The 60,948-nt window shown below is 43.9% G+C and overlaps 1 protein-coding gene across 1 annotated transcript; it reads right to left on the minus strand.

Annotated features, from left to right (window-relative positions):
- Positions 1-29,027: 29,027 nt before the first annotated feature.
- On the minus strand, positions 29,028-60,734 carry sspn (sarcospan (Kras oncogene-associated gene)). The gene is made up of 3 exons (XM_084334908.1): positions 60,345-60,734; positions 41,213-41,299; positions 29,028-30,875 (listed from the first exon to the last, which is right to left on the minus strand). Exons 1-3 carry the CDS (start codon positions 60,579-60,581, stop codon positions 30,516-30,518), a joined length of 684 nt encoding a protein of 227 aa, XP_084191034.1. The 5' UTR covers positions 60,582-60,734; the 3' UTR covers positions 29,028-30,515.
- Between the last annotated feature and the right edge of the window lie 214 nt (positions 60,735-60,948).

A 60,948-nucleotide genomic window follows, 5' to 3' on the forward strand; every position in this document is an offset into this window, starting at 1 on the left:
GTGACTATCTTGTGTAAATAAGCTTCAGTAAAAGCTTTTAAAGAAGTTGTTATGCAAACAATATAACTCATTAGTACCCATTTCATGATCACAACTAAATATAAATATAAATTATATAAATAAATATATATAATATATATATAAAATAAATATATATAAATATATAAATAACTAAAGTTATTTGACTTAATGTCAGTGATAATCTTTGGTTTTGTACTAAATACACCATTTTCTATCTCAAATAAGTAATTTATATTGAATAAAACAATCTTTAGTGTTCTTTGTGTCACTGGTGTTTTATTGTGTCACTGGTGTTAATGTGTTTTTTTGGGTCATATGAAATCAAACGTGTCACATTTGACTTGTAAATGATTTTATATCAATTGACCTTTGCTTCATTCAAGAGTTAGGATGTTAAGGATACTATCATTAAATTTGTATGACTGTCCTTCAAATATTGTTATTATAATAGCAAAGATATGATGGTGTTAATAAGCAAACGTCACACAATCACACTTTTCACAAACCTGATTAAAATAAATAAATACATTATCTCCAAATTGTTTGCATTATCATTATCCTACTGTGCCTCTGACTATATGTGCAGAATAGATTGTGAAAAAAACATTTCTTAAAAGACTTTAATATTGTTAAAGGTATGAGTAACACCAGTGACAAAAAGATGGCACAAGCATTCTTTAAGTCAAAGTAAAAAAAAGTTTAATCATTAAGCTCTCATTTATGTGGATTCATAAAGTCAAAGGGTTAACCAATATTGTAACTTAAGTTTAAATGTAGGAAAATTAACTACATTTTAAGACATGTTGCTATTCCAAAAGTGTGCGTTTCTGTAGAATGACTACTATCAAATAGCATTGTGAGGCTGAACAACAGGACCAATTGACTATACATGTGCTTACAAAAATGTAAATAAACATTTACAGACTTTTTTTCTTTTTTAATGGCTAAACATGATTTTGTAATTTTGCAACCATGGGTCTCACAGGGTACTTTTAACCCTGTGAGGCCCAAATAAAAAAGACATTAGCAACTTCAGAGGCCAGAGGGTGAGACCTATAAACACATGAAGGGTGCCGTGACTGAAAAAAAAGGTAGAGAAACGCTGGTATATGGTGTGGCTCTTTGTGGTACCACAGTAATTTTTGTGGCTCTTAATCTCTGACTGGTTGGCCACCCCTGTACTATAGTCTACCCATATAACTCTGTATGATAGCATTTACAATAGTGCTGTATACATATACATTTATTTTTACCGCATATATATATATATTAGGGCTGTCAGTTTATCGCGTTAATTAGATTAATTAATTACACAGCAAATTATCGCGTTATGAAAATTCACTCAAAATTAATTACAATTTTTTTTTTTTTTTTTTTTTTAAATAAATGTTTTGTATCTCATTCATTCCATAAGAACGTAGAATACACATTTACAGACGCGGTCCAGCCTTACTTCTCCGGCAAGCCAACTGCCGGCCCAGAAAACGCATGGAATATATATTTACAGTACCCAACGCTGAATCAATAAACGCGATTGATATTTGGAATGGCGATCAGGAATTGGAATAATCTTTTTGGATAACATCTGATCTGAGGTAAGGAATCTATTTTACCAGTCTTAGGGTAATCAGAGCTTTTTTCACAGATATATCAACGTGTGCCCTGTGTGTGTGTGTGTGTGCTCGCTGATCAGGAAATAAGATAATCGATTTTTCAGCCCGCTTCCCTAGCGTGCATAAGTACACATATACTATCGATAATCTAGCGTTTATTTGAAAACGATTCATAAATAGGCCGAAAAATGACAACGTTTTTGTGTATGCCAGAATATTCCAGTAAAGGGCGATTATCACGGAATCTATATATTTTCCTGAAAAACGAGGGCTTTTCAAAATGCTATAAAACGGAAATGAACCGATTAAAAAACAATCCGTCTCGACAATGTTGACTGCAAACAAGTCATAGACACATAGCCATAATTTAAGACAGAGATTATGCGTTCACAACGCTATCATTGAAGTGGGTGGCGGCATTCAACCATGTTTTGACCATGTTATGGCTGGTAATCAAAGTGTTAAGGCTGTCAAAGTTAGCGCGATATTAACGCGTTAACGCACAATTAATTTAACGCCACAATTTCTTTTAACGCACAATTAACGTTACAAAAATATAATAATACATTTTCTCCAGACTTCATTCAGGTGTATTATTGATACTCTCATTGTCGATACTATGTTTGTTTCTGACTCAAAGTGTGTGTGTGTGTGTGTGTGTATGTGTGTGAGAGAGAGAGAGAGAGCTCGGAGAGTGTGTGTGTGTGAGAGAGAGAGAGAGAGAGAGAGAGAGAGGGGGGGCGGGGGTGAGTCCTCAGCCCTTGTGTGGGTGAATGTTCCTAACGTTTTCTTTCCCCTATTATTTCATGCACACTTTATTCATTGTTTTAAATTATTATTTTCTTTTAAGTTATTTTGTGCATCACTCTGTTTTGAATGTGATGCAAATCCTTTTGTGTTAAATGGCTGCATAAAGCAAGCATTTGTTGACTCATGTTGATAAGAGTATTAAAACTTGAAAAAGATCCGTTTAAGGTAGATTTAGAACAGATAAAAAATATGCAATTCATTTGCGATTAATCGCAAGTTAACTATATGGACAATCATGCGATTAATCAGATTAAATATTTGAATCGATTGACAGCCTCAATATATATACATATCTGTCTGAATATACCTGCATATAATCCTTCTATATGAAACAGGTCTCATTTGACATGCCCTGAGTTACCCACAGACCACTATACCAAGAGGTAATTCACTTCTAAGTAATGGGTCTGGATGCCTTTTAAGGGGAGTGAGTTTACTTGCAGTACCGCTACGTGCCACAGTCACTTCACAACACATGAAGTCCATCGTGACTGTGGATATACTCACGGACCTCCGTTATATATATAATACACCTGCATATAACCCATTATGACTCTGTATGATACTGTAGCATTAGCATGTACAATAATGCTGTATATATTGTATTTATATATTGTATATATTTATTCTTATCATATATATCTATCCACATCTGTCTGTACATACCTGCATATAATCCTTTTTACATATCTGTAGATACTATATCTATATCCTCATAGTGTCTTTATACCTGTATCACTGTAAAACTCTACATACATCTGATTAGCACTATTATTGAGTAGTACTCATATGTTTTATACAGTACCCACTACAGCATAATCACCTGTACATTGTATATTGCTGTTGCACTTTACTGTTACATTTGCACTCTGGTTGGATGCTAAACTTCTCTTTGTTGTACTGTACTTGTGCTGTATGATGACAATACATTTTAATCGAATCGAATCTAATGTTAACTGTAAATTGAGTTTCTATACCATATGATCCTATTAAGTTCTTAGAAATGTTGCAGAGTCGGGCGGCTAAGTGGCGCAGTGGGCAAGGCGCTCGCCACTAGTGCAGGAGATGCTGGGTTTGAGCCCAGCTCTCGGCATTGCTACCAGCTTGGCTGGTCGTTCATACTAACACAATTTGGCAGTGTTAGGGGTGGGAAAGCTGGTGGGTGGGTCCTGGTCGTTGTAAACAGTGACTCCTACAGTTCGGTCAGAGCGCCTGCTCAGCGATGAAAGGATCTAAGGGGGGTAGTATGATCCTTCCACACGTTACACCCTCTCAGTGAGAGTCCGCGCTGCCAGGTGAAAAGCGGTTGATTGGCTACACATGTGTCGGAGGAAGCATGTGATAGCCTTCACTCTCCCAGACCGACCGTAGGGGGTAGGTGCGCAGCGACCAGGAAGGGTATTGGGAATTGGCATAACGACTAACATTGGGATGGGAGAAAAACGGAGGAAAAAGGAGGAGGAAAAAGATAAAAAAAAAATTATTTGCAGAGTAAGCTTTTAACACTTTGACGACCGATGGGCTTAGTCTAATTAGTGGCTAGAGGACCGGGGAATGTAAACAAACATGTGGGTTTTCTAACAGCTATATCTATACTTTATAGTGTTGCTATCTGTCCATTCTCATTGTCAATTGAGTGCATAAACCGTCCCTTCAAAATGGCTTAAAGAAAAAGAAAAATCCATCGGTAGGTTGTCATTTTATAGCGCCGTGAATATAAGCTTTATCGCAGATTTCGTATCATCTATTTTCTGGAAAGCTAGTTATAGAGCTAAAGGCTACTAACGTTATATTCAACGGCATTTCTGTTGTATATATGCAATGCTAATGAAATAACACAAACTGCTTATGATCCGGACTATCCCAGAGCATCTATGGATGAAAGGGGGGTGGCGGGGGACACCGATTAGTATTATTGAGATTACCAATACAGTAATACAGTAAGTAGCCACATTCACAGATCGATTGCTTGCGTTGCACAGCAAGCTCCGATCCGGCTATAAATTAGGTGATAAATGTCTTACCGTCAGCCCGTGTGATACCCGGCAGCATTTCCCCGTTATCGATCGGCATCTGGTAGATCGATATGTCCATTGGTTGATGATAAATCCCCTTATTCCATGGTGAAATCTCCGCTTCGAAACGTGATACACGGTGCATGCTGTTGGTTTGTGATCAGAGTAATATGATACTCCGTTGGAGGGTAAAAAAAAATAATTCCATTCGCCCACAATGATACTGCAGTGGAACGATGGCGCCCCTAAGAGGATCTGGCCGGTATTGCATGTTGCCGATTCCACAGAGGAGGGTAGATCTGCAGAGTCGATCTGGGATCTTGATCCGGTTATTAATATGAAATAAAACAATAACAACTTGCCACGGCTATATACGCGCCTCTGGTCCACAACGCATGGCACCGAAACACGTATTTATACGTGGCTGGTCCTTAAAGTGTTAATGTAAAACCATGGCCGATATAAATAGATAATAAATCATGACGGGAAAACACGTTCTGCACATGTATAGCGAATCGGAGTCTGTGACAAGAGTAAATTTAAAGACCTGAAGGGGCGCGTAATAGCATGCAGCTGTCAGGCAAGGCAGCAAGGGGTTAAGTCCAGCATTACTGGAATGGTCAGAGAGGGTGTGGGGGGGGGGGTACGGGCACTGGAGGGAGGAGCGAGGGGTGGATCTGTAGGATGGAAGGTGACACTGAGACCATCACTCCTGTCTGGCGCTGTCTCTCTCTACAGTATATCACGGCACGCTGTCTCTCTCTACAGTATATCACGGCACGCTGTCTCTCTCTACAGTATATCACGGCACGCTGTCTCTCTCTACAGTATATCACGGCACGCTGTCTCTCTCTACAGTATATCACGGCACGCTGTCTCTCTCTACAGTATATCACGGCACGCTGTCTCTCTCTACAGTATATCACGGCACGCTGTCTCTCTCTACAGTATATCACGGCACGCTGTCTCTCTCTACAGTATATCACGGCACGCTGTCTCTCTCTACAGTATATCACGGCACGCTGTCTCTCTCTACAGTATATCACGGCACGCTGTCTCTCTCTACAGTATATCACGGCACACTGTCTCTCTCTACAGTATATCACGGCACACTGTCTCTCTCTACAGTATATCACGGCACACTGTCTCTCTCTACAGTATATCACGGCACGCTGTCTCTCTCTACAGTATATCACGGCACACTGTCTCTCTCTACAGTATATCACGGCACGCTGTCTCTCTCTACAGTATATCACGGCACACTGTCTCTCTCTACAGTATATCACGGCACGCTGTCTCTCTCTACAGTATATCACGGCACGCTGTCTCTCTCTACAGTATATCACGGCACGCTGTCTCTCTCTACAGTATATCACGGCACGCTGTCTCTCTCTACAGTATATCACGGCACGCTGTCTCTCTCTACAGTATATCACGGCACGCTGTCTCTCTCTACAGTATATCACGGCACACTGTCTCTCTCTACAGTATATCACGGCACGCTCGGGACGACTGACTTGTTCTGTGTTGCCGGTGGACAGGCCCTGTTTTCATTTACAATGCGTGTTGTTGTTGTTGTTGTTGTTGTTGTTGTTGTTGTTAGGGAAAGGACCGTGTTTGTTTATGTGTTAGGATTCCCATTAGCTCTGCCCTAGAGCACAGCTAGTCTTCCTGTAGTCCACACACTGTCCTTTTGTGTGAGACACAACGAGAGTCGCATTTATGCCAGTGATCATATTCATGAGGCTGTAAGGAGTCCTGTTGTGAAAAATACTTAGGAGACAATCAGCTCTTTTTCTTTTACCACTATAGGCCAGATGGGCCTCTCGCTTCTGACGTTATTATGCAGCGGATGTGTCTCATGCACGTATACAGTACTCTATGTATTGTTATATGTACGAAACCTTAGGCACCATTGGAAGAGAGCCATGTTTGAATCTCTTGGCAGTGCACAGCAGAACGTCACGTGTGCAGCCCAGTGCATGCTCCACAGCCAGTGTGAACACGGCTAGAGGACAATAAATGGCAGCTCATGTCACACACACCTCTGTGACTGAGCTCCTGTGATGACTAGCGGTTTACTCTGTGTGTGTGTGTGTGTGTGTGTGTGTGTGTGTGTGTGCGTGCGTGCGTGCGTGAACCTCGAAAGCGCCCTTTCCCTGGACACATGCAATATTGAATGTGTAATCATAGTTATCACTATCTCTGTTGTTTATATTAGCTACCACTGAGTGAAAATGGATTTGCTCTGTCTGTGTCATTACAGTTACAGAGATTCTCTCTCTCTCTCTCTCTCTCTCTCTCTCTCTCTCTCTCTCTCTCTCTCTCTCTCTCTCTCTCTCTCTCTCTCTCTCTCTCTCTCTCTCTCTCTCTCTCTCTCTCTCTCTCTCTCTCTCTCTCTCTCTCTCTCTCTCTCTCTCTCTCTCTCTCTCTCTCTCTCTCTCTCTCTCTCTCTCTCTCACTCATGTGGTCATCTCTCATCTCAGGCTACAGGTTCACTCGCATCATTCAGTGTTTGCCTCGACTGATCGACGTGGGAGCTGTGGGGGGGGGGGTCTCGATATGTGATGCCGTGCGTATAAATACACATGCCCTCGTGACGTCCTGCATGTGACTTCCTGTTTCATGCTGTGTGTGTGTCGAGCCTTTGTGGTCACATGATCTATATCATATCATAGCCCTGCAGGCACAGGGAAAACACCGCTGACCCACCCCCTCCCCCGAGCGGCACGCGCATAGCTGTAGTGTCTCACTGAAAGGCAGACATAACGTCCGGGAAGCCCCCGCCGACAAGAGACACTAAGAAATAACAATGGAGATGTGTTTTCGTTCTCTGGTTGAGCGAGTTGAGCACTCGCCACGAGGACAAACACTAGACAACTATGGACAACAGCTAAATCTGTCAGCAGTATTTTGTGGCCGGTGTTCACATTGTAATGTGTGTATAAACACTGGAGTGAAACAGATTTATATTCTGACAATGGGAGGCAAAATTTGATTAGATTAGATTGAAATTGATTGGTGTGTTTTTTACAGCACAAGTACAGTACAACGAAAATAAGTTTGGCATCCAACCGGAGTGCAAATGTAACAGTAAAGTGCAATAATAATATACAATGTACAGGTGATTAAACTGGGTATAACATATAAATTAGTACTACTGAGTAATAGTGCTAATCAGATGTGTGTGTGTGCGTGTATATATATACACACACATCTGATTAGCACTATTACTCAGTAGTACTAATTTATAAATGATATATATGTAAGGGATAATGTATAGCTACGAGGTCATTGTCGCAAAATAATTGACCGACACTGTTCTAAACGCAGGCGAATGTTAAAACGCCATGTAATAAATATATATATATATACACACAGTATATAACGGATGGTATCGTGAAGCGCAGTCAAGAAGGGCTGGGGTGAGTAGTGGTGCTATAACTTAAACTCACTCTCACATCCTCAAAAGACGCATAGACACGGTACAAAGAAGTGAATTCACCTCTTGGTATAGCGGTCTGTGTTGTTGCACGCGGCGTGGCAGACCCGTGTTCGAATCTCCCTTGGCGCATCGAAGTTTAAGGTGACGTTGTCACAACCGTTACAATGGTGCCGTGACCCGGATGCCTTGGGTGGAGTGGAGTGAGTTTAAGGAGGGTGAGTGTAACGGATGGTATCGTGAAGCGCAGTCAAGAAGGGCTGGGGTGAGTAGCGGTGCTATGGGTTAAACTCACTCTCACATCCTCAAAAGACGCATAGACACGGTACAAAGAAGTGAATTCACCTCTTGGTATAGCGGTCTGTGTTGTTGCACGCTGCGTGGCAGACCCGTGTTCGAATCTCCCTCGGGGCATCGAAGTTTGAGGTGACGTTGTCACAACCGTTACATATATATACATACACACATACACACAGTATGTAATGGATGGTACCGCTAAGCACAGTCACGATGGACTTCAGATGTTGTGAAGTGACTGGGGCGAGTAGCGGTGCTATGGGTTAAACTCACTCTCACCCTTAAAAAACATGTTGCAAAGCAGTGAGTTCACTTCTTGGTATAGCGGTCTGTGCTGTCGACCCGTGGTGTGGCAGACCACAGGTTCGAAACTTCCTCAGGGCATCGAAGTTTAAGGTGACGATATGACAACCGTTACATATACAGTATATTTATTTCAGTATCCTTGAAAACCTTTAATCAGGAAGTAGTAGTACATTTGAAAATGTAAACGACAAAGTGCCATTGAACATGTCAACCAGTTTTGAGTTAATTGTTGTGAGATCAAAGCGCGAATGACTGAAGCTGCTCCATAGACAATCGATCAGGAGAGATGTTATGAATGACACTGAGAGACACCCAGGGGAATGTTTTGATAAGGTACATTTTCTGTTTCAGAACTATAATAGAATAAATCAAAGAATAAATCAAATGTTCTGTGGGTCCAACAAAATTAGTCTCCTGTTCATTGTCAAAGGAATGGCTCCAGACTTTATACTTGTTGACAAGTCTGAGTCTTACTTCTCTGGTTTCTGGCTTGGAGAGAGAGTGTAGCTTGTTTTCAAAAATATTGATTGACCTTTCCAGGATCATAGAAATGACATGTTCCTTCTGTTTAAAGGAACACTCCAACATTTTGGGAAATTAGCTTATTTGCCGTCTACCCTGGAGTTAGAGAAGAAGATACATACCTTTTTCTTCTCTGTGCATGCAGTAGGAGTAGGAAGACGTTGGGAACTAGGCTAATGGAGGGACCTACTTCCAGTGACTGACGCTAAGCTAGGCTAATGGTGCGCGTCTTCCTACTCCTACTGCGTGCACAGAGAAGAAAAAGGTATGTATCTTCTTTTTTTTAAACAATATTTCTATTGCATTATCTTTTTTTTCCCATACATACATACATACATACATACATACATACATACATACATACATACATACATACATACATACATACATACATACATACATACATACATACATACATACATACATACATACATACATACATACATACATACATACATACATACATACATATATACAACACCTTTCAATCCCCTCCCTTCCCTAATCATAATTTGAATTGACATTCACAGACATATTACAACAATAAAAACATATACAATTAATTATAAGAGATCACAGAAATAAAAATAAATAAATATAAAAATTTAAAATAAAAACCCTCTACCCTCTACCCTCATCTTTTTTTATTTTTTTTTATCCCTTACCTCGCTTGTTTCCTATCCCTTTCCTTTAGATTCTCACATTTTTCAAGAAATGTATAAATGACGTCCATGTCCTTTCAAATTGTTCTGTCTTTCCCTTCTGTATTATGTTAGCTTTTCCATTGCTAAGTTTTCTGACACTTCCTTTAACCATTGTTTAGCTCCTGGTCTCTGTATCTCCTTCTAGTTTAGAGCTATCACTCTCTTGGCTTGTAACAGACAAAAATTTATCAATTTCCTCTTTCTAATATAAGCTGGAAATGTACCTGGATATAAGTGTAGTATACATAACTTAGGATCGGTCGGGATTTCTATCTCTGTCATCTCAGATATGAGCTCCAAAATCTCTTTCCAATATTCCTGTATCTTCTCACATTCCCACATACAATGGTACAGGGTCCCCACCTCTACCCCACACCTAGTACATCCATCCGGGATCATGGGATAAAACTTGTGTAATTTCTCTGGTGTCATATATACTCTATGGACCCACTTATATTGTAGAAGTTTACATCTGGTATTAATTGAAAGGGTCTGTGACATTTCACATGCTTGTTCCCAGTCCTCTTCTGCTATTTCCACCTGCATGTCCCTCTCCAATGCCCGCAAACTGCTCAAAGAGCTCTCTTCCGATCCTGATAACAACACATCATAAAACTTGGATAATTGTCCTCTCCCTTCCATATTGTCCCTTGTAAGTCTTTCTATTATGGATGTGGGTGGTTTCCCTGTGCCCCTGTTCTTTGAGACTATGTAGCTCCTGATTTGAAAGTATTTAAATATATGGGTTCTTGGGATATCAAATGTACTTACTATCTGTCATCAATTCCTCCTCTATGTATACGTTTTACCTAAACCTCTTTCTGCCCAAATTTTTAATCCCCCATCATTCCTTCCCGGTTTAATTTCCTCATTCCCCCAGATTGGTGTATACCCCAATAATTTATCCCTTCTACCTAAGTGTAAGTGTGCTTTGTGCCAGCTTCTTATTGTATTTGGGAGGAACAGGTTTTTTTGTATGTTTTATCAATAAGTTACTCTGTCGTGAATACATATATGCATCTAGTGTAATTTTTGTCTCTTCTTTTTCTGTCTCCATCCAAGCTGGTATATCTGCATATTGAAAGTAGAACATTGCTGTCCTGAGCTGTGCCGCCCAGTAATAGAGCCTCATATCCGGAAGTCTAAGCCCTCCTCTGTCATACGGGAGGTAAAGGAGTGTCAGTCTCAACCTGGGTTTTTTATTGTTCCTTATACAACGGCATGCAAATTTCTCGATTCTGATTGGCCATTTACACGTCTTTATTGGCAACAATCCACGGTCCTGGGCTCAGGACCCGCCCACAACCGAATCACATATCACTCCCCGGCTCACTCCGGGAGAAAACAAGATCGCGGACAACAAATGGATATGTTGATAGCACCATAACGACTAAATATGAAGCGATTCTTTCAAGGGGAATGTGTTAGTCCTTTAAACAATGTTGGATGATGTAATTGATGGGTCTTGAGTCAATCTAGAACAAAAGAAAAATCGCGGATTGATTGATTGATTAATTGATTGATTTAAATGTCTACTTCCTTCCCACTGACTGCAGCGTTCACTCTCACACTGTCCGACGCTGGCGTACCCACAAACACACACACACACATACACACACACACACACACACACACACACACACACACATACACACACACACACACACACACACACACACACACACACACACTGTGACACACACACACACACACACACACACACACACACACACACACACACACACACACACACACACACACTCCTGTCTGCAACAGCGGGGGAGTCAGACTGAGAGAGAAGCAGCGCTGTTTTGAGCATGGTCTATTGAATTGATTGATTGGTTGATTGCTAATTTTATTACTGTACCCCTGGTTTCCAACTGGTTAAGTTTAGGCTAAAAGAAATAAATAAAAAAATAGGGCGAAGAAAATGTTTTTTTCCTATAGGGCAAAGAAAACGTTTTAATTTGTTTTACCTACTTTATATAGAAGCATCTAAGAATGAAGTTCTATGGAAAGTAGGTCTGCATTCCCTTAACAATTGTGTGTATTGAGCCGTACTGTATTGTACCCATTCTGCATCTGGTAATAAAATTTTCAATCAATCATTCCAATAATACACAGTTGGATGTGTTAGTTGGTTGGATGCACTTCAAGCTGCTTCCACATGAGGCAACTTCTCTCAATCATTCCAATAATACACAGTTGGATGTGTTAGTTTGGTTGGATGCACTTCAAGCTGCTTCCACATGGAGGCAACTTGTCTTTTTTGTAGTTGTGGGAACTACTTTTTCTGGCGGATGGTTTTTTCAATAAATCTTCGATTAATGTGTGTTTATTGTATAGAAATAAGGTTGGATGAATCTGGCAGTTGTATAAAAGCTTTACACCACTTGTAGTCGTGATTTGTGACCAATAAACCATGCCTAGGGGGGTCTAACGACCACCCCTAGGCATGGTTTATTGGTCACAAACCACTCCTGCGCGTGATGTAATGCTTAATTTTATATAAAACGTGTGAACATTGTTTTTAATCTCCGAAAGAAGGTTTCCGGTAAGGGCATTGGTATTGACTGGAATAGGTATAGGAATTTAGGCAATATATTAATTTTAATGATATTCACTCTGCCTATCATTTCAAGGCTATTCTCTACATCTGTCATTATTGGATCATAGTTATTTTGTACTAAGTCTTTAATATCCGGGGTTATCTTTATCCCTAAGTAAATAAACCCTTTGGGGGAACTCGCAAACTGTGGCGCTTTTTCCCTTTCTCTTTTATTAAGTAACATAAGTGCACTTTTACTTTTAACATAAGTGCACTATCTGAAAATATCCTGAAAATATTCCAAATTTCTTTAGTATTTCGTTGGCCTTTCTAATTGAAGTGTCTAGTTTTGTTAAGTATAGTATTATATCGTCTGTGAAAAGCGATAGGCGATGTTCCCTGTGATTCCTGGGTGTAGTCTAATCGTCATCGCTAGTGGTTCGATTGCGAACAAAAATAGCAAAGGGGAAATCGGACATCCCTGTCTGGTAGATCTCTGTAGTTTAAATGGTTTTGATATTTGGTTGTTTGTAGTTATTTCGACCATTGGGTCTGTGTATAGAATTTTAATCCATTTTATATATCCTTCCCCAAATCCGAACCTTTTAAGTGTCTCAAACAGGTATCCCCATTCAATCCTGTCAAATGCCTTTTCGGTGTCTAATGACAGAACTGCGTGGTCTTTTTCGTTTTTTTTAGCATGTAGAACATTTAGTAGTCTCCTAATGTTATGAAATACCTGTCTTCCCAATACAAATCCGTTTTGGTCTTTTTTAATCAGATGTGGAATCGATTTCTTTATGCGTCTAGCTAGTGCCTTACATAAAATCTTTGTATCACAAGACATGAGGGACATGAGGACGATATGAAGTTGTGTCCGAGGGTGGCTTTTCCGGTTTCTTCAGAACCGAAATCATCGCAGATCTTAAGGATGGGGGTAAAGTCCCCTCCTCATATGCTTCCTTGAAAATTTCTAGTAGGTGGGTAGTAGTTTCCTTGAGAGAACCTCTTGTATATTTCTGTTGGTATCCCATCTGGGCCTGCCACTTTCCCGCTATTCATAACCGTAAGTGCTTCTTTTAATTCTTCTATAGTCAGATTCTGATCAAACTGTTTCTGTTCCTCTTCCGTTATTTTGGGGAATTCTAACTTGTCCAGAAATTCATTTAGTTGTTCTGTCTTTTTTGGGTATTCTGATTTATATAACTTTTCATAGTATTAAAGGCATTATTTATTTCTATTGGGTCATTCGTTTCTTCTCCATTTCCTAATTTGATCGTATTTATCATTCTTTCCGTTTGTGCCTTTCTAATTCTCCATGCTAGTATTTTGCCTGCTTTTTCCCCTTGGTCATAGTATGATTGTTTTAGCCATTGTAAGTCTGATGTTATCTTTGTAGTGGATAGTTGTTTGTATTGGGCCTTTAATACACGTAGTTCTCTCTGTTTTATTGGATCTTCTCCTTGATATAGCTGTTATATATCGTATAGCTTACGCTCTGCTCGTAGTGGAACTGTCCCTTTATCCAGTCTAATAATGAATCATTTTCTCCACATGCACACACCCATCTACCTGGCCACACCCACATCCGCTCCTCTACATAAGCGGGGTCGTGGCCACACCATCAGCTCCTTCCCTATTTTCACCACCGAAAAGTGTCTAACACACCACTTTAAGTTTAGTGCCAAAATAGTTGTTGGAAAGTAGCTACGTTGACATTGTATCTTTGTTTTTTCTCTCTCGCAAATTTTCGAGAGATAATGTCTTCACCGTCGGAGGGTCTATCTAGACCAGACCTGGGCATTGTTCGGCCCGCGGGATGATTCTGACCGGCCCGCGAAAGATTACATGATAATAAAAAACTTTTTTTTTTCATGTCAACGTTCACACGCACAATATACGCTTACCTAGGATTTGACTTGATTCAACAACAAAGCAGTCGGGGCAAGCCGAAAACGGTCGAAAGTGTGGTTATTTGAAGTTTGGATTTTTTTCCCACAACTGAGGTAGGTAGATTACATTTTTAGAGACTAAAGTACAGAAAAAAGGTACCGTTGGGTACCGGTATCGATTCACAGGTACCGGTACCGTATCGGTTCAAATGTGAACGGTACCCATCCCTACTGAACACACAACTGCAGGGCAAGGGCATTTTTGCTCATGAAATGCATATAGCCATGTGAAAGCCTTCATGACAAAGTTGCAATTAATTTCAAGGCAATTAGGCAGCAACAATCTCAAACACATGAAAACCCTGAAAGAAGTCAAACCATCAGCTGATCACCGGCACAGGTACTCATCCATGTTGGGAGCACTGCATGATGAATTTTCAAGGCGTTTTCAAGATTTCAAAAAGGTTGAGGATGAAATGCAGCTGGTTTCCACTCCCTTTACCTGCAGTATTGATAGTTGTTCAGCTTGAACTCATTGACCTGCAGTCTGATTCACTACTGAAAGAGGACTTTAAGTCAGCATCACTGCTAGAGTTCTACTCTGCTCTCAAGGAGGAGAACTTTCCAAACATGAGGAGACATGCTCAGAAGATGTTGGTTCTCTTTGGATCCACCTACATATGTGAACAGACATTCTCAGTCATGACGTTTACCAAGTCCAGGTACAGATCCTCTCTCACTGATGAACATCTGGCAGCTGTGCTTCGCATCTCCACCTCAGACATGCAACCTGACTTTGATGGACTTGTTAAAGCTCAACAGAGACTGGATTTCTCACACTGAATGAAAAAAAGAAAAGAACTGAAGAACACTAAAATGTGGAAATATAACAAGTGAAATGGGACACTTGATATTTTTTTTCTTTTTTTTGCACAGTTCTGAAAACATTCAATGTTTAATATAGGCATGTAAAGTAAAAAAGGCTACAAAACTGGGACACTTTTCTGCAGTTCAGTGACATGTCTTGTTTATTTTGGCTATAAGATGATGTGATGTCTTTAGAAAGCTAAGAAAATCCTTGTTTCAATAGTATATGAAACTCAAAATGCCCTTTGTTATTAATGTTTCACATTTTGTTTATCATTTTGGAAATAAATTCTATTTGAATAAATGATATTTTTGAAAGCTAACCTCACCTTTTAATTGCCAAATAATAACATACACTCTTACCAGGGGTCAAAACAATGCCATTTACTGCTTTTTATATAGAAATAAAATGTATATTATGCATAATTGAGTTTGGAATTTTGGCCCGGCCCTCCAACATATTTTCAGTTGCTCATTCGGCCCCCTGGGAAAAATAATTGCCCACCCCTGATCTAGACGGTCACAACGCTTCACTATCGCGGCGTCCTCCGTGTGTCGTGGGGCGTCTCTGGCTCCACGATCGTCGCAGCCAGGTGCGCCTGAGCGGTGCCCGGTGGAGAGTGTGCCTCGCCGAGGGGCCGTTGAGCCCCCATCTCCTGTGAGGTGGCCGGGTTCCGGCCCTGGTTCCCCCGCCAGGGGACAGTTGGCCGATAGGCCGACAGTACCTCTGGTGGCCGAGGATTTGCGTCGCAGACTCTTCGCCTCGGCTCGCTCTCGTCATAAGACGGCGAGCAGCGGGGGTGAACGGCCTGGTTTTAGTGTTGTGCTGGAACCGAGCGAGAGTTCTCTCGCCTCTTCTCCATTTCCGATGGAAACTGAGGATTACATGGAGGGGGCGGGAGCTCTCTTGTTCGAAGGCCCAGCGGAGACGTGTCACTCTCCCTCTCGGGGAGTGGCAGGGGGTGCTACGTCTCCTTGGGGTTCCTTGTACTCTGGGACTGGGTTAGAACCTCCAACCCCGAGACAAGATGCCCAGCTATCTGCCGCGTCGGACGTTGGCACCCGGTGCAGCCTCCCGTATGCGAGGGACGAGAGTGACGTGGAGGAAGGTATGCAAGCGGAGTTGCTTGCCTTGTTCCCCGAGCTCATGGCGGCCGTCGCAGCCACTGCCGGCACCTGTTCCTGATGACATGATAGGTCATCTCTGGCAACGTCGTCCTGTGAGAGAGACGGGCGTTGTCTGCCCATTCTTCCCAGCAATGGAGGCTTACGTGGCACAGGGACAGGTAATATCCTGCATCGTTGGCCTTACGCCCGCCTACGTGCCAGTCACAGGGTTTGGTCTAGGGGCTAAAGGACGGGGTGCCTCGGCTTGATAGCCCGATGGCAGCCATACTTTGCCCCGAAATGGTGTGGGAGCCGTTAATGAAGCCGGTTCCCCAGGGGAAGTCGGCTAGGCAGTTGGCGTCGTGGAGTAACCAGGTGTACATCGCCTCGACACAAAGCCTGGCTGCGACCTCCAACATCGCGCAGCTGGCGCTATGTCGGGGCTGATGGCGGGCGGGTCGGTACTAGATGACCATCAACGGTACCTTCACGCCCAGGCGGCTGGAGCCATCCTGCACCTAACCCAGCTGCAGGCGATAGCCGCCGGGAAGGAGCGCGCCCTGGCCACTCTCATCCAGCGCCACCTTTGGCTGGAGCAGGCGCGGGTGCCGGACCAGAGGAGGATTCCGCTGCTCACGGCCCCCTCTCCGATGCTGGACTATTCGGGTCAGATGACGGCAGCCTGCAGAGAGATGGAGGAGGAGCGCTCCGTGCTCCAGCCCCATTTCCCCCGACCCGATGCCACCGGTGATGTCCGGAGGAAGCAACGCCGGCAGAGGCCTGCGGCCGTTGCCACCATCACCGCCGCCGCTGCTGGGCCTTCCGCCATTAGGCCAGGAGTGGAGGGAGTGCCGCGACCGCTGCAGCCAGTCGTCCCACGCCCGGAGGGTACGGTAGGGATCGACGTGACCAGGAGCCTCCCCAGCACCGTCCCTCCGGGCCGGCTCCCCGTGGGGGCAAACAGCACTCTGCACGCGGCAGGCGGCGCTAGTGACTCCCCTGTTTATCCCTGCCCCCCCCCCAACATATCATCTTGTTATTAAATAAAAAGTCCCTCCTGGTGAGGGACTATTTTTAGTTACAAAATGTGTGTTTATTCACTATATATTGGGGATACGATGTATAACCCTGTGGAATAATATAATGATTCCCCAACTCTCTCATGTAAAGACATTCCCCTCCCCTTTGTCCCATATCCTGTGTCCCCCCCCAACACCCATTTGACCCTCCTCCCCCTTTTTCACTATAAAGGGCTCCTCCCGACAGCATTCGAGGTCTCTACCTGGGTCATTCAGCTGATCACCTGGGGCGAGCCCCTCAGCCATTCTCTCTAATACTATGTATATAATTCTATCTGTCTAGTTAATAAACATTGTTATTAACTGAACCTCGGTTGACTAAAAACATTCTTCAGGATATTCACAATATCCCACAACCCTCACCTAGCTGTGGGGTTGTGTGCTTGCTTAGGGAGTGGGGCCAGTTTTCTTTGAAAATAGTTTTTTGGTCGCTATATATGTGTGCTTAGCAAGGCCTGTGGCTAGCACTCTGTCAAAAGACTTCTCTCAGACTTCTCTCGTCTTCTCTTATCATAAAAGACGGCGTTCTTCTTGCAGTAGTAAGAGTGAACTTTACCTTTTTTATCTGGGGGGTTGTGTGTATTCATGTTACGTTTAGGAAACGTGGCATCGAGTCCACAACTAGGTTGAGTGTTAGCCTACAGAAGTGATCACATATGTAGCTATTGTACAAGATAAGATAAGATAAGATATTCCTTTATTGATCCCCTTGGGGAAGGTCTTTTGACCCTCTCTTTAACGTCTGTTGTTTTTTCTTTACTTGGTAAAGGTATAAAAATGCGGGTGGCAAGTTTTTTCGCACTAAGCCTACAAGCCTGTTTTTTACACAAACAAGTTTATCCTCTGTGGCTGGCGTGCAAACTGTTAAGCTTTATCCTAGAGGTATATGCGCTTTTCATGTAGCATGCTAGACAACTGGTGTCATGCGCTGCTTGTTATATTCATTGTATCCGGGGTGTGGGGTCATAGGGGGTGAACTGATAAACCCCTCCCCCCTTTTTACTGATTGGCCAGGGGGTTGGACCTCCTATTCGTCGGTCTCCCTGTTGAGCTGTGGGGTCAGCGCGTCACAGGGAGGGGGAAGGGGGGGGGGGGCAGTTCCCTGGTCCCACGCCATATTAGGATAAGTGGGTCACAGGATTTCCCCGGCCATGGAATACGTCACTGGGCGCGTTTCTATTGGCCATGAGACTTCCGTGAGTTCTTTCAGGCTCCGTACTACGGACCACTGTCATTGTCAAGGTTGGGTGATGCGATGCGTTGGAAACTGTTTGTTTTCTGCTTTGCTCTCTATTGGAATGTGTATTGGGCCTTTGGTCACTTGGCTCAGTAATTACATATATCTTTTCAATTGTTACTCACGTGGAGGTCTCTTGGGGGATTCTCTGTCTTCCCTCTTGTGTACAGAGCGGTGTTGACAGGGTTTTTTACCCTCAGACGCGTCATATGGGACCCATATCTGTGTCTTATTTGACCGGCTCCCTGCTGCTCGTCCCTCTTGGTTTTCTTATTAGAATTTACCATTGATGTGTTTTTGGGGTCTCGATGTGTACATAGCGCTGGCCCTGGGTGCTTTCGGTGTGAAACACGTTATGGGCTGGCGCGCCTTGGTTGCCCAATTCATAGAAATGGCGTTTTTTATGCGGGGGCGACTGGGAAGGAGATCTTTTATCTCTACCGAGCGCCAGTGTACTAGGTTAGACTCGACAGCTCACGTTCATCTCCGGGGGGAGATGACGGGGTAGATCAATACAGAGGGGGGGGGGGCGGAGGGGTCTCACGGCCGTGGGGTGGGCCGCCAGGTGCAGTGCATTCTCGTGCTGACCATCTTGGTGGCGCCCTCTGTGATGTTTTGGATCGACGCGCGTACCTACCCCCCTCTTAGGACTGGGGATGGCGGCGTGACTAGAACACAGGACTGGTTCTGGTCGCGCCGGACCAGGTCAGTTAACCCGTTGTCCGCTGGGGCGCAGATCTGCTGTTCTGGTACCCCGAATGACTTTGTGCTTTTCTGGGGGGGAAATGCCGGGTCGGCCCGGGCGTCGCTAGAATTGATACCATGGATGTGTGTGTCATATGTATGCCACTACAAGTTGCCCTACACAGTGATGTGCTTGGTCCATACTGTGTTGTACCTTGCGCTGTGTTAGGGGGCCTGGTCCTTCTCCATTTGTTTTCACCCCTCCCTCCCCCTGCTGGGCGGGGATGGGAGGGGGCTGTTGGGGAGCTTTTTCTGTTGAACCCCTCTGGCATCCCTGTGTAGGTCCCGGTCCGCCGGGCCCAGGTCCGAACTCGTTCTCGTCTACCTGTTGGCCTGGGTTAACCCTTTAAAAACTGAAACACTTGTACTGCCTGTATAGCCGGTGTATACGCGCAGTTATGTTTCTGAGTTTTTTCTTGGTGGGTTAAAGGAACAACCGCCTCCTGTTAAACTAAACATAGGCGGGTGGTTGGTTCCCCGGTGTGTTGGTAGGAGAGTCGACTCTCGGGTTGAGGCCCGGGCTTGACCCCGTCTGCCCATGAGTGTGCCCCCGCACCTTTCATGATGTCTGCCAATTGTGTCAGCCTTCTCTTGAAGGTGGAGGTTGCGACATGGTGCACAGCATACCGAACGCCCCTTCCGCCGGGATACTGTTCTCACAGTAGATCCCTTAGGTGCCTGTCTAGTCCACAGTGCTCCGGGCATAGGTCGAGTTATGCTCTTGGGGCCTGTTGCCTGGATTGAGGGATCAACCTCTTTGGGGGTTGTCTCCCCGGCGCGCCGACTGGCCCCACAGTGACTGGCCCCACAGGAGTGCTTCAGAGCGGCGTGCCAAGGGGGGAAGGGCCTGCTTGGTTTGGGCCCTGTCCGATACGCTGGCGATGTGGGGGGTGGTGTCACCAGTGACCGTCTGGTGGGGTCCCGATGCTACCGCATCGTTGGCCTCACCGGGCCCCCTTTTTCGGGGGGTCCTGGCCCTCAGGTTGTTCCTAGGGCTGGGTCCTCCTCTGTGCTCCGCTGCTACGGCCTTGCCACGGGGTTGGGTTCTTGACCTTCGACCCCGTGATGTTGGGGGCTGTGACGGGGGTGTTTTGCTTCCCGTCCGTTCCCTGGTGGCATGTGGGATGCGCGCCTGAGTGGTCACGGGTCCTTCTGTGTGAAGGTAAGTCCCACGGTCTGCTCACCCTGTGCGTTTTGAGGTGATAAACCCTCTTCGCGCAGTCGGATCCGATTCCCTCCCATCCTCCTCTAGGGGCGTCCAGGGGGCTCGGGTCCTCCCCGGTTCTGATGGTTGTGGGGGGCCTCAGCGGGTACATCTGTCGAGCTTCCGCTCTGCTCAGCTCCTGTGTTCCACTACGAGCAGAGCGTAAGCTATACGATACAGTATATAACATATGGTTATTCTATAACCATAGTTATATGAGTATAGCGAGCGCTCTGCTCGGACTCACTGAGGGCCCCGTGGTCTTCGCCTTCGGTGGTGAAAGACTTGGGAAGGAGCTGATGGTGTGGCCACGACCTCGCTTATGTAGAGGAGCGGATGTGGGTGTGGCCAGGCGGATGGGTGTGTGCATGTGGAGAACATTATTCATTATTAGACTGGATAAAGGGACAGGTCCACTATGAGCAGAGCGCTCGCTATACTCATAACTATGGTTATAGAATAACCGTATGTTCTTCCACATCTTTTACCTGTCTTTCTATGTCTTCCATTTGTTTATAGTGCTCCTTAGATTTATGTTTAGTATAGCTTATTATCTCCCCCCTTATATATGCCCAGTGTTGTGCTAGTTACTGAAAAATAGTAACTCAGTTACTTTACTAGTTACTTAATTTCAAAAGTAACACACACACACACACACACACACACACACACACACACACACACACACACAGCATTGCAACTTTAGATTGAATCTGGGCTTGAAGTGTAGAGAATTTTTTCTCTATCTCTCTCTCTACAATATCTTACTCTCGTTCTCTTCCACTCTCTCTCTTTCCCTCCCTCCCTCTCTCTCTCAATCTCTCCCTCTCTTTCTGAATGCACACACACAACACGTGGTTGCCTGTATGAGGTCTGCTTTGATGAAGAATATTGAGAGATGCTAAGCTAAATGGGTAGGGGGTGGGTGGGGGACACTGTACACTGTACATTGGAATATTGACAAAGCCTTACTTGGTCATTTACTGTATATTGGAGGGGGTTGGGTTAGGACATTTGCAGGGGCCAGTTTCGAATTGCAGTCTCCCGTAGGTGTTCTTTGAGAGTGTTTTTGAAAGTGGGTAGTGATTCACATTCCTTTACAGCTTTGGGTAGGCCGTTCCACATTGATGTGGCATAATTGCAAAACGTGTTTAGTCCCTTGTTTGAGCCAAATCTGGGTTTAACATGATTTGTGGAGCTCCCTCTGGTGTTGTGATCGTGGTATTCACTGACCTTTGGGAAGTATTTTGACATGTACCTTGGTCGTGTAGTGTATCTTGTAGACCAGGCCCATTGCAAGTTGATTCTTGTGAGTTGAATGGCGCAGAGTAGACTTGTCCCTGCCATCTATTCTCAACTCTCTTAACATTGTCCCTAGTGCCGTGTGTTTCCTGTAAATAAACTATTTTTGCTCCTGATCGTTTTATCTTCCCTAGAATCTGTTTTAGTTTAATAATGTGGCTCATCCCCCTCACGTTCCAGCTCATATATTTTATTTCGTTCCTACCCATCCTTATGTCCTGGCTATATTGCTCATTCTCTTCTTGCCCTCATCCCACCCCCTTACTTTATGTTTTGTGATGTGGTGTTCCAGCCGAAATTCCTAGTAAAAAAAAAAAAAAAAACACATATCCCCAAACCCCACATATAAAGCTATTTTCCCGCCCTATTGGGTGCGGACATCTGACTTTCCTTTTCTTCGACTTCCTACAGGTATCCTCCTGCTTCCTTTTAACAGGATGCATTCTTCCTGCCTATCCCCTTCTCCTGCTGCTCCTCCCTCCTAATATGCTCTAACCATTTGCTCCCCTTTTCTCATTTCTGATATCTAAAGTCTAACTTGACTAAACCATCTTCAACTTGATTCTGTATCTCTACTCACCCCACTCCTCGCTTTCTATAAGAGTTTCCTCTTTTCCTTCCGTTCAGAACTGAGCCAGCTCGAGGAACCCTCTGATCCAGTTTCTAAACTGATGAATCCCTATCATTGTAAAACAGTGAAACAAAACAAAATCCACCACAAACCGGGCATTAACAATACCAAATACCTGTTAAGAAAGGGGTTATGTCTTGTAAAAAACTCTAAGCAATACCAATTACCAGTTAAGAAGGGGGGTACGTCTTATAAAGAGCTAAACCAAAAATTGCAGTACCTTTATGAAATAAACATTTTCCCTTCATCCACAAATCCTAACTATCCACTCCTCCTTATGTCTATGTTGGGTATTTGGCCTCTCCGTAGTGTCCCTATATAACTACACAGCATATATATTGAAATGTAGAAATGACCAATTTCCATAAAATATACATTTCCCCTTCTTTAACTGTTTTCAAAATCCCCTTCTTTTCCCACGTTTAAGTTGGGTCCTTGAACCTTTCTTAGCGATTCTTCCTATATAAAGCACTTATATATTGTAACAATACTAATTATCCGTTAGGAAGGGGGGTATATCCTATATAAAACTAAGCTATATCTATTACACGTTAAGAATGGGGGTATGTCTTATAAAGAACTAAATCCAAAATTGCAACACTTTTATGAATTATGTATTTTCCCTTCTTCCACAGACCTTAACTATCCCCTTCTCCCTATGTCTATGTTGGGTCTTTGACCTCCCCGTAGTGTCTCTGTATGTGTACAGCATATTTACTGAACCGTAGAAATTGCCAGACTTTATAGATTATATATTTTCCCTTCTCTACTAGTTCCCCATATCCCCATCTCTTCCCCTGCTTAAGGCGTTACTTTGGTCCCTTCTTAGTGACTCTAGATATATACAGACTTCCCTCCTATATGTAACGGAGGTACCGCAGTCTATCCACAGTCACGAGGGACAGTAAGTGAAGTGGCTGTGGACGTTAAGCGGTACTGCAAGTAAACTCACTCCCCAGAGGCATCCAGACCCAATAGCAAGAAGTGAATTCACCTCTTGGTATAGTGGTCTGTGATGCCGCCCGCAACGCGGGAGACCGGGGTTCAACTCCCACTCAGGGCGATCCCTTAACAGGGGTCGAATCGAAAAACACAATGCAGAGTAAGATCACACCGGCTAGATATATACCGCTCTTAGCTACCCGGGTCTTCCCTGCAGTGTCAGGGCTCTTCTGGACCCTTCCCACCGCTATACCTTCCCTTCACCGTCCGGTTACGGTCCCTCCTGTCGCTCTCCTCCTGTTCCTTGTCCCGTGGGTGTCTGTCTCGGTTGCGTTGGGTCTGTCACAACCGTCATCCCACAGGCTTGTCGTGCTTGTTCTGGAGTGTTGCACAGCGTTGTCTTTCCTTTCCACGTGACCTTTAGAATGGCTCCTCGGGTAAAGCCTGTCTGTCCTTTCCCCCGAAAGCAGTAGTCTCTCACCTCTCTGTATTCCTCCCTTTTCTTGACCAGGGATGAGGCGAGGTCTTGGTACATCCTCACCTGGAGTCCTCCGTGGTTCAAAACTTGCTTCTTTTTTGCGACGTCTAGTATTGTTTCTTTGTCCCGTTGGTTGGAGAATACCACTATAAGTGGTCTCTTCCCGGTCCCGTTTTCGCCATTTTTTTTCTTGCTGGAGCCCCTCTGTACACCGCCTCCAGCTTTGGATTTTTAGTAAAGATTTCTTCTCCCGCTAACCCCCCGAATAGTTTGGAATAGTATTCTGTCAACGTCCCTCTTGGTCCCTTCGGGTCTTGTTCTTCTGGTATGCCGATTACTCTCAGATTCTTCCGTTTAGCGTAGTTGATCATATTCTCCATATTCTCTCCCATCTCCCTACTTGGAGCATCTGGCACTCCCTCTCCCAGTGGTCCTGGTCCGCGGCTCTGCTATCCAACGAAGCCTCTCTTTCCGTGTATTTTCTCTCCTGTTCCTCCATCCTCGTTTCTAGGTTAGCCACGGTAGCTTCCCATCCCTCCACCTTTCCATCCACCACTTCTCCTATCCTTCTTTCCCAGCTCGCCAATAAAGTTTCGGTTTGTCCCGCCATCTTTTCTTCCAACCGTGCAAACTCCCCAATTAACTGTTGGTTTCTTTTTTCCGTTTCTTCTTTCAAGAGTGAGCGCAGAGATAGCTCCTCCCCCTGAGACCCACATAATACAAATTTTGTCTTTTTTTAAGGGGGGAGGCAGGTCAACAGTAGATGCCACATAGAAGTGGTGACATCATCTGAAACCTTGGAACCTGGAGATTAATTTGGGATGCAGCTCAGCACTATGTGTGTCAAGTTTCTCTAGTCATAAATCTGTAATAGTGTTTTGGTTTTGGTGCCCATTCAAATTCTGAAGATCTAGAGTGTATAAGTGCTTAGAACATTATGATGGAAGTGTATGATGACCATTCTCATGCTCAAGTATGTCTCATAAGTTGTTGAAGCAATTTTGGGTTGATTAAGACACCAAGATCTGGTACGAAAACCTTTTGACCTTTGGAGATTTCTGTAAGAATTGCATTTTTCAGCAATTGTATGGCGAGCACTTCTGTTCTGGTAATTGCTCAGATTTCCAGTAAACGCTAAATGGTCTGCATTTATATAGCGCTTTACAATTTGTTCCTCACATTTCACCCATTCACTCACCGACAGCAGAAGCAACCATGCAAGGTGTCAACCTGCTCATCGGGAGCAATTAGGGGTTAAGTGTCTTGCTCAAGGACTCTTCAACACGCTGCCGGGAGGAGCGGGAATCAAACTGGGAACCTTCCGATTACCAGGCGACCTGCTCTACCTCCTGAGCCATTGTCTCCCCCCAGTCATACCCAATTTATTCAATTCCAAGACTGTTTACGGATCCCAGTTTGCAGAAATGGTCAAATACACCATTCTTAGAATCGTCGAAAATAACGAATTTGCAAAGAACTGCATGGTTCTTGACCCAAACTGCATGGGATTAGTATGAAGTAGGCATGTCTGTAAAAGGGAGACTCGTATTCAGATATATTGAGGTCAGAGGTCAAGGGGCCCCTTTAAAAATGTCCATGTTTAGTTTTTTTCTATTGCCTAACTTTCTAGCATTATTTAGCCCCCTTCCAGACAAGCTAGCATTACATGGTACCTACCTAGGTGTCATAAGATACCACTGGCTTCGCGCTAGCTTAGAAAATGACCTCACTAATGGGCGGCTAGGTGGCGCAGTGGGCAAGGCGCTCGCCACCAACGCAGGAGATGCTGGGTTCGAGCCCAGCTCTCGGCGTTGCTACCAGCTTGGCTGGTCGTTCATACTAATACAATTGGCAGTATTAGGGGGTGGGAAGCTGGTGGGTGGGGATCGGACGTTGTGGACAGCGACTCCTACAGGTCGGTTGGTGCGCCTGCGCAGTAGAATCAGGAAGCGGCGGGGGCGGCGTGTCCCTCCCACGCAGACCCTCGCCGCTGAGAGATCGCGCTGATCTGGTGAAAAGATGCGACGGCTGCCTCCTCGAGTACCGGAGGGGACACGTGATGCAAGGCTTCGTCCACATTGCAGCCGGCTTGTGGGAGGCATGGCCTAACAGCGTTCGAGACAGGGGAGGGTAGAATTGGACAATACGAAATTGGGGAAGGGAGAAAAATTGAAAATGGGGAGAAAAAGTAGATAAAAAAATAAAAAAATTTCCTCACTACAGTCTCTGAAAGACAGCCACCCATCTGCGTATACGCTCTATAATAATGTTTTTCTGTTTTTGTTTTTTTAGCAACCTATATAGAGTTGTGAAATAAAGAGAAAATGGTTGACGAAGTGAGGAGAATTACTCTCTCGCTCAATGATTCCCTTTCAACTCGGCTGTCTTTTCTAATAGCAGTCTGATAGCTTGCAGACAAAAGACAATCATTTGCATTTGGGGGTTTTGTATACCAGTATTCAATCTTTTTTTATCTATTTATACACAAGGTGTGAGAGCGGAGCAGGAAAAGGAATTGTACACGACACAAAGAATGGATTTATTAGAAACAGCGTGACAATCCTGAAAGATTTATTTAGATTTCTTTTTACATATTGGCATTGTCGATGTTCTTCTTTTTATAACCCGTTTGAAAAGCCCCCTTCTTTTTTCGAGGCCCCAGATGTAAGGCCTCTCTGTGGAGAATGACTGATATTTCTTACTATTGTATCGTCTGTAGTATCGCTTTTGCTCGTTATCCGTGAATAGACTCTTCGAATGCGCTGCACACTAATTGCATACATGTATTCCCTCCGCCGCATGTTCCGTCCAATGTCCTACAGCGACCGCCTCACATCTCCCTCTCTGCTCTGCTGTGTACAGTGTGTGTACAGTATGTGTGTACAGTATGTGTCTGTGTGTGTACAGTATGTGTACAGTATGTGTGTGTGCGTGTGTCTGTAATAGACAACCAGTGTAGCCACCTGACAGAGGACAGAGAGAGAAAGTATAAAATGCAAAAAGTGCATCAAACCCATTTAGAAGGATCGAGGCTTCTGATTCGGCGTTGTCTAGTTCCTGTTTCTGTTCTAAACTAGCCTCATAAACACAGTGCGATTATCCGGATAGAACAGTCAAACTGCCCGTCTGAGGCCCCCCTGTCGCGGCCCGTTCCCCCTCCCAAAGTAGCTGTAGCAGTCAGGTTGTTACTGGCTGCTTGAGTCACGCTTTACTGCTGGCCGCCAGCAGCTTGGTGTTTCGCCTTCAGTGTGCCACCGCCCAGTCCTGCCCCGGTCTGAATCCAGCCCCAGCACTCGTAAAGCCCACACAGGTCGAGTTACTGCTGCTGAGCCTGGCCAGGGTTTTTCCAGAGCGCAGTGTAGTGGGATCGTCCAAATGCGACAGGGTTTATTTGCTTCATGTAAAGAACGTGTGTCTTCCTGTAGTTTCCAACAAATGGCATTTATACAAAACATGTACAGATCAAACCCAAAGGGAAAAAAGTATCTGTGCCTGTATACTGTATTTACTTGTACGTTGTTGCAAATTAACAGAAGTTGACCATGAAAGTTCATAATTTCATTGCCTTCCCATTCATGGACAGTTACTTGCAGTGCACAGAAATCCAACCTAGGTGTACAGACTGATAATAGCAATGAAAACAAGGCAATCAGTGAATCTATTCCACTCTCGGGTCTTTGAAACGTAAAGCGCCATTTTACCCACAATATATGCCCCAAAATTGAAACGCGCTTGTTTGTAATGGATAGAAAATGGTCTTCTGATTCTTGAAAGTTTTGTATAGAAGGACTTATTAACTGGAAAGATATATTTCCCCCAGCAGACCAGAGAGGCTTCAGGCGCTGCTATTTTTTCCCATCCACTTCATTTCACAACACAAGGACTTTGTGTCTTTCCTAAAGAACAACTCCAGAGGACATATTCACCCTTGTTAACTCACTATCAGACCAAATTAATTTGCGGAGAGAGAGAGAGAGAGAGAGAGAGAGAGAGAGAGAGAGAGAGAGAGAGAGAGAGAGAGAGAGAGAGAGAGAGAGAGAGAGAGAGAGAGAGAGAAAGAGAGAGAGAGAGAGAGAGAGAGAGAGAGAGAGAGAGAGAGAGAGAGAGAGAGAGAGAGAGAGAGAGAGAGAGAGAGAGAGAGAGAGGTTCATTGTTTTGGGACATGATATGAGATGAGGTACATATTGAATCAGGTCTGTTTATTGAAGATGTGCCACATTCGGGGCCATTGGGATCCGTCTAATCCCACTCTATACGGCCAGCATATCAAAACAAACTTTCATTGTGCGTGAGGCTGTTTGTAGAGCTAAATCTATACTTTATATTATTGCTATCTGTCCATTCTCATTGTCAATTGACACTATAAACCGTCCCTTCAATATGCCTTAAATAAAATAAAAATTCATCAATACCTTCCCATTTTATAGCATCGTGAATATGAACGTTATAGCAGAATGTTCTGGGGTATTTCCTGGAACGCGAGATATAGGGTGCTAAGCTAATAACGTTAAATCAAATGGCGTTTCGGCTATAGACAAGCTAGAGCTAAAACTCAAAATGCATATTGTCGGTATCATGGTCCACCATGAATGCATGAAAACGACGACGTCGTTTCTGATTATTGATTACCAATAACGGCATTAGCCTCAGTAGCCTTATTCGCTGATTGGCTGGTTGGGTATGATAACAAGGCCTGATCAGCATGTAATTTATGTGAAAAAGCTCTTACCTGTGGCCGGTTGGACTGCAAAAAGGATTTCCCAGTTATCGATCGCCATCTGGTAGATATGTCCATTGGCTGATGATATATTCCTTTACTGCATACTGAATTCAGCGTCCCAAAAACTATTCCAGGCCATCGACTACACGCATAGCTTTAGGCTAACAGAAAAGCCCATTTATACAAAATTTAAAAAAAAAACACCGGTCTGTAACAGGGAACACTGCATTATCGAGACAGCGCCCCTACGAGGATCTGGCCGGTAATGCACTTTTCCGAATTCCAAGAGTAGGGTAAATCTGCAGTGCCGCTTGGTGACATTGAGTAGGATATTACAATGGAATAAAAGCCAAAACAACCTTACCACGTATATATACGTGGTTGGCCGTCAAGCATTTGATCCAAAACACGTATATATACGTGGTTGGCCCCGAATGTGTTAAGTGCTGTGTATAGTCATTTTGTAAAACAGGCAATTCGTCAATAAGGCTGCAACGACTATCGAGACGTCTGAACACAACAGACTGGCGAGTTTGTTTGCACATCACTTATTAAAATAATTTATATGACATGGACAACTGCAAGTATAAAGTTATCAATATGGTATACAAAATTTGTGCAAAAACATATTATGGTAAAATATAACCACCCCAAAAAAGCATATATTAATTGAGATAAATGAAATCACACACTTATGCACAAAACAAACTGGTAAGAACTATGTGTCTGTCCGTAATCGCTGCAGATGGCATCGTACTCTCTCCCAGGGGTGTGTTGCTCATGGGACGGGGTTGCACGCCGAGCAACCGGCTCTGTGAGCAGAAGCACGCGCACGTACGGATGTGCACGCGCGTGCACACAGGAATGCGCTGCACTCGACTGATGCGCCAACTCGCTAAGTACCCACCTGGCTACTTTGCATAACAATAGCGCAGGTCGTCAGGTGTGTTAAAATACGTTGTCAGATACATTCACACAAAACTTGTTAATGAAATGTGTTACATTCCATTCGTAGAGGCAATTGGGCATTGTCTTTAGTCTGTGCACACGCGAGGGAACATTTATGCGCATGCGCGGGAGCGAGCGTGCATGTGGCGTCATTAAAACACAGTGCAACCAGCTTTGAAATCACCAACGCACCCCTGCTCTCTCCATACTGATTTAACTGAACAGTGACTGCATTTATATGCACACCGATACCCCATTAATAATCGTTGTGTTTAATTATTCTGTTTTTGTCTGTGTGAACATCATATCCTGTTTACAAGAAGCCAGATAAGCCGTTATCCTGGTTATGAGAAACCTGGAAGAGATACCTTTATTCCCTTTTGTGTTGTGTGGTCTGTGTACCATTTCCATGGTAATACTTCACTCATGTATACGGAGATACTGGCACTTGGGATATCAAAGGCTACGTTCACATTGCAAACGAAAGTGGCCCAAATCTTATGTGACTCAGATTAGATTCATTTTCATAATTGTGTGAACAGCACAAATCGCATGGAATCTGATCTTTTCAATTCGGGCCACTTTCATATGCGGTCCTAAATCAAATACAGGTTACATTTTTTACATCCATCTTCTTTATTGTTTATTTTGCATGCAGGACAGTTCATGAGCGTGACCGGTTCACACTGGAATCTGATATTGGCCACATTTAAAAACGAATGTGAACAGCCAAACAAAAACAAATCAGATCTGAGCAATAAATGAGAATTGAGCACTAAAGGCTTGCAGTGTGAACGTAGCCATAGTGCCTATAAACACCTTATGGGTATATGAGCAGGTAAAGGAGAACAATTCAGCAACTCTTGGAGACCGATGGATGTTCTAAAAATAATCGTATTAATAAAGAACATTATTTTTAGAACATCCATCGGCCTCCAAGAGTTGCTGAACCTTTCTCCTTTGATAGTTGTTTCCAGTTCATGCGCCACAGTTGAAGGACGAAGTTGCGACTTTAGTTTCTCTTATAAGAGCCGGCGTGCATGTATAAACATGGCCAACGTCCCTCTGTGGATCCCGGGGGCCGCGTCACACCTTCTGCCACTTCTGGACGGAGGGAGCGCCGATCTGCAGGCCCACGAAGAAGACCTGGTAGCGGTGCTTCCACATGACGAAGGCCCCGGCGGCGCACACCAGCGCCTGGGCCAGGTTCAGCACGATCTGGAGCAGGAAGTACAGCGTGAGCGTGCCCGAGATCACCTCGCAGTCACTGACCCCCGTGTAGGTGAAGGTGCGAGCGATGGGGTCTTCTTTGTCCAGCTTGCAGACGCAGTCGTCCCCCGCCTGCTCGCATTCAAAGCTGCTGGCCTGCTTGTAGTGGTGTCCCGAGAAGGCCATGACCAGCACTGAGATGACCAGGCCTATCGTACATAGGACGAAGTACAGGAGCTGCGAAGGACAAAGAGAGGACAGGAATGACACGGTCAGAGGGTGGTACAGTAGGAATTCCAGGTTTCCGGTTGTTTGGGATTTTTTTAATAGATTAGATTCAGATTTATTGTAAATGGTAAATAAAATGGTACATGGTGCATTTATATAGCAGCTTTTATCCCACATTTATCCCAAATGTTGTTAACACATTCACACATTCACAACCTGCTCATCAGGAGCAATTAGGGGTTAAGTGTCTTGCTCAAGGACAGGAGCGGGAATTGAACCGGTGAATGAATTCTGATTACCAGACGACCTGAGCCACTGCCATATAATTGTCATTATACAGCACAAGTACAGTAAAACGAATCTCATCCAGAGGGGAAATGTGGGCATTATTCATAGCAAGGATGGTATAAAATCACGGGACTGGATTATAAAACACTTCAGGTCTTTAATTGACTCCGACTTGCTACACATGTGCAGTCAGAACATGTTTTCCCACTAACTAGTCATAATTTAATATCTATTTATATAATTTTACATTAGAAGCTTACATTTATAAGAACTTAATAGGATTGTATGATATAGAAATCTGGGAATTGTATTCTAAATCAACTCAATTTACAGTTAACATTAGATTTGATTAAACACAAGTACAGTACAACAAAAAAGTGTGGCATCCAACCAGAGTGCAAATAATGTAACAGTAAAGCGCAATAGTAATATACAATGTACAGGTGATTAAACTGGGTATAAAATATATAAATTAGTACTACTGAGTAATAGTGCTAATCAAATGTATGTACAGAGTAGTATTAATATGTACAGTGATACAGGTATAAAGACACTATGGTAGTAAGTCATACTGGCCAGCAGCATAACTAGTAAGAGTAGGTATATGTACAGATGTCAGGTTGTGTAAGTTCATGTTGTATTGCTCCAGAACAGTAATTGCTTGTGTACTTTAAACATCCCCTTCACTCAACATGTTTTTCATGGGTAACTCCTCTTGGAGGCATGACTATACAAATTGTTATTGTGCAGAACTTGTCACCAGAGCACCCTTTTCACATTTCCCCTGGAGAGGAAGAGCTTGTACTCATGGTTTTAAATTGTCCATAAGTTAGTAGAGAATTGAAGATCATTCCAAGAAATTGGGGCACTAAATAAAAGGCTGACTTTTCAAATCCAGACAGTGCTGCTCAGGGACCTTAAGCATAAAGCCAGTCATGTGAGCAAGTTAGATAGGCTCCAAAGTTCTAATCCAGCATCATTACGATATAAGGTGGTAGCTTTCAGACAATAAAGACTTTAAATAAACCAACGTTTATTTTCTCTGCCAGAGAAGACCGATCCACTTCGTCAAACAGGATACAATGGTGAGTACCATATCACCAGTAATGCAGAATGATCGACGGTGTCTAGGAGTTTAAGGGTGGAAGGAGCAGCAGTTCTATAAATGACATATCCATAGTCCAACACTGATGAGAGAAACTGCTTCAACAATCCTTACAGAGCCCTCACAGACAAAGCCCCTTTAGGGCCTGGGGAAGGGGAGCCTTGTCCCTGGCCTGCATGACAGGAGGAGGTCATGGACCTTCCAGACAAGGCCCCTGTTTGAACCGGGGAAGAGGAACCTTGTCCCTGGCCTGCACGGCAAGAGGAGGGGAGCCCTCCCGGAGAAGGGCCCTGGATTTGAGGAAGGGGAGCCCTGGCGGCCGCGGCCCTTCCCACGTAACACTCAATGGCAGGAGGGGAAGCAGAGTCTGATTTCTGTAACCCGATGGCTGGGCAACCCACCAGATGGAAGTTGCTATCAGGGGCCCGGAGGTAGCAGGGCTGTCACTGGGGGTGGAGGTGGGACGTGCGAAGCCGAAGCTTGGCTGGTGTCTGGGGTTATATACCGCCTTGGCTGACGGGGAACACCTGGTGATAATCAAAGGCGAACACCTGAGAGCCATCGGAGGTAATGGTTCCACGTGAGAATTCAGTAATGAGAGAGGATTGGCTCGTTGGGGAAAGTGGTCGGCCCACTCTCCCACAGAATGTGGGAGAGAAGTAATTAGCTCTTGGCTCATCGATGAAGAGAAATAGTGAACTGCTGATCATGGATCATAAATCCCTTCTCCTGAAACTGTGTTAAATAGCTTTGATTGTTGCCAGTTTGCGTATTCATGGTTCCATAAAGATGTAGAGATGCTGCTAAGCCATTTTCAGTGGTTTATTGACATTTGGTGGAAAGAAAAAATTGTTACTCGATCTAGAAACGTTTTTCGGGGTTGAAAAGACATCTGGAGGGGTTTAAAGAACAACACGCCTTTCAGCATACGGAACGAGCACGCTATTTTAAACCGTTATCTCACGTGTGCTGGTCCACAAGCAACACATAATAGCAATGGTGGGCTCGGAGATCCCGTTATGCTGCTGTCGCTCACTGTCTGCTCGTATCATCTTTCAATCCCAGTAGGGTTACCCCGTGCCAATGTTTATTTCCACACAGCAGACAATAAATACCTCCAGATTCTGGCTACTGGCCAGGGTCTGAACCTTATAAAGACCGTGAGCCGCGCTCTTAACAAAGAGCAGACGCGGTTCATCTGAGAAGCCCCTGCAGCTATACGCTCCCACCACCTCCCAAGCTGAGAGAACACGACAGTGCGCTGCCTGTCAGAGTGCGTCTAAAAATACAACAAGTAATACGCGATATGGGGGCTTTGGGTAGTTTCGCCAATTACACGATCTCAATGACGTTAACCCTTTGTCTAAACCCACTTCTTATATAACAAACAACCCGATTGATGGCTGTGTTTACTCTCGGTTCCATACTTGCTTATGGAATTATGCGAGGGCATGTGTTGCTTGATTTGAAATGGTATTTATGTTGATTTCAGAACAGCTTGTGAAATCTGGAGGATGGCTGTTTGCCAGAGGATGTGTTTACAAGTACATTGGGATTCGTTGAGCCTCGCGTCTGAGCGTAGAGCACACCGCTTTAGAGAGACATTTTCTGAGATCCAAAAGGCAACACGGCTCCCGGCAACCGAGTAGAGTCCAGGGCCCCGTTCCCGTACGTTTTCAGGATAACTTGACATAAGTCCGGCTTTTCGGTTCCACAAAGCAAGTTTGGCAAAATCACTATAGAAACACATCCATAAACTTGAATATGCTCCAGTGCAGGCTAACTGAAGTTAGCTGGATAAGCTTGACACTCCCTCGGAAGAAAATGGCAGCTCCCTTCCTCAGAGATCCCATTATACCATTCTGAATAATGTTTTTGAGCTTAGTTTTTCTAGAGGGGTTGCAAGCAGCAGGGGGGGGGGGGAGATGATTTCCAAAATGTATTGATTTCATAGAATGTGTGAAATAGGCCTATAATTAAAAACAATTAAAATACATTAAACTGGTAAAAGAAATGCTTTTGAAATGTAAAATAATATACCTAAAATGTTGATAATAAATCATATTCAACCTATGGATTTCCGACACCTGTTTGAGCTGCGGGATGAAGCACCCTCTTTCTGACGGATAATGCGTCCCAGCTCGCTGCCCACCTCCGATGCCGACTGGATAACAAGGCTAGCATATTTGTCTTGCATATTTGCTAAAATTAATGGACTCAATCTGTCACTACAAGTCTGAGTCGCTGTCTACAAAATAAAACCCAGACTGGACTTGTTGTGCTCCCATCCATCTCATTAGGTGAGTTGAACATTAGCCTTCTAAATGAAACGTACTATATGTATTCATTTTATGGTTGTTTGATTATTTTGTTATTGTGTAGTTATTGTGCGTGTTAAAAGCCTCCAATGCTTATTAGTGCGTGTGAACGTTTGCATGTTTCAACCACCTCCTATAATAGTGGGGGCTCTCTAACACCGTTATTTCGGGGGTCGCGGCCTGAAAACTTTGGGAACCCCTGATCTACACATACATGTATTTATATAGTACATGATACCTAAGCGCATACAGTACATATATCCATTATCCTCATAAGAATCTATTAATTCGTATCAATTAGATACTCTGGGCTTGTTTTTATCTACTTATTCTGAAAGAGTTGAAATAATTATTTTTGCTAGCAAGATCTCATTCGATGATTCATTCCATTAAGCCTACTGCCAGCAGGCACATTAGAAAATATATAATCTGATTGATTGGGGTAATGAGGCACTTAAAATTTGCCTATACATTTTCCCAACACTTGTCTGCGATATTTTGCCATGCTTCTTGTCTTGCTCTCGCAGCAGTGGTGGTGTTGGATTGCCATGATTATGGTCTTGTATTCTTCATAAGCGTTCATTATCATCTCCTGCTTGTCAGTGTTGAAAAAATACGCAATTTTTTTAAACTTTACTTGCCATTATACTCCGTTAGAAAATCATGGTTTCTGTGATCGACGCGTCCCCCTTTTGAAGTAGGATGGGCACGCGCAATTATCCTGATTACTGAAGTCTGGTTCGAATTAACGCGATTGTTTGAGCGCGAATCAGCCTTTGAGAAACCGAGATAGCCTCATTTCTGACATTTGATCGACTTAGTTGAACCACGTACGAGGAACGGGGCCCAGAGCTCTCTTCATGTTGTTTACTGCCCTATGGAAGCTAACCGCAGTGACTACACTGCCCTGCGGAAGCTAACCGCAGTGACTATACTTCCCTGCGGAAGCTAACCGCAGTGACTATACTGCCCTGCAGAAGCTAACCGCAGTGACTACACTGCCCTGCGGAAGCTAACCGCAGTGACTATACTGCCCTGCAGAAGCTAACCGCAGTGACTATACTGCCCTGCAGAAGCTAACCGCAGTGACTATACTGCCCTGCAGAAGCTAACTGCAGTAACTATACTGCCCTGCAGAAGCTAACCGCAGTGACTACGCAAATAGTGAAACTGGGAAAAATGGCTTTAAAGTTATTTGACTATCCAGTGATTTTGTAGTTACTGCAATTCTTTATACCCCTTTTTCTCTAAAACAGAGCAAGATTGAACTCTAAAACTTTGTCACAAGATTAAACGGATATTGAAATGTTCAATTTCATTCATATAATATAATAATTCAAATAATTTTAGCTACTGCGGTTAGCTTCTGATAGGCCAAATTAGTGTCCTGCAATACTCATTGGTGAGTGTTTTGAGATAATGTAAATAATGTACTTAGGCACTTCATTATGTTGACACTGTCAATCACTCCATTCTGATTGACAAGCTAAAAGCGATTGGTTTTGATTAGGGATGTCCGATATTATCGGCCGACCAATATTATCGGCCGATATCGGCAGTAAAATGTGATATCGGAAAATATCGGTATTGGTTTAAAAAAAAGAAAAAAACAATAACAATATTTGTTATATATATATCCAGTGAAATTATTAGTTACCTGAAATTATTCAGTTTTTGGGGGGGGGGGGGGGGGGGGGGAACCCTGCATATATCGGTATCGGTTGATATCGGTATCGGAAATTAAGAGTTGGACAATATCGGAATATCGGTATCGGTAAAAAAGCCAATATCGAGCATCCCTAGTTTTGATAGTTCATCAGTGAGCTGGATGCAATCCTACCTGGAGGGAAGAGAACAGATGGTGGAGGTAAACGGTACACTACTCCCCCTCCCTCCCAGTGAGCTGTGGTGTTCCACAAGGAAGCATACTAGGACCATTACTGTTCCTAATTTATGCAAATGACATGTCGGCTTGTGACTGCAACTTGTTCCTGTTCGCGGATGACTCAGCCCTGCTGGTCTCTGACAGGGACAAGTTACAGGTTGAAAAAGCCCTCGGCAGAATCTGCACCTGGCTCGCTGATAACAAACTATCATTACACCTGGGTAAAACAGAGTCCATTCTCTTTGGATCAAATAACAAACTCAGCCAGGCCAACAGCTTCTCTATTACAGTGGGTGACAATATTGTCACAAGGAAAGATAAATTACATACCTGGGTTCCATCCAGAGGCAAATCTTTCCTGTGACAAAATGGCAACCAATGTAATCAAAAAAGTCAATCAACAAACAAGATTCTTGTACCGGATCTCCTCTCTGGTAAACAAGAATACCCTGAAGACTCTAACAAGAGCACTCTTTCAAGGGTACTACGACTATGCTTGCACCTCATGGTACCAAAGCACCTCAAAGGCACTAAAAACAAGATTACAAACATCACAAAACAAACTGGTCAGACTACTGCTTGACCTTACTCCTAAAACCCACCTCACCCCTGCCCATTTTGACAACCTAGGATGGCTTAGAGTAGACGACAGAGTACAGCAACTTGCAATGGATCTGGTCTACAAGATACACTACACTACTAAGATTCCCATGAACATGTCGAAATACTTCCCAAAAGGTCAGTGAATACCACGACCACAACACCAGAGGGAGTTCCACAAATCATGTTCAACCCAGATTCGGCTCAAACAAGAGACTAAATACGTTTCGCGATTATGCCACATCAATGTGGAACGCCCTACCCAAAGCCGTAAAAGAATGTGAATCCCTACCCACCTTTAAAACCGCTCTTAAAGAGCACCTACGGGAGTCTGCAATTCAAAACTGGCCCCGGTAAATGTCCAAACCCCCCGCCACCCCCCACCAATGTGCAGTTTCTTCCCCCTCAAATGTATATATTCTCTTTTAGAAACTCTGTGTAAAGAAACAGTACATGTTGTGTATGTCATAAATGTTATGATGAATTGAAAATGGGGGACCCTGATGTAAACAAGACGAAAGTCTTTCTCTGGTCTGCATCCCCTTAACAATTGTGTATATTGAGCCGTACTGTATTGTACCCATTCTGCAATCTGTTAATACAAATTTCAATCAATCAATCAATCAATCAATCAATCAATCAATGAGTCCTGTTTTTATGCTTGGGGACAACGGATGGAAATTAGCCTTAATTTTGCATTGTCCCGTCCAAATAAACTAAATTTAAATGTTTTTAAAAATCAATCACTGCGAGGGGTTAGCCGTACTGTGGCCTGTCTGGCACACAGTGAGCGTCTCCATTGTCTTCAGAACCTGGCTGGACCCCGGCTGAGACAGACACCTTTCACAACCTGGCCAGACCTGGCTGGGACTGTTGTATCGTCATGGTTTAGCTTGTGTACCTTGTTGGTGTGAATTCGTGTGAACCGGAGTGTTTACAAGATATGCAATGGAGACGCAAACCCAACCATATCATACCGAACCTGGCCATGGCTATAGCCCTAGCCAGGCTGAACATAGCTAATGGAGACAAGGCGTACATATACAATGATGGATGCATATACTGTAGGAGTGTAGGGATAACTGTCACAATATCATTCTTTCACTATAAATGTCTAAACGTTTCTAAAGTCTTTTGCTTTTCCATATGGGCTTAAATGCTTTAATTAAAGGCCAAACTTAAAAAGACTTATGACTGATGGTCCCACTGGCACAATATGGTGGACATGTGTGGTCCCAGTGGCAGAATATGGTGGACATGTGTGGTCCCACTGGTGGAATATGGTGGACATGTGTGGTCCCAGTGGCAGAATATGGTGGACATGTGTGGTCCCACTGGTGGAATATGGTGGACATGTGTGGTCCCAGTGGCAGAATATGGTGGACATGTGTGGTCCCAGTGGCAGAATATGGTGGACATGTGTGGTCCCACTGGCAGAATATGGTGGACATGTGTGGTCCCACTGGCAGAATATGGTGGACATGTGTGGTCCCAGTGGCAGAATATGGTGGACATGTGTGGTCCCAGTGGCAGAATATGGTGGACATGTGTGGTCCCAGTGGCAGAATATGGTGGACATGTGTGGTCCTCCCGGCGGCAAAATATGGTGGACAAGTGGACAGCCAAGGGATACAGTATTTTGATTCATAGCACAATCAATTGAGGTGCCTCTCATTTATTAACAACTTCAAGCGTATTAGCACAAATCAATATTGTGATAACGTGCATGTTGTCCATTTTATACTCATATTTTATGTCTGCACTTTAGGCAGTGCTTTTATTTAGTCAATTCTATGTTAATTTTATGTAAATTATCTGCTCATTTTATGTAAATTATCTGCTCATTTTATGCCTGTCTATATTTATGCCAGTTTTATGCTAATTGTATTCCTATGTCTATTTTCTGTCTACATTACTGCTGTGAAGAATTTTGGCCTCCAATTCTTGTATAAAAGGTGCTATACAAATAAAGTAATAATAATAATAATAATAATAATAATAATAATAATAATAATAATAATAATAATAATAATAATAATAATAATAATAATAATAATAATAATAATAATAATAATAATAATAATAATAATAATAATAATAATAATAATAATAATAATAAAAATAATTATTATGTGTGGTCCCAGTGGTGGAATATGGTGGACATGAGTGGTCCTCGTGGCATTTGTCCACCTCATCTTTTGATGTTTATAAAAGTCTTTCACGTTTCTATATTGGTCATAAATCTGGCAATCGTCGCTTTACAATTACCTAAATACTGTGACAAGCTTGAATGGTACTTAAATCATACTTAGTGTGTCAAAGCATCCACTTGTATTCTCAGAGTGCCTGGACTTCACTCGGTTTCAAATCACAATATCAGTGTTTCAAATGTACAAATTACAATATCCTATAATGCTTTCCAATAAAACTATATGCTCAGGGACCTGAGTCTCAGTGGCAAACATTGGTGGGTTGATTTTAATTGCGAAGAAATTCCATCTGCGTACATCGTATGGCCATTTATATTACACAATCAAGTCACATCTGATAAATCTACTCATCTACCCATAGGCACCCTGTAGAGCGCTTTTGCAAACAGTAAAGCTGATTAATGGCATCTATACTACGGACTGTACAGTTTCCCATCCATAGTACTTCCATACCGGTCCTGCCATGTAGTTGCAGCCTTAGATTAGATTAGATTAAAATGTATTGTCATTATACAGCACAAGTACAGTACAATGAAAATAAGTTTGGCATCCAACCAGAGTGCAAATGTAACAGTAAAGTGTAATATACAATGTACAGGTGATTAAACTGGGTATACAATATAGAAATGAGTACTACTGAGTGTAGTGGTAATCAGATGTACAGAGTTTATACATACAGTATGTACAGTGATACAGGTATAAAGACACTATGGTAGTAAGTCAAACTGGCCATCAGCGTAACTAGTAAGAGTATGTAAGGGATATGTACTGTACAGATATATATATAGTATCTACAGATACAGTATGTAAAATGGATTCTATGCAGGTATGTACAGATAGATGTGGATATATATATACTGTATACGGTAAGAATAAATATATATATATATGGTTTATTCAGCATTATTGTACAGTACATGCTATCATGCAGAGTTTTATGCAGGTGTATAAGTAGGTATATAGAAGGATTATATGCAGGTATATTCTGATATGGATATATATATGTGGTAAATAAAAATATTGTATATAAATGTGTGTATATATGGTATATACAGCACTAATGTACATGCTACTATACAAAGTTATATGGGTAGACTATAGTATGAGGTAGGTTGTTGTGATTATTATGATTACTATGCTTACAGTGTAGGGCAGTTGTAGACATTGAAAGCAGTAGGTACTACTAGGTAGGTATCAATTGAGTATAGGCAACAGAGTTCAAAGTGCATACAGTATGGGTAACAGAGCCTAGGGTATAGGCAATGGAGTTCAGAGTTGATATGGTGATACGGTTCTTTTCTGAGCCTCTTAACTGGAAATTCTATACAGGGGACCTAAGTATTATTACTGCAAATACACAGACACACTCCTTCCTCGTGTTGACTGGAATGAGTCGTGTGTGTGTGTGTGTGTGTGTGTGTGTGTGTGTGTGTGTGTGTGTGTGTGTGTGTGTGTGTGTGTGTGTGTGTGTGTGTGTGTGTGTGTGTGTGTGTGTGTGTGTGTGTGTGTGTGTGTGTGTGTGTGTGTGTGTGTGTGTGTGTGTGTGTGTGTGTGTGTGTGTGTGTGTGTGTGTGTGTGTGTGTGTGTGTGTGTGTGTGTGTGTGTGTGTGTGTGTGTGTGTGTGTGTGTGTGTGTGTGTGTGTGTGTGTGTGTGTGTGTGTGTGTGTGTGTGTGTGTGTGTGTGTGTGTGTGTGTGTGTGTGTGTGTGTGTGTGTGTGTGTGTGTGTGTGTGTGTGTGTGTGTGTGTGTGTGTGTGTGTGTGTGTGTGTGTGTGTGTGTGTGTGTGTGTGTGTGTGTGTGTGTGTGTGTGTGTGTGTGTGTGTGTGTGTGTGTGTGTGTGTGTGTGTGTGTGTGTGTGTTGGCAGATTGCCAGTTAGAGAGTGATTTATCTCAGATTGTATTGGTGAGTACAGGAAACGTGTGCGCGTGCATTAACTCACCTTGGCAATGAATTGCATAGAGTTCCTTTCATCTGGAAGGTAGGTGATGCAGTAGAGGATGAAGCCAAGGAGGGAGACCACAATCAACTATGACAGGACAGCAAGAGAGAAAGGTCAACGTTGTTTAGTTCAAGTCATTGATTTCAGTAGCAACATTTTACACAAGACACTGTATGCGATCATAATTTGCGTCATCTTTATTTAGCAGAAAGAGTATACTTATACAAATAGGTGCTGTAAGTTGTATTTATTTGTTAAAAACAAGTGGTCTACATGTTAAAATAATAGCTCTACACTCCGACAGCCATCACTGATACAGAGTGTTTGGTCAGTAACATGGGTCTCCCAGTCCCTCCGCTCTGCAGTAAACACAAAATACATGTTCACAATATACTCCTTCCAGAAGCGATACCAATGGTTAAACACTTTAGATGTTTGGGAGTTGAAGTATTCCCTACCATAAGCTAAACGGTGAAGCACAATTACATAAAAATCCAAAATAAAATCAAATACGACTTTGACAGGTGGTCAAAACTTCAAACTCAGTACAGGCACGGGTATCAATAGTTAAGATGGATGTTCTACCTAGAATCAACTTCATCAGCTCAATGCTACCGTTACCCCCTCCAGATGGTTACTGGAAAATATTACACTCTTCCGCATACAAATTTATTTGGAATAACAAACCACCACGTATAAAAAGATCCACCGCACAGAGAAACAAAGCCGACGGAGGTATGGCATTTCCTGATTTTTTCCACTATTTTAAGGCGTACACTTTAAGACCACTGACAACCTGGTTTGATCCCCAAGCATCAGTATCCTGGAGAAATTTAGAAGTAAATATAGTAGCACCACATAGACTGCAGGACATAGTATACACCAAATGATCAATTAAGCAATGCGAACTGAAATTTGGCCCCATTATTACTCATGCGATCCGGATATGGCGTGAAACACAAAAAGAATATTCTAACCCACATATAATCATACTCCCTTATTCAATAACAATGCACTCCTGATTGGAAAATGACCTATAAGATTCCCTAGATGGGAAAAGCAGGGCATACACACATTAGGTGATGTTTTCAACAAACAGGGTTTTTGTAGTGATGAGGAAATACACAAAAAATGTAATCTCACCGGTTCCACATATTATTTCTACGCACAGTTATTGTTATGTTTGAAGGCTCACGGTGTCCCATTAACCAATTGTACACCACAGATACCACAAATTATTCTATGAAAGAGAGACATCGAGAGGTTTTGTATCAGATTTTTATCATCAATTACTAACGTCCTCGTATGAAATCCTCCACCTAGACTCAGTCTGGAGGAGGGATATACCAGACCTGGAAATAGATTTTGATTGGCAAGAAGCCTGGGCAAATGTTCGACTTGCATCACGGAACCCGGACCATCAACAAATCAATCTTAACTATATTCATAGGACATACTTGACTCCTATAAGACTGAACAGAATGGGTCTTAAACAAGACTCCAAATGCTCCTTATGTACAAATGGGGACGAGGGTACATTTATGCACATGTATTGGGACTGCCCACCAGTCAAGATATTCTGGAAAGAAGTGATCCAGCAATTATCAAATCTCTTAACTCTGAATATACCTGTACACCCCTCTATATTACTGTTGAATGATGTTTTTGAGTGTGCAGTACCTATACAGCTAAAGAGATTGGTTTTATCTGGTATCACAGCGGCTAAAAAGTTGATAGCATCACGATGGTTTCAACCGGAAAAAATTTGCCGGAAGGTCTGGATTCTCACATATCTCGATGTGATTTATCTAGAAATATCTACAGCAAGAATTTTGGGTCTCAGTGAATCCAAAATTACAAAGTGGTTAGAAGTGGTGGAGAGAATAAAAGCTTGCATATAATTGTAGTGCCTGGTTAGGAGCGAATGATAATGGATGGATTATCCAATGGGGGGCCCGGGGGGAGCGAGCGAGAGCATATGTGTGTAGGGTATTAGATAGCAGGTATTAGGTGTATATCTTGTATAAGACATTTATTTAAATGGTGATTTCATTGGATGTGCACTGTTAATTAATGATTGTATATCTAATTTTATGTTGTCATGTTTGTTTATGCATTTGTTAAAGAAAATTATAAAAAAAAAAAAAAAAAAAAAACATGTTCTGGTAACTTGTTCCCACTTTATCCAATTAGGAGAGAGAACTCCACACTGCAAAAATGGTCTGACAAAATAAAAACTAGTTTTAAGCGAATGTGTCCTTGAAACAAGTAAAATAATATGCCAGTGCAGTAAGCTAATTTGGCTTGGCAAGATTTCTTGAAATAAGTACAAATATCTAGGGTTCTCTCTCCCGATTGGATAAAGTGGGAATGGACACCATGTATTTTGTGTTTACTGCAAAATACCACTTACAGCACCTTTAATCCATGCACATTAAACTTGATATAATTATGCAAAATTGTATCCTATATGGTGTCATATAACTATGTACACTGTACACAACATGCAAACAAGATTCCTGTCGTATTTGTCTCTCAAATAAATGTTGTTTGCGACTCAGCTTTAATAACATTGTACAATTCAGCATCATAAGTTGTCATCTGATAACATTATCACAGCAACGGCAAATTAGATAAACCCCCCTCCTTTGGGTAACAAACATGTTCCTCTCTCAGAGCAATTGGAGTCTTGTGACTAACGTGCAGCATCTCATTTGAATGTTTTTTTCCCAGGTTCTTAAGCGGTCAGGGTTTTCTGGAGAGTTCTTGTCCTCTGTGTGTGTTTTTCCACTCGACCGCATCTCGTGAGGATCTAACTTGGGACGCGCAAGTGTTGAGGATGTTTTTCATCGCGGACAGCGCTTGTGATAGAGCAGTGCGGTGGTCTGATTAAGCAGAAGCAAACAAAATGTGACCTTCACCCTTGCGTGGCCTTCCTGTTTTTTTGTTACTCACCCAGCGTTCGCTGGTCTGGTGGACCCTCAACATTATTGGGATTTTAAAACAATGAAGCCGTAACAATTTATGTAAAGATGTTATTAACTTTATCTCGTTACAAGCAATACAGATGGTTAATATTTGCCATTTACCTCCGCTAAACCACATTTATCAATAAAAGTGCTATTCACTTTGTGTGATAAAATGTTATGTCTGTGAAGAAACAAATTCATTATAATCAAGACGTGAATGGAATAAATCGTGTTTATTTTCAATAGATATGAATGAAACAAGGTGGAGGCAGACAGTGAAGGTACACAGTGTACCTTTCTGTTTCATATTTACCATGTTTACTTGTTATCATCTACAGTTTCAACACTTCCAGTAGACCTGAACACCATGTAATATAAATGTGTTCTTTCATACGTTTTTCACAGAAGATGAGCCGAGGCCAGGTTGAAAAGATAATTAATTGTATCATTTCTCTTTTAGTAAACAATGAAAAGTGGGCCCACAGACCCGAACAGCCCACAAGGGTTTAAGCACATTCTATATGCTGATGAGGAATTAATATCAATTTCAGTAGTTAAACCACCATTAAATCAATGATCTCGAAAAACAAACGTGAATAAGTTGGCAGAGACTGTCGAGTCGACGCGTTCCACTATGTCTCGTACAAACACATTGTTGCTTACTTGTACAGTACAGACAATTATTCTCGTGGAAGTGCTATCTGAGAGCTACTAAGTGTTCCTAAGTGTACGTCTGTTCAGAAATAAAACAATGATAGAGTGCAGCCATATAAATATAGTACACAATTCATCATGTTTGTGATTGTTCATAGGAAAGCACTATTCATAAATGTCCTGAAAATGATCATTACTCATAATGCATGAACTGTATGCTGTATTTCGTAATGCAGAGACAAAACCTGAACTAAACTAAAGGAAATCAATAACAGATGGGAATATAGAGGTGTATGTTACTCTATCTGGTTATACTGGGAAGCTACCAGGTGTATGTTACTCTATCTGTGGTTATACTGGGAAGCTACCAGGTGTATGTTACTCTATCTGTGGTTATACTGGGAAGCTACCAGGTGTATGTTACTGTAGCAGTGGTTGTACTGGAAAGCTACCAGGTGTATGTTACTGTATCACCGTACAGTACAGTAGATTGTTGCTGAAGTGTGCTCAGCAAATCATCCCTGGGTAAACAAAGGTTTTAAAATAAACTGTTAGTGTGTGTGTGTGTGTGTTGTGTGTGTGTGTGTGTGTGTGTGTGTGTGTGTGCTTGTGCGTGTGTGTGTGTGTGCTCGTGCGTGTGTGTGCACATGCTGATTAGACAGATGACAGGTAGGCGTGTCTGTGTACAGAATACATTTACAGGTGAAGTATTAGGGGATAATGAAGCCACTCGTATTATAAGTTTAAGAGACATGCAGGATTGTGGAAAGAAACGTAGACAGAAGGCCGTAGACCATGGAGATTGACGAGTAGAGTTGACATGCTACACTAAACCTTCAATCATTTATAATGCTTTTGCATTATATATATTTTTTTCTTATATTTCTCTATTCATATTTTATTTATTGCCTATATTTATGTCTCTACCCTGCCCATACCTGTACCTCCCTTCCCCCCTCATCCATGCTGCTATGATGCCCGAATTTCCCCCAAGGAATATCTTATCTTAATCTACTATACTGGAGGTGATAACACCTCAGGGGTCATATATTAATTGGGGATATCTCGCATCGATCATATATTTTACAGATGGAAATATAAGTTTTATGCTTTTTCTTTCGCTTCAATGACCTTCTTTCACTGAATATCTTGCTCACTTACTTACTACTAATTACTTGGCTCAGGCCTTCATTCTCTAATCTGCTAATCTTGACCAAGATAATGATGAATATTTATGAATACTGAATATCTCTCTCCGTGTTGTAGTTTGAAACAAGCAATCAATCCATTGAATGGAACTCTCCACTATATATAAACTTCATAGACTATGAAAAAGCCTTTGACAGCATGGATAGAGAGACTCTGTGGAAACTGCTGAGGCATTATGATATCCCAGAGAAAATCATCACTCTGATTCAAAACACCCATCAAGGAACATCATGCAAAGTTTTACATGCAGGCCAACTGTCAGAGTTTTTAGGTCAAGACTGGTGTATATCAGGGATGCCTCCTATCGCCCTTTCTCTTCCTCCTAGTCATAGACTGGATTATGAAGACCACCACAAAAGGAAAGAAAAACAGCATACATTGGATACTATGGACACAACTGGATGACCTCGACTTTGCTGATGATTGATTGAAAACGTAAGGTTATGTATATAACCAAGTTCTGTGAATGCTAGTGACGCTCAGCGTCATATTGCATATATCTCACTTCAGCGTATATACACTGAATAATTTCAAAATGTACCTTTACATACCAACATCCGTCTGACCACACCCCCATCTGCTGCCTATATAAGCAGGGGTGGGGCCACACACTCATCTCCTTCCCAAAAAATTTCACCACAATGAAAGATCAAGGGCCGCAGTGGCGCCTAGACGCTGAGCATCACTAGCATTCACAGAACTTGGTTATATACATAACCTTACGTTCTGTTTCATGCTAGCTTCCGCTCAGCGTCATATTGCATAACAGGAGCTGAGCGGGAGCTAGAAGCTCGACAAATGTACCCTGCTGAGGCCCCCCACGACCATCAGACCGGAGAGGACCGAGCCCCCTGACCCTCCCTAATGGAGGGATACCCTCCCTATTGGAGGACGGGAGGGAGACGGATCCGACCATGCGAAGAGAAACTCGAGCAACTCAACGCACAGGGTGAGCAGACCGTGGCTTGACCCCACGACTACGCACACGCACAACCCGCATGCCACCAGGGAACGAACGGAAGGAACAACCCTCGTTACTGCCCCCAAAAACCACGGGGTCAAGAGCAAACTCAACCCTGTGGCAAGGCCGTAGCAGCGGAGCGCGAAGGAAGACCCAGACCCACTGAAGGGACTGAATCCCCTGGAAAAAGGGGGCCCGGAGAGGTCAATGACGCCAGGCATCAAGAGGGGTCGATCCCTTAAACCAGGCAGCAGGCTTTAGACCCGAGCCTGGAGCACTGCGGACGAGACAGGCGCCAAAAGGGTCAACTGAAAACAGCACCCCGGCGGAAGGGGCGTATGCAGGCATTGTTGCGCACCATGACAAAGCCTCCACCAAAAACCCCCACCCAGAGGGGTCGAGGCAGAGAAGGCTGACACGATTGGCAGACGTCATGAACGTGCAGGGGCACACTCAACCGGGTAACCCGAGAGTTGACTCTGCTCCAACACACCAGGGAATCAACCACCCTCTTGGTACCATATGCGGTGGTTGTTCCTATAACCCCTCAAGAAAAAACTCCAAAACACACCTGCGGGTATACACTGGCTATACCGCAGTACAAGTGTTTCAGTTTTCAAAAAGGGTTATTCCAGGCCTACGGGTCGACGAAACATTACTTCGGACCGGGCTCGGCGGCTCGGGAAGCACACAGGGTTACCAGAGGAGGTCCAAAAGACCACCCCAACAGCCCCCTCTTCGCCATGCGTGAGAGAGGAGCGAAAAGAAAGGAGAACCAGCCCCTTCATGATAGAGCCAGGTACAACGTGTACCCAACAAAGGGTATCCATAACGCCCAACCCTGTGACACCCGGGCCGAACCGGCATTTTTTCCCTCGAAAAAAGCACAAGTCCCTCAGGGTACCAGAACAGCAGATCTGCATCCCCGGCGGACAACGGGTTAACTGACCTGGACCAGCGTAACCAGAACCAGTCCCGTGCCCTAACCACGCCGACATCCCCACTCCAAGAGAGTCAAGTCAAGTCAAGTCAAGAGTTTTAATTGTCACGGCATACAGGTATACAATGAAATGCGGCTGGTCTTGCCCGCGACGATGTGCAATACAGTGGTACAACATATAATAGAATCCAATAAAAATACAGTGGTACAACATATAATAGAATCCAATAAAAACAACAGTGCAATAAACAGGTAACATGGTGTGACATCTCGGTATCTGTACATAGTATTTACAGAGCATATAGGACATGCTAGGTAGCTTTAGTAGTGCAATACACTGTTCCTGTTGTTATACTAATTTAAAGTGGCCTTTCCTCTTGGCCATAAGTGTGCGTGTGTGCGGCATGAGTGTTAAAGTGGCTGCTAGTGTGTGAGCGTGCTCAGCGTGCTTGTCGTGTGTGTGCTTGTGTGTGCTTGTGTGTGGATAGTTCAGTTTCTGTGGCTCTCAATGTTCATTGTTCAAGGCTCTGATGGCCTGGGGGAAGAAGCTGAGCCTAAGCCTCTCCGTCCTAGTAGCTGGGGTTCGCAGGCGTCTGCCTGACCTCAGCAGCTGGAACAGGCTGTTATTGGGGTGGTGGGGGTCTTTCATTATTCTGCAGGCTCTGGATTTGCACCTCTTGTTGTATAGAACCTGCAGGGTAGGTAGCGCAATACCAGTGGTACGCTCGGCTGAGCGCACCACTCTCTGTAGGGCCTTCTTGTCCTGTGCCGTGCTGTTTCCATACCAGGCAGTGATGTTTCCGGTCAAGATAGGTACGCCTGTCGATCTAAAACATGAAAAGAGGGCGCCACCCAGACGGTCCCTGTTGTAATACAGTACTTTTACTGGAGAAAGGAGAAATTGAAATACAAAACTAAGAAGAAAACCCACAAGGCCAAAAACATGATGTATTACGATGATGAAGATTCATCTGAAAGTGCCTTTGTCGCCAGAGAGGCAACCCCGACTGACAGACCACAACATGCTGAGTGGTTAATTGATTCTGGAGCATCAAAGCACATGACATGTGATAAAAAGGTTCTTCAAGAATACCAGCAATTCTCAAAAGCACAGTCTGTGAGACTCGGTGACGGCAGGGTGGTTGAAGCCCTAGGACTTGGACATGTCAACATGAAAATGACTTTTAAATCAAGTGATGTAAAAAAAGTCACAATGTATGACGTGCTGTATGTTCCAAAGCTATCTGGGAATCTATTCTCAGTGGGAGCTGCTACCAAGAAAGGAAATACAGTACAGTTCAGGAAGTCTCGCTGCTACATACATGGAAAAGATAGAACTCTTCATGGAATGGGAACACAAAGAGCTGATGGGCTCTATCAGCTGGATGTTGAAGGAAGTTCATCTGTCTGTCATAGTGCATCAGTAGCAGCCAGCCTGTGGCACCAGCGCCTTGGTCACACCACCAAGCTGAAGGAACTAAAGTATCTGGTGAATGGAGTGGACTTCTCTGCAGAGAAAGAGGTTCTCTTCTGTGAAGGATGTGTGGAAGGCAAGCTGGCTAAAAAGCCATACAAGTCGATTGGAGAAATCCGTTCCAAACGCAAGATGCAGCTGATTCACAGTGATGTCTGTGGTCCCATGCAGACTGAATCTGTAAGTGGAGCAAAATATTTTGTGACTTTCATTGATGATTACTCTAGATGCTGCAAGGTATACTTTCTGAAACAGAAGAATGAGGTGTTACACAAATTCAAGGAATTTGAGAAAACATTCTCAAATGAGTGTGGGCAGAGTGTCATGAGGCTGAGAACAGACAATGGTGGTGAGTACACATCAAAGGAGTTTCAAGAATATTTGAAAGCTCAAGGCATCCACCATGAAATGACTGTACCTCACTCACCACAGCAAAATGGTGTTGCAGAAAGAAAAAATAGGACATTAGTTGAAGCAGCTAGAAGCATGCTGTCACATGCTAAGTTGCCGAAGATGCACTGGGCAGAGGCTGTAGCCACCGCAGCTTACATACAGAACAGGCTGCCCACATCTGTCCTGAAGCAAGAGACTCCCTATGAGAGATGGTATGGAAAGAAACCTGACATGAGTCACATGAAGGTGTTTGGCTGTGTTGCTTATGCACATATCCCAGATTCAGAGAGAAGGAAACTGGACAAAAAGGCTGTGAAGCTTCGTTTTGTGGGATATGCAAACAATGCCAAGGGTTATCGCCTGTATGATGAAGAGAAAAGGAGAATTCTAATCCGTCGAGATGTCATCTTTGATGAATCAAACTTCAACTGTAAACAGGAAGTAAAGGGCGAGATGACGATTAAAACAGGTGAGAGTGAAACACGTGAAGTGAAGAACGAAATAATCATTAAAACAGAGGAGTGTGAAACACAAGATGATGAGGTCGATAGCACTGTCAGAACAAGCGGCAGAATCAGAAATGCTCCAAGGAGATATGGATATGATGACTTTGCTGATACAGTGACTGTTGATCATCATGCCAATATGTGTCGTGTGACAGAGCCAATCACACTGAAAGAAGCAATGGTGAGTCCTAATGCAAAGGAATGGCAGGAGGCGGCTGATTTGGAATATGAGTCGCTGCTGGAAAATGAGACATGGGACTTAGTGGATTTACCAAGAGAAAGAAAGACAGTAGGATCAAGATGGGTGTTCAAAGTCAAGCATCACAGTGATGGACGAGTGGAGAGATACAAATGCAGACTCGTCGCCAAGGGCTACTCACAGTTGTATGGTGCTGACTATGATGAAACGTTTTCACCTGTGGTACGATTCAGCTCTATTCGTACATTACTGTCCTTTGCTATTCAAAACAATCTACAGGTGCACCAGATGGACGTCGTAACTGCATTCCTTAATGGACACCTGGAAGAGGAAATCTACATGGAGCAACCAGAGGGCTACATCAAACCAGGGGAGGAACACCTGGTATGCAAACTGAATAAATCGATCTATGGACTGAAGCAGTCTCCTCACTGCTGGAGCAAGGCTTTCACACAGTTCATGATGGGAATTGGATTCAAACAGAGCACATCAGACCCCTGTGTGTTTGTGAGATCAAGACAACAGCTTGAAATACTCGCAGTTTATGTTGATGATCTCATTCTGATAACGGAGTCGACTGAGAGCATGAACGAGCTGAAAATGGCTCTCAAGGAGCGCTACAAGATGAAAGACATGGGTGAGCTCTCCTATATCCTGGGCGTCTCAGTGATCCGAAATAAGAACAGTGTATTTCTTCATCAAAAGCAGTACATTGAAACCATTCTTCAGAAATATGGAATGGATGATGCAAATCCTGTAGCAACTCCTGCTGATGGCAATGTCAAATTGAGGAAAAGTGATGGTGTCAGTAAGCCAGTGCACCAACATACCTATCAGTCAATGGTAGGAAGTCTGCTGTATGCTGCAATGGCCACACGACCAGACATAGCTCAGGCAGTGAGTGCTGTGTCAAAGTTCAATGCAAATCCAGATGCTTCACATCTGACTGCTGTGAAGAGGATACTTCGATACTTGAAAGGGACAGTGAACCTTGCTCTCAAGTATGAGCAGTCAGACTCTGGAGCTTTGATTGGATTCTCAGATGCTGACTGGGCTGGTGATCAGGATGACCGCCGCTCAACAACAGGCAACATCTTTCTACTGTGTGGAGGAGCTGTGAGCTGGCTTAGCAAGAAACAGGCAACAGTTGCACTTTCAACAGCAGAAGCTGAATACATCGCACTCAGTCAAGCTGCTCAAGAAGGTGTCTGGCTGAGACGACTACTGAGCGATCTCGGAGTGGAGGCTACATCCACAGTGATCCTGGAAGACAACCAAGGAGCCATCGCAATCGCGAAGAATCCTGTGAACCACTCCAGGACAAAACACATAGACATTCGCTACCACTACATCCGTGAATGTGTGCAGAATGGGCAAATAGAACTGCAATATTGTCCAACAAATGACATGAAAGCAGACATCTTTACCAAGCCACTGACTAAACAGAAGTTTGAGTACCTTAGGGGAGAGATTGGACTTTTTCCTATTTAAATAGAGTGGTTATTTATGCTTGACAGGTGAACGCCGAACGCTGCCTGGTCAAAGCAAGTCTGAAAAATGTGAAAAAGAGTTCCAGTAAAAGCATTGTAAAAAGAGAAAGTATTTTTTGTTGTTGTTTAAAGATATTTTTTTTCTTGATGTTTCTTTTTTATGAATGAGAGCATGGCTCTGTAATATTATTTAAAGGCACTTAATGCCATTGTAAAATTGAGTGGGAGTGTTGTAATATTATTTAAAGGGACTTGAATGCCATTGTAAAAGTAAGTGGGAGTGTTGTAATACAGTACTTTTACCTTACCACTAGATGGCTCTATCAGTCAATACCACCCTCTGCTTGTAGACAGATTTTTAGTACTTCCTGTCATGCTGTATGTTGTGTCTCAGTATGGTGTATGGTGCAACAAGGAATAAAGCTCTGGAAATATACAACAGTCCCATTCGTACCGCGCTCAGTGGCCCACCCCAAGGGCGTGAGACCCCTCTACCTATGTTCTGATCTATTCGGTTAACATCCCCCAGATATGAACGAGAATTCGTCGAGACAAACCTAGTAAACTGGCGCTCGGAAGAGCCAAAACTCCATCCCAGTTGCCCTATAAAAACGCCGTTTTAATAACGAGCAACCAAGGCGCACCAGCCTCATGCGTGATTCCTATCAGAAACACCCAGAGCCAGCACTATGTACGCGTCGAGACCCAAACACATCTGTAACTGTGGCCATTATATGGTTATCATTTATATGTTATTTCAGTTTGTAAGTGTAATATTTGAGAATGTATTTATGTTTCATTTCTTATTTTCTTTATTATTTAATTTGCTACAATTTATAATATATTCATTTTGCCGTCTGGTCATATATGGTGTCCCGTTAGGCTGCTGTCGCGTTTTTACCTTTGGAACTGATTAAGACACCTGCGAGCAAGCAGCAGGGATGGTCGGAGACTGGGACTGATTAAGACACCTGCGAGCAAGCGGCAGGAATGGTCCGAGACGAGTTGTACAGGCTCTCTAAATTCTAAGAGTGTACCACTATCAAGACTGTTACCAAGAACAGAAGAATAAGACCCCTTTTTATGTAGCATGCAGCCAACGAGGTATTTAATGTTTGTTTGTATTTTGCTTTTCTGATGTGTTGTTTTCATACTGTGTATATTATTGTTTGTGTTGACCTGACGCGACTCATGTTTCTGTTTAAGTTTTCACGGTGGATTGGAGGACCAAGCCTTTAATAAACCCGTCGAAAGGAAACCACTTGTGTCTGCAGTGCTTGGAAGGAGTTACAACATCAATGGATAGTCTAACAAGACACCAGACATTGTTCCTCCAAGTCGCCTGGGAGAACGACAAGGAGCCGTCGTGCTTCATGTTCTTTCCTCTTTTTATTTAAAAAAGAAAGAAACACAGACTGACATGAATCCCATGTGACGCGGCTGAGGGTAAAAATTATTTTCATTTTTACATCCCACCACCCTCTCCACAGGGAGGAGACGGGAATCCCCAGAGAGACTTCCCACGCGAGCTGTATAGATTGAAAAGAAATATTGCAACATTGAGCTATGTAACACTTGGGTTAGGGCTCTCCGAGGAGGAGGCACTGAACCAATACACACTCAATAATCGAATTGAATCGAATACACACACAATAGAGCAGAACTCCTTTTTGAAGTTCTACTCACCTTGACAATCTGAGGAGGCTCTGAAACTCTGAGGAGGCTCCCTCACTGGGAAGGAGAGTCCTAACTCACAGAAGGCACTTCTCCCTGAGGAGGAGCTTCGTGAGGAGGAGCTCTGACAACTCCCTGAAAACAGATCCATAACCTGGATCTGAACAACCCACGGAAGTCTTACCAATAGAGACACACTCAGTGACGTACTCTATGGCGGGGAAATTTCCGCGGTGCACACGCCCAATATTTCAGGGCGTGGGACCAGGAAACTCCCACCCCCCCCCCCCCCTCCCCGAACAGCAACAGTGCAACAGTGCCGAACAGCAACGTGACAGGAACCTTGAAGGACAGTGGGTTTTAACCCCTGACCAATCAGAAAAGGGGAGGAAAGGATTACCAGTTCACCCCTTTACGACCCCTCACCCCTGATACGATGTAATGACAAAGTAGAGCATGACACAGTCATAGCATGCTACGCATCTAACAGCTTCACATAGCTCATGTGCTAACCTGCTATCTGAGTTTTACTAAGGAAAAAACACAGCACAGAGAGGGCCCCTTTAAGAGCCCCGGGCCAGACTTACACATGTGCTTCTGTGGGCCACACCTAACCCAGTTGTAGATCACAACGACACACACAACCCTTCATCACAACAAAAAATGGCAAAAGTACACTCTTACTACAGAGGAACGCCGTTTTTCATAACGAGAGAAGACACAAGTCCTCGATTATGTAATGGCCACAGACCTTGCTAAGCACACATGATAAGTGACCAAACAACCTTTTCTTTAGGAAAAAATTGTTTCTCAAGCGGAGGCACAACCCCAGCAACTTAAGCTGAGGGTTACATCGTATCCCCACAAACACAGTGACACAATATATTGTAACCAAACATGTCTGAGAGGAGGGGGGGAAGCCCCAGGGAAACCGGGGGGGGGTCACCCCTCCTATCTTACCCTTGATACGACCAAGTTGAACACGTACCCCTGTTAATATGTGAACATGCTGTTCATTGTCATCACAGGCTGAGAAAAAGATTCATTCCTCAATTACATGTCACTAAGCATAGCTTCACAGGTTAACTAACCCTCTTAGTTGTGAGTTCACCCACGTTACAAAGTTACATGAACACACATGTTCTCATCACAACTAACCAGTTCATTTTCACACATGTAAAAACAACGCAGATTTACTATGGAGAGAGAAGCTATACCAGTGACAAGACAATTCACACACAACACGCGTCGTATCCTCAATGTATTGCAGCAACACATGTTTTGGAAACATCGTTATTACAAAACATTTAGAAGGGAAGAAAAGAAGAAGTGTTTAAAGTCCGGTCAGGACTCCTACCTTCACCCTGAGCGCAGGTCGAGAGGACTGCAACACTGGTTAACGGGACACCGAGTCGAACCCAGCATATCCTGCGTTGGTGACGAGGGTATGTCCGCTACGCCACCCAGCCGCCGTTCTCCATGTTGACGAAGTCCTCGCTGGCACTGGCACCCGGGTGTAGGGTCGACTAACATCCTCTGTCAAAGATGACGTCGTAGTCAGAGTGTTTAAGGTATATTATAGTCACAGTAACTTTCATAGTGTAGCATTAAGCTAACAGCCGTCCGACTGATAGCAACAAGCTAATGTTTACTAGCCTAGTGAACACAACGAGCTAGCGCCGCAGCTAACAGCTGACTGGCTAACACAGTAGGCCACAAACTAGCACGCCAGCTAAGCAGCTATCACCTGAACTGTACACAACGACATAATAAGCCACACTTCAGACAGGCCGCCGCCTGAGTCCCTCCCCATCCTAAGAGGGAAGAGAAAAAGAAATGTCAAACACAGTTTTCAACTGTGATTTACCAGACATACAGCGGAGCCGGCACAAATCCCATCCGGGCTGCAGCTGACTTGAGCATGGATCTTCCGATAACGAAGATCCATGCCCACATTTCCTCGTTAGGGTGTACTTCCACATTCATGTGAAAGATGGGTCCTGCACGGGACAGAGAAGCATCCGCTCGTCCAGAGAATCCCGGGTTCAAACCAGGTCTCGGGTCGCGGCCCACTAGGTTGACCATCATGGGCGTTAGACCAAGATCCTCCATCCGCCGCTTAAGAAGCCGAGCAGAGGACCCCAGTCCGGGGTCGGCTTTCGTAAAATTGTCAGCTAACCCCCAAGCGTTAACAGACAACTAGCGCTCGCAAGCAAAACAGTACTCACCCAACACGGAAGCACTCAGTTTCGCACAACAGCCAGTGCCTCCCACAGTCCAGCTGTATGACCGGAGGGTCAATACCCATCCAGCCGCAGCAAGGAGGACTGCAGTTGGGGAGTATATCAGCGGCGCGAGCCCCTAATACGAAAAAGCCGGTGGAGGTCAGAATGATCATCATCTTCCAGACACTCCAGTGACGAAGACAATATCGCCGTATTTTCTCGAAAATAGTGAGAGAGAAAATAAAGATATAATGTCAACGTATCTCCTTGTTCTTCTGTTTTCCTTTCTCCAGCTAATACTTTCTTTTCCTCGCCAAGTGATTGGTATACAGGCACTTTCTTGTGGTTGAAATTTGAGAAGGAGATGAGTGTGTGGCCCCACCCCTGCTTATATAGGCAGCAGATGGGGGTGTGGTCAGACGGATGTTGGTATGTAAAGGTACATTTTGAAATTATTCAGTGTATATACGCTGAAGCGAGATATATGCAATATGACGCTGAGCGGAAGCTAGCATGAAACAGAACTTTATTAACAGATTGCAGAATGGGTACATTACAGTACAATTGTTAAGGGGATGCAGACCAGAGAAAGACTTTTGTCTTGGCTCTCCTGTCACACAACTACAACCAGATGCAGGACAAGACAACCAAGCTGGCAACTATATCCCTTGGGACTGGGTTGAGAATAAACAGGAAGAAAACCAACCTAATGATGATCAACACCTCTACCAACAACACAGTCACAGTACGTGATGAATCCATACAGGAAGTCAACTCCTTCAATTACCTAGGCAGCATCTTGGATAAGAAGGGCGGCACAGACAGCGACGTCACAGCCAGAGTAGGCAAAGCCACAGCAGATTTCATCATTCTGAGGAACATCTGGTCCTCCAAGGACATCGCCATGACAACCAAAGTGCGGCTCTTCAATTTAAATGTAAAATCTGTCCTTCTCTACGGTTCAGAGACTTGGAGAATGACGAAAAGAACATTGCAGAAGATACAGACCTTTATAAACAGCTGTCTGAAATGCATCTTTGGGATCAGGTGGCCAAACAAAATCAAGAATGAGGAACTATGGCTGAGAGGAAGACGGGAACCAGTAGAGAAGCAGATCCTGAGACGAAAGTGGGGATGGATAAGCCACACTTTGAGGAAACCGGCAACCAGTACTACACGCCAGGCCCTGACTTGGAATCCCCTGGAGGCGGGACACTGAGACAGAGCTCAAGAGACAAGGAACCAGCTGGGGGAGACAGAAAGGAACCAGCTGGGGGGAGGCAGAAAGGACGGCCCAACGCCGTGTTGGATGGAGAATAGTCATAGATGGCCTATGCTCCATTGGGAGCGATGGGCCTAAGTAAGTAAGTAAGTAAGTAAGTAAGTAAGTAAGTAAGTAAGTAAGTAAGCAATCAGTTTCTGATTAAACTACCCTGGTTGACCTAGAGATTTGTGTCCTGATGATTCGCCATGAAGATAAAATGGCTGCAACTTTGTCCCATCTCATCGACAGCAATGTTGGTACATCTCTATGGAGACAACATGGTAGAGGTACATCTGAGGGTCTCTATGGTACATCTCTATGGAGACAACATGGTAGAGGTACGTCTGGGGGTCTCTATGGTACATCTCTATGGAGACAAGATGGTAGAGGTACGTCTGGGGGTCTCTATGGTACATCTCTATGGAGACAAGATGGTAGAGGTACGTCTGGGGGTCTCTATGGTACATCTCTATGGAGACAACATGGTAGAGGTAAGTCTGGGGGTCTCTATGGTACATCTCTATGGAGACAACATGGTAGAGGTAAGTCTGGGGGTCTCTATGGTACATCTCTATGGAGACAACATGGTAGAGGTACATCTGAGGGTCTCTATGGTACATCTCTATGGAGACAACATGGTAGAGGTACATCTGAGGGTCTCTATGGTACATCTCCATGGAGACAACATGGTAGAGGTAAGTCTGGGGGTCTCTATGGTACATCTCCATGGAGACAACATGGTAGAGGTAAGTCTGGGGGTCTCTATGGTACATCTCCATGGAGACAACATGGTAGAGGTAAGCCTGGGGTTGGTTTGTCACCCTCCCAGATTATGTTATACTGACATATATGAGCACAGCGCCAGTGGTTTACTGAGGAGGTGTGTATACTACAATTCCAGCCAACCCTTAAGTTCTTATAATATGGTGGGTGTAGTACACCTGGATTCCACCACATGGGAAGCCCAGCATCTCCAGCCAAAGGGGGAACCCCCCCCCCGGGCCAAGTTAGACATTATGCTTCAGGCCAAGATAGACATTAGGCTTACTAGGCTTCAGGCCCAGGTAGACGTTAGGCTTACTAGGCTTCAGGCCAAGGTAGACGTTAGGCTTACTAGACTTCAGGCCAAGGTAGATGTTAGGCTTACTAGGCTTCAGGCCCAGGTAGACGTTAGGCGTACTAGGCTTCAGGCCCAGGTAGACGTTAGGCGTACTAGGCTTCAGACCAAGATATACATTAGGCTTACTAGGCTTCAGGCCAAGGTAGACGTTAGGCTTACTAGGCTTCAGGCCAAGGTAGATGTTAGGCTTACTAGGCTTCAGGCCAAGGTAGATGTTAGGCTTACTAGGCTTCAGGCCAAGGTAGATGTTAGGCTTACTAGGCTTCAGGCAGGGCTAGTCTGCCATATGAGTGTACTCTGTATACTGAGTGTACCACTAAACTACCACTGCAGAGTAAAAGGCTGGCCTTACAGCAAAGACGAGGTTGGATGCAAGTGGGATAGAAGGACCGAGGTGGAGATCGCTTCCTTTGGGTCTTCAGTCAAGTCAAGTTACGTTTATTTATACAGTCTGTCATCACAGTTACATGTCTTCACAGGCCCACATCACGATGGAACAACAGTTTAGTACCAGTCTCTAGTAGCCAGTGTCCTGTTCTTCGCTGGTGTATGCTGGAGGGGTAACATCAACTCAAGAGACACTAACAAACTGAAAAGGTGGTGAGGAAGGCTAGCTCCGTAGTGGGGGTCGAGCTGGTCAAACTTGTTAGGACTACAGGCTGGATAAGCTGGTCAGGAAGGTCAGTAGCGTGGTTGGGGTGGAGCTGGACTCCCTAGCGAGGGTGGCGGAGAGGAGGAGCCTTGCTAAGCTCCAGGCCATCAGGGAAAACCCCTCCCACCCACTATACACAGACTTGGCGGACAGGAGGAGCAGGTTCAGTGCCAGGCTCACACTACCCAAATGCAGCACTGAACGGCACAGGAAGTCCTTCATTCCAACAGCCATCAGACTATACAATGCATCACTGTGCCTCACTGCAGCACTGAGCACAGAGTGGCAGTTACCATCTTCCTGGACTTAGTTTGAAACAGCACTGTGCAATATTACACCTACTGTAGACCTCAGTATATTTTTACTGTATTTATTACTGTATATTTTATTCCATTTTTATTCTATTTTACTCTACTCTTATCTTAGGCAACTTGATTTGATTTGTTTTATTATTCTCTTATTCGTGACCTGTTCTGTCTAAATGTTTAAATGTTGAGCGATTTGCAGTGTCAAATTTTCCACGGGATAATACAAGTATTTCTATTCTATTCTATCTGACTCTTAATAATAAACACTGTTAGGACTATCTGACTCTTAATAATAAACACTGTTAGGACTATCTGACTCTTAATAATAAACACTGTTAGGACTATCTGACTCTTAATAATAAACACTGCACGGACTGGTTTGGACCATGTATACCACCATCACTATTACTACCGTCTGATTGAATCCTGCCACTCACTACTGTTCACTACTACTACTGTTATCACTATTATCATTATTACTTTGCATTTTGTTCTATGTTGTATTATTATTACTACCTATCCTACCTGTATCCCTCCCCCCAACCCATGCTGCTATGACACTTGAATTTCCCTAAGAGGATTAATAAAGGAACACTTGACTTGAGATGAAGATAACAGAAGAAGAGTGATAGAACTGGACAATACCATTACAGTTACAATATATTCCCAAGCCAGAAGATCAAGGTAAAGGTCCATGCTGACAGCTGTAGCTGATAGATGTAGCAGTACTGACTATCTGTATGTCATGTATGTCATATATGTCCTGATGAATTGAAAATGGGGGACCCTGATGTAAACAAGACGAAAGTCTTTCTCTGGTCTGCATCCCCTTAACAATTGTGTGTATTGAGCCGTACTGTATTGTACCCATTCTGCAATCTGTTAATAAAGTTTTCAATCAATCAATCAATCAATCAATCAATCAGGGTGTGTGTGTGTGTGTGTATGTGTGTGCGTGCGTGTAACGTGCTCAAGGAGAAGGCCATGCTACGTAAAGGAACACAACAAGGAGTTTCCATGCACACAGGGCAGACGTAGCTGCGTAGAGAGGAGAGAGCGGCGCGTCAGAAGAAGAGCACAATGTCAAAGCTTACAATGATCCCGGCCCAGTGTGGGGTCTCCCGCGCCAGGAGCGAGGGGCTGATGGCCAACATAAGGAAGGCCACGGCCCCGACAGCTAGCCCCAGCAGCAGCTGCAGCAGGGCGACGAGAAGGGGGAAGCGACAGCCACAACACTTGTGGGCGTCCTCCGGCGCGGGGCCTCCGTCTGCGTAGTCCGCGGCCATCTTCTCCTTCTCCTGGCCCCCGGAGCCTTTCTCACCCTGTCCCATGTCTTCTCCTCGGTCCTAACCCTCTCCGTAAAGCCCTCTACACGGTTGTTTGTCTCTCTCTCTCTCTCTCTCTTTCTCTACCCTCTCTGTCCTCACGACTTTCACTGTTGTGCTGTTTGGGGTAGACTGGAGCCTGAGTGCTGTCTGCCTACACCCCCCCCCTCCCCTCACCCCCCCCCCCCCCCCCCCCCGCCTTCCCCTCCCTACTGAGGCCTGCGCTCGCTCACCACAAGCCTCGGCTCGGGCTGCTATTTGGAATCAGAGGAGGCTCTGAACTAATATGGAAAACATTTGGAGCGGATTCCTCGAGCCGCTCCAGTGCCACATATAGAGCAGCAGCAGTGTACTGTGGCGGAGGAGGAAAGGG

This window comes from Notolepis coatsorum, assembly GCF_963971535.1.
Source record: "Notolepis coatsorum genome assembly, chromosome: 18".
NCBI classification, from domain to species: Eukaryota; Metazoa; Chordata; class Actinopteri; order Aulopiformes; family Paralepididae; genus Notolepis; species Notolepis coatsorum.

Coding starts and splice junctions, on each gene's coding strand:
- sspn (XM_084334908.1), bottom strand. CDS start 60,581: ATGGGACAGGGTGAGAAAGGCTCCGGGGGCCAGGAGAAGGAGAAGATG. Junction 41,300..60,344: donor CACACTGGGCCGGGATCATT/GTAAGCTTTGAC, acceptor GTCCTGTCATAG/TTGATTGTGGTCTCCCTCCT. Junction 30,876..41,212: donor CTATGCAATTCATTGCCAAG/GTGAGTTAATGC, acceptor TGTCCTTCGCAG/CTCCTGTACTTCGTCCTATG.